Source organism: Chiloscyllium plagiosum, unplaced genomic scaffold (genome assembly GCF_037043375.1).
Source record: "Chiloscyllium plagiosum isolate Xiang-an unplaced genomic scaffold, Cpla_swu_hap1 HiC_scaffold_36, whole genome shotgun sequence".
NCBI classification, from domain to species: domain Eukaryota; kingdom Metazoa; phylum Chordata; class Chondrichthyes; order Orectolobiformes; family Hemiscylliidae; genus Chiloscyllium; species Chiloscyllium plagiosum.
In genome coordinates this window covers 13,285,126-13,357,214 of record NW_028270174.1, presented here as the reverse complement: position 1 = coordinate 13,357,214, position 72,089 = coordinate 13,285,126, and the positions used below count along the sequence as shown (strand labels likewise).

The window sequence follows — 72,089 nt, the reverse complement described above, 5'->3', positions numbered from 1 at the left end:
AAGCAGCTCTAACAAATCTCCCTGCCAGTATATTAGTCCCCGTCCAATTCAGGTGCAATCCGTCCTTCTGGTACAGGTCAAAGTGTCATACAACTGATGCAATGTAATAGATAAACCTAGATTGCTGTTAAGTCTTTAATCACTTAGAATGGGGATGCAGGTTTTGATTGATTAATATGTAAATCCCAGAATTTCTTTCAAGTCACAGCCTCAATAGAACTTAGGGTTTTATCAGTGGATAAAAAAAGTGAAGTCTCAGGTCAGACAATGCATTAAAGGTGTGAGGTTAGAGTCTGCCTGTATCCCAATCTGGAGTCAAACTGATTTTATTTCCAAAGTAGGAATTTATAAAATGTCACTTTGACTGACTGCTGACAGATTGTGTGCTTTTTAAACAAATGGAATGTATCTGCAACTGCAAATTCACCCCATAGACTTATATGTGTATGTGTGTACATGTGTGTGACATTTCATTCCCTGAATCAATCCAAAATGACTGTCCTGAGTATTTATTCCTGGTCCTTTGTTTTCTCAGCCCGGTGACGTGCAGCGCGGGAATTGTCTTTCTCAGTCTTTTTCTCAGACACCTTTCTTTTATCTCAAGCCTGGTATCTCTAAGAGCCCTACTTAAACTCTCCATGACTTTGGTATTTTTAGTCTGGACATAAGCTCCAAATCTATTCAACTATGGAATTGTTTTGGTCTGATCTCTTTCTCCATGTCCAAGTGAGTTATAATCACTGTCTGTGATTATCCGTGTAAACTAATCTTCACAATAACTTCCTCTGCATTGATCCCCAAGGTAATGTCAATCTTGTAGGCCATGTATCTAGGTAGAGATGCTAATTAGCTTTCCTGGAGAGCCCAACTCTTGATCTGGAGCAAAATGGACAATTTGAAGCACAACTATTTATAACCCAACATTCTTAATACTTTACTGGGATTTTAGAGACTTCAAAGTCTCCACTGTTGACACAAGGTTGCTGCCATTGCCTCTGAGTGTAAATATCTTATGCGATCTTTCTAGTAAAACAACCTCAGCCTTCTTTCTATCTCTAACAATAAAACTACTCAAGCTCACTGTCAGGGAGTCCTCAGAGCGGGTCACAAAATTTCCTTCCTTCCACCTTAAACTTGATGCTGCAATTCCAATACACAACAATCTTATAAGCCTCATAATTAGTTAGAAATTCTGGCATTTCTTGATCACTCACTAGCCTGACTTAACAATTTAGTTTCACTTAACATGGGAAATAGAATGCTTGTGTAGTAACTGCACTAAGAAATAAGGGCAAAGGCAGGAGGTTAATAATAGCTAAGCGTTCCATGTGTTAAGCTGTATTAGAGTTATAGAGTCATGGAAACAGACCCTTCGGTCCAACCAGTCCATGCTGAACATAATCCCAAACTAAAACCTAGTCCCACCTGTCTGCTCCTGGCCCAATTCACCTCCAAACCTTTCCTATTTATCCAAATGTCTTAAATGTTGTAATTGTGCCCATATCCATCACTACATCAGGGTGTTCATTTCACACGTAAACCACCCTCTAGGTAAAAAATGTGCCCCTCACGTCTTTTGAAAATTTCTCTTCTCTCACCTTAAATATGTGAAATCCGCCATCCTAGGGAAAAGACACCTACAATTAACTCTACTGGTACCCCTCGTTATTTAAAAAACTTCTCGAAGTTCACCTCTTGAAGATACTCCTACATTCCAGTGAAAAAAGTCTCAGCCTTTCTTTATAACTCAAACCTTCCATACCTGGCAATATCCTGGTAAATCTCTTCTGAACCCTCTCCAGCTTAATAATATCCTTCCTATGTTCCAGGGTTGTGAAACATACTATAGAAAAAACTCCTTCCTCTTTCTTTCATGTATTAAGTAATCATCTGTCACTTTAATTGTTTGCATTACCATTGACTAGCGGTGCTCAGGTTTAAGAGATAATTTTGTACTCAATCTATTGGATAGATTTTTATAAAGGATCATTAATCCACTGGATTCTGACCAGCAATGTAGACTCAGATCTACCCCAAGAATTACTTTAAGGGATTAAAGAGCTGGGACAATGGTTTTAGATTAGATTCCCTACAGTATGGAAAAGGCTAAAAGCAAATTACTGCGGATGCTGGAATCTGAAAACAAAAAGAGAAAATGCTGGAAAATCTCAGCAGGTCTGGCAGCATCTGTAGGGATAGAAAAGAGCTGACGTTTCGATTCTAACTGACCCTTTGTCAAAGCTTGGAAAAGGCTATTTGGCCCAACAAGTCCACACCAGCCTTCTGAAGAGTAAACCATCCACACCCATTCCCCTACCCTATATTTACTTCAGACCACTGCACCTAACAGTATGGGCAATTTAGCATGGCTAATTCAGCTGACCTGCACATCTTTGGATTTTGGGCAGAAACCGGAGCACCCAGAGGAAACCCACGCAGACACGGGGAGTATGTGCAAACTCTGCACAGGCAGTGACCCGAGGGAGGAATCAAACCCAGGTCGCTAGTACTGTGAGGTAGCAGTGCTGAGTCACCGTGTTGCCCCATATAGATATAATTGAGAAGTACCAAGAATTAAGCTTACAAGATAAGAAGACAAATGAAGGACGAATTGTAGTCAACAAATGAAAGATAAAATACCATTATTATAAATATAGGGATTTTTAAAACAAGTTTGATTCTTTAAAAGGTCAGTTCGCTCGGAATATAACTGGAAATCAGGAAATCACAGATGTGTTAAATAAATTCCTCACAGCAGTCTGTGCAAGTGAAGGCTGTGGACAAATTTTACATCCAACCAGACTGACTCAAACTGAATTCATAACATATGTCAAGGTCAATGGAGAGTGTGTTATGAAGCAACTAAAAGCATTTAAAATGCCCATCAGGCGTCCATAATCCTCAAGGAAATGGATGAGGCAGAAGGTAACGCTCTCGTTAATATTTCCAAGAGCAGGATAAGTTGCAGGCTGTGCCAGAGAAAAAAGGAGAACAGCTGATATCAGAGTGTAGGAATAGAAGTGGTCAATTTCGCATTTCAACTACTCAGTACATTCTAAAGAGAAAGAAAATGGCTACATGATGGATGAATCATTGATGGCAAATTAAAGAAGCTAAGGATGATATCAATTTGAAAGAAAATGTGTGCTTTATTGCAATAAGTAGGAATTGAAAAGAAGATGGAAAAGTTTTAGAAATCAGCAAAGGATGATATTATGAAAAGGAAACGATCAGAATATGAGAATAAATTGACAAAACATAGATAGCAAGAGCTTCTATAAGGATAAAAAGGAAGAGAGTAGCTAAAGTAAATGATGGACCCACAGAGAATGAGCTTAAAAAAATGATAATGGGAAATAAGGAAATGGCAAAGACTTTAAGCAAATATTTCTCATCTGTCTTCAAGGTAGAAGACACTAAAAGTATCCCAGCAATCAGACAGCTTTTAAAAGCTACAGCAAGGCCAGTATTTGTTGCCATGTCCCTTGAGAAAGCAAACTGGTGAGCTGCAGCTGCAAACCATGTGATTTTGGTCCAGCCACAGTTGTTACCCACAAGAGCCATGTAAAGGTCGGAAAGGTCATGCAAAGATCATAAAGGTCATACAAAGCTATCAGAAAAGGGGACACACTTAACTTTGAAAAAAGGAATGTAAATAACAATTTGGCTTGACACAAAATGAGTCTGGAGGTCAGATGACCTTCTGTTGTATTTTCTGAATTGACACAAGGATACGTCTCTCGGAAGTCATTTGAAATGCAAATAACTTTTCCAGGTGATGATGACTCTCCTCTCATTTGCAATTAAAGAGGTTCAGAGTAACAACAACTGATAGAAATGGACAGGCACATGAATAGAAAAGGTTTAGAGGGATTTAGGCCAAACACAGGCAAATAGGACTAGTTCAGTTTGGGATACTGGGTTGGCATGGACGAGTTGGACTGAAGGGTCGGTTTTTGTGCTATATGACTCTACAACTCTATGTCTGTAGAGCTACAAATGCAAGTAACTTTGTTGCTTGGCATCCATTCATAACTGGAATGTTGACGGCGATAACAAACAGTGTCTACTGTATGATAAATACATCATTCATCAAACCATTTGTGGGGACAGGATACTGTAGTCACGTGACAGAAAGCATCGATGTCAAGACATCCCTTATTAACTCCGATCTTGAGTGGCTCATGGTCAGTCTATATGGGAGCCAGAGATTGTAGAGCGAAGTGATCCTAGCCCAGAAGTAAACAACCTGTTTGGAAATTCACCACAAGCAGAGATTGGGGTTTCTCTTTTACTTGCAATGTGTCAAATGTCCACTGCAGGGATTTGACAACCTGGAACAAAGCTAGAAATCTGCATTGAATAAACTCCAAATGGATTATTGCAAAAGACTTGCATCCACCATTGCCTTTTGTGAACTAAGAAAGGATCTTCAGCACTACAAGTGGTATCACCGCGAGAATGGAGACTCTAAGAAATCTAAGTACATGCTACATCTTTTACAATCATTTATTTTGGTGAGGTTGTTTGATAAATGAGTGTGTACTGTTGCAATTAAATTTTGGGTGTTCAGAAAGCCAAACAATTTACTGTTGCTTCGAATTTGCTTCTGATGTGAAAGCTTTTTTGGGTATATTCTTTGAATGTCCTAACACTGAAGGGGGTTAAAACACTTCTTCTCAACACATTTTATTGCTGTTAATTGAGAGGTGGAAGAAAAGGAAATTATCCCATGAAACCTCTGCTGTCCCTAATGCAAAACTGTTAGGGATGGAGTTTCAGGATTTTGGCCAGCTATTGTAAAGGACCAGTGATATATTTCTGAGTCAGGATGGTGTGTAGCTTCAAGGGGAACTTGCGGGGGGGGGTGTCCCCATGTATCTGCTGCCCTTGGCCTTCTGGATGGTCGTGGTTGTGGATTAGGAAGGTGCTGTCTCAGGGACTTTGACAAATTTCTACAGTGCCTCATGTATAAGGATTAGAATAATTAGGTAGCTTGGCTTCCATGAGCTGTTCATGTCTCACTGCTGTAAAGGCAGGGTGAGGGATACTGAGAACACAGCTCCGGTACACCAAAGCTCTGGTATTGTTGATTAGTTTGATGTTGGTCCACTCCCAACTTCTCACTTTGGCTTGCCATCTGCATTCTTGGCAATCCTGGCACTGTGTTAGGCATCGGGGGGGGGGGGGGGGGGGGGGGGGGGGGGCAGGTTGGTAATTATTAATTCAAGTTACATGATACTCTTGACAAATATAAATGTGAGTCTTTTCCTTCATGACCCTCTCTTGCCTCGTTACCAATACCTATCCCTCACCAGAAACGATTAAAGCACATTCACTGGCCATTGCCTACATGTGCAACCCTACAAATTGGTTACTAAAATAAAACAAAGAACATGGATGAACCTTTCCATTACCTACAGAGCACTAGGAGATGCCTTGAGACCTGAAACAGACAAAAAAAGATGTTAACTCTGCTTTCTTCCCATGGATGCTGCCTGACATGCTAAGTTTCACCAATAATTTCTGTTCTTGTGTTTTTTTGTTTCTTTTTGACCCTTTTTGTATGATAAAAGAATTGTTCATGTGTAGAAGGAGTCCATTTGGCCCATCGTGTCTGTATCAGCTCTATGACCTACTGCCAATCTCCTGCCTTTTCCTTTATCCCTGCACTCCATTTCTAAAGCGTCCAGTGCCGTTTTGAATCCATCAATTGAACCTGCCTCCACCACATATCCTCCAATGTTGTAGTTCCTGTGCTTTACATACTGCTGTAGCCTTTTTGATACTGTACTTGTTCAGATGGATACATGAACTAAGAGTTGCGTTGTTTCTAAATACCTTATGTTTTCAACATTGTTGCAAAGATTTTCTGCCCTTAACAAGCAGCACAGTTTACTCTGAAATGATTTATCACCTCTCTTGAGGGATATGGTTCTAATGTTTAAAGATAAGATGGAATGTCTGGTTGGAAATGGGAAGCACAGCTAGGATTAGGAAATGTGGAGAATTGGAGGGGAGACAACTGTAAATGCTTGCTTCAGCTGGATCAACAAATCAAGAGAATTTTTGATATCTATGTTTGAGGATAGAGAATTTTTTTTTACAGTGTGGAAACAGGCCCTTTGGCCCAACAAGTCCACACTGACCCTCCAAAGAGCAACCCACCCAGACCCATTCCCCTACGTTCATCCCTGACTAATGCACCTAACACTACAGGCAATTTAGCAAGGCCAATTCACCTAACTTGCACATTATTAGCCTCAGTATTATAACCCTGGGTGAATGCCCCTATTGTGTTCCAATCGTGAGTTGAGAAATCATCTATACAGAGGAGAATTAACAAAATTCATGGTACTTTTGTGATTAGATGCTACTTTTCTCATAGTGTCCAAAAATAGGGCCTAGATTTATACAGCACTTTTCCCATCATCAAGGCATCTCCTAGTACTTTACAGGTAATGATAGGGCTCACCCAAGAGTTAAATAGTGGTATATGTAATCGAGTGATATACAGTAAAGTTCATATTCTACTAGTAGGCTCCTAGCAGCAGAAATTCCTAAAACAATGCGCAATTACTGGTGATTCCAAACTGTGATTGAATAAAAGTTAATGAGTGGTGTGACTTTACAGCATATGAGACAGGCATACAGAAAAATTCCCGGCAATATTTGGTTGCTTAGTTAGTTAGTCTGCTTAGCTGCACAGTTTCACGATCCTGGGGAGAATATGCAAGAATTGCTTGGGCTTCAATTATCCATAATTACCCGCACAGGTGAGCATCTTTTAATCCCCTTTACAACTTATCCACATTGGCATAAAGAAAATGGCATGCCCAAAGTCCTGGGGGAATTCTGTTGATGCAGTATCTCTCACGTTAGAATGTTTGCCTTCGATCTGGGGAGCTGTGGCTTTGAACTTCTATCTCGGCTGATATCTGACTTTGCCTCATCTGCTTGGATTCCAGTTAGGTTACAAGATGGTGTATTAGTGGTAGAAAAAGATGTACACACCATTAAAACACATGTTTATGTTTGATGTTACCTTAAATATTTAGTTCATCGCAGATGGTGGGTTTGCCCCTTGCACATGTTTTCATTTTCTTGGAATGTGAATACTATGGGGTTCACTAAATAAAGAGACCAATACTGTACACAGAGTCCAATTGTGGTCTTGTCAATGTTCTATATAACTGAAACATATCTCCCGTCTTTTGTATTCCATTCCCTTCGGGATAAATGATAACATTCTATTCCTTTCCCTAATTACTTGTTGTGATTGCATAACCTTTTACAATTCTTGTACTTAGACATTCAGATCCCTCCGCATCTAGGGGCACCGGAATCTCTAACTGTTTTGATAAGATGTATAATTTTAATTTCCCTGACAAAATGGATAGTTTCACACTTTTACATTATGCTCCATTTGGCAGATCATTGCCTCATGTTTATATCCTTTTGTAGCCTCCTGAAGTCCTCTGCATAAACTTACTTTCCTGCCTATCTTTGTGTCATCAGCAAATTTGACAACTATATCTTCAATCCTTTCATCTACATCATTTACATAAATTGTCAACAATTGAGGCCACAGCATTAATGCCTGCGCAACACCAATTATTACATCTTGCCAACCAGAAAAAGATCCTTTTATGTTTACTTGAGCTGGCCAATTTTCTATCCATGCCAATATGTTAAACCCTACACCGTGAGCTTTCATTCTCTGCAATAACGTTTGATGTGGCACCTTATCAAATCCATTCTGGAAATCTAAATGCAGGACATCCCTTTTATCTGTAGCACATGTTACCTTTTCAAAGAATTCCCAATAAGTAGGCTAAGTATGAATTTCCTTTTTCAAAACCGTGTTGAACCTCCCTGATTGTCTTCAATTTTGCTCAGTACCCTTTTATTTCTGCACCTGCTGAAGTTACCATAAACTTCTTTCTTATCCTTTCTGCTTGCCTGAGGTGTGGTGATCCTCAGTTTAAACCACCACCAGTTTTTTCTCTCTATCTCTCTCTCTCTATCTCTCTCTTTCTCTGGCTGTCTGTCTGTCTGTCTGGATCTCTCTCTCTCTCTCTCATAAGAGAGAAGCTCTATGGCCTGATAAGACAATGGTGACTTTACCGAACATAATACCTTTAATAATAATTGCTATAGTATAGTATCCTGTTAGCTACTTCTTTAAGACCCGAGAATGAAATCCATTAGGACCGTGGAACTTGTCAGTGCATAGCACTTAACAGTTTGCCATGTAACACTTCCCAAGTGATTGCAATTTTCCTGAGTTCCTCTCTCATTTCTATTTACTAATTTACATCTATTTCTGATATATTATTCATATCCTCTGCAACAAAGGCCAATGCAAAACATTTGTTCAAATCATCTGCCATCTACTTATTTTCCATTACTAATTCTCCAGACTCATTCCCATAAGACCAATACATACTTTGTTAAATATTTTTTAAACTATCTCTTGTAATTCTTCCTATCTGTTTTTATTTTCCCAGCAAGCTTTCTCTCATACTCTACTTTTTACCTCCAAATTAATCTTGTGGGTTTTTTTTATGTTCTAATCTTTTGATTAGCCACCGATCTTTGCACAACTATATGATTGAATTTTACTTTCAGTTTGAGAGAAGGAAGCAGAGAAAACTAGAGCAATTATGAACACATGAAAGTAGATCTGGATAAAGTAAACTAGTAAATTAGATTGTCAAGGATAGGTCAATAGAAATGCTGTGGCAGTTGGTTAAGGGGTATTTCAGAATCCACAAGACAGACCATTTGAATATTTTTTGGAGGTAAAGGTGGATACCTTTTTGGTACATGAAGGGGTGAACGTTTATGAGGCATGAGCCCGAATGTGGGGTTGAGATGACAATCTGACCAGCCATGACCTGAAGCAAGATTGACAGGCTGAAAGGCCCCCCAGCACTCCTGTAGTCTCGTATGTAATTGCAGCACTTCCTGATTTTGTTTAGCAATGTTATGGCAATCAATTCATTGCAAGCAATAAGGGTCAGCAAACATTGTGAGCAACTATTTGGTTTGGCTTCTTTGCTCACAATCGTGCCAACTCCTGCTGCAAAGACAATCTGGATCTCCTTAGAGAACACTTTGTTCGGAGCGGAAATGAAAATTATATCATAATATGAGGCAGGGTCTTTATGAGTGCAATAAATTGAATTTTGCATTCCTTTGAAGTAGCACAGATTTTGTGCATTCCACATCCCGACAATAAACCCGGCTGTTAAAGGAAACCCTTTGCCAATGAACTATTCAATCCCTTTGACTGACCAGTGGGGCAGTGGAAGAATATTTTTCACCCAACCAGTGCTATAATGCAGAAGGTGGGACAATATGTATTATCATTAATACGTTTTAAGATTTTTATGGCATAATGGAATTAGCAAATAATGCTCAGCACTGCCTCCCAGTGGTGACAGGTGGAATATGAGGGAAAGCGCCTAGAAAGTTCATGCCAAGATTGGCCCGTTTTAATTACACTTTGTTATGATTCCCACTGGGCAACTGTAAACCAGAAAAACTCAAGTTTACCAAATTATTCCTGAGGAAGAAAGCACCAACAAGGTATCACATTTTGCAACTTCTAACTTTATGCAAATCAAAGCAAACATGCAATATTCCTGACTTAACGAGCAAATGATGCTTCAAATGAAAAGGTAAATTTAATTTGATCTGATTTATTGATTATCACGTACATTTTGTTACCAAATTTGTGAAAAATGTCGCCATGCTCTAGCGCCATCTTAAAACGCTGTAAAATAGATCACAGCGTAGAAGATAAAAGGCAGAAAAATGAAAAAAAAGATAAACTGTTCAACTATACATTCCTTCCAGTTAAGTGCTTCGTCATTGGCCATGGGCCTAGTGGCCAGGCATGTGCCCCCTTTACCCTGCACTGTCACTAGAACGCAAGTAGTTGCTCTTTAGCACCATCTTGTCTTCATTGATGCCCTCGCCACCAGCAGCCCTTGATGGATCACACCAATGCAGATACCGCCAGGTACTTGGGCCCAAACCTGCCTCCAGGAATCTGCGCTCTGGAAGCCAGGGACACAAACCTGCCTCTGAACCCACCACTGTGAGTGCACGCTGCTGGGCCAACTCGATGCGGCCATCGCTACAGCCAGTTTCTTCCCAAGAAGAAAGTAAAATTTCAAAAAAGGAGTGAAGAAAAGAAAAAAGAATGAAAAGAAACAAATGGAAAAGTGGAAGGAGCAGATGGGCCCCAGGCTCAGAAGTCACTGCTCCACCACCATCTTACTGGGTTTGATTCAAATAATCGTCACTGCAACTCTTCTCATTACTCTGCTCAAGCATGGCATTATGTAACTGCACAGTTCCACAAAAACGCTGTTCTTCAGTCACGCAGCGAGGTGGGTGGGGTGGTCAGGAGTCATATCCAACAATAGCTTTCACCTCGGACTTTCACAAGTTGGATTATCAAAAGCAAAGTAAAAAATCACACAACACCAGGTTATAGTCCAACAGGTTTATTTGGAAGCACTAGCTTTCGGAGCGCTGCTCCTTCGTCAGGTAGCTAGTGAGCAGGATCAGAGGACACAGAATGTATAGTGAACTGATCCAAACTCACTCTGCCACCGCCAAGAGGTGGTGTATACTAAACTATATTTACTACTAAATTCTGAGTCCTATGATCATGCCCCACTAGCTGCCTGACGAAGGAGCAGCGCTCCGAAAGCTTGTACTTCCAAATAAAGCTGTTGGACTATAACCTGGTGTTGTGTGACGCCTCCATATCATATCATCAGTAAGGCACACTTTTACAAACCTTCTCCCTCTCTTGGGTCACGGCAGCACTGATGGTTACCAGTATGCACCTTCAACCAATTAATTACCATTCGTGGCCCAATTCACAATTCAGCCACTTTTGGGAAGACATCCAACACCAATGTGAAGCTATTTACACAGCTTTGCAGGTTTTTAAACCTTTGCATTCACAGAGATATTTAAAGCTCCTGGCTCCATTCTGCCAAACAGAAGACAAACTGGTCTTTGAGAGAGATGTGTTTCTTTTTCTCGAGTGGAAATAGGTATGGTTAGTAATTCTGCAGATGACACCAAAATTGGAGGTATGGTAGACAGCGAAAAAGGTTACCTCAGAGTGCAACAGGGTCTTGAGCAGGTTGGCCAATGGTCCGAGGAGTGGCAGATGGAGTTTAATTTGGATAAATGTGACGTACTGCACTTTGGAAAGGCAAATCAGGACAGGATTTATACCTTAATGGTAAGGTCTTGGGGGGTGTTGCTGAACAAAGAGACCTTGGAGTGCAGGTTCATACATCCTTGAAAGTGGAGTTGCAAGTATTTAGAATAGCGAAGAAGGTGTTTAACATGCAATCCTTTATTGTTCAGAGCATTGAATATAGGAGTTAGGAGGACATATTGTGGCTGTACAGAACTTTGCTTAGACCACTTTTGGAGTATTACATGCAATTCTGGTCTTCCAGCTATAGGAAGAATGTTGTGAAACTTGAAAGGGATCAGACAAAGTTTACAAGGATTTTGCCAGGGTTGGAGGGTTTGAGCTGTAGGGAGAGGTTGAATAGGCTGGGGCTGTTTTCCCTGGAGTGTCGGAGGCTGAGGGGGTGACCTTATAGAGGTTTATAAAATCACATGGGGCATGGATAGGGTAAAGAGGCAAGGTCTTTTCCCAAGGGTGGGAGAGTCCAAAACTAGAGGGCATAGGTTTAAGGTAAGAGGGGAAAGATATAATAGGGACCTAAGCGGCAATGTTTTCATGCAGAGGGTGGTGTGTATGTGGAATGAACTGCCAGAGGAAGTGGTGGAGGCTGGTACAAATACAATATTTAATAGCTATCTGGATGGGTATATGAATGTGAAGGGTTTAGAGGCATATGGGCCAAATGCTGGCAAATGGGACTAGATTAATGTAGGGTACCTGGTCAGCATGGACAAGTTGGACCAAAGAGTCTGTTTCAATGCTGTACATCTCTATAACTCTATGACTCTAAGTGTCTGTTTCTATGCACTATATCGCTATGACTCTAATTGTGTTTCCTTTTCTGTTTCTGCTTGATTTTACTTTGTGCCTCTAACTATGCACTGACTGCCCTTACAGTTTGTCTGCTTCCAGCAGCTTTCCTTTATGTCTGCAGTTTTCCTTTATGTCTGCCAACCAACAGCCTCTTTGTTAACTGCCTTTCTGTTGGTACTGCTTCCAGGTCAAGATTTATTAGGTCACAAGGGTCAACATTCCTCATATCCAACAATTGTGCAAACAAACCCTTTTCAATTGATGCAAATTATTTGAATTCTTTATCAAACATTCATAAAACAAATGCAATTTCCAGATTTAAAAAAAATACACTGATTGCTTACTGTGCTGCTTGTAAGTCAATGCTCTCACAAATGTAATAGTGCAACAACCATCTCCTACAGAGCAGGGGAAGAACAGCAGCAGGGCAGGTGGTTGGTGAATTGGATATTGTGGTGAGTTGTGACAAGCTGGAGCTATAGAAATGTCCCTGTCAGTGGGAAATGGGAAAGAAAGAAGTTGATTTTGGCAGGGAGATTGGGAGAGGGGTATGTGAGGTTGGGTGAGGACAAACTTGGTGTTGTAGAATTCCCAGAACTTTGTTGTTAGACCAGGAGCAACTCCTCCATCATCATATGAAACCTTAATGATATGCAGCCAAAACTTGTGCTCAGCAGCAGCACATCTAGTGGCAGCTTGGAGACTAGGCAGGAATTGCTTAGCTTTTCAGTAAAATTACTTCAAGCTCTGAATTATGGCCTTGGAGGGATAAGGCCTCACCTTGGTGTTCCCTCAGGGCTGCCTTCACCCTCACAAGAAGACTGTCAGCATCAACGCTGGAGACCCATGGGCTCAACTCACTTTCACTTCAACCCCACCCACTCTCACTTCAACCCCTCCCACTCTCATTTCAACCCCTCCCACTCTCACTTCAACCCACCCACTCTCACTTCCATCCTGCCCACTCTCAGTTCAACCCCACCCACTCTCACTTCAACCCCCCACTCTAATTTCCACTCCACCCACTCTCACTTCCACCTTGCCCACTCTCACTTTAACCCCTCCCATTCTCATTTCAACCCCTCCCACTCTCACTTCAACCCCCCCACTCTAATTTCAACTCCACCCACTCTCACTTCAACCCCCCACTCTCACTTCAACCCCACCCACTCTCACTTCAACCCCACCCACTCTCACTTCCACCCTGCCCACTCTCACTTCAACCCCACCCACTCTCACTTCAACGCCCCAATTCTCACTTCAACCCCCCCACTCTCATTTCCACCCTGCCCACTCTCACTTCAACCCCACCCACTCTCACTTCAACCCCCCCACTCTCATTTCCACCCTGCCCACTCTCACTTCAACCCCACCCACTCTCACTTCAACCCCCCCATTCTCACTTCAACCCCCCCACTCTCATTTCCACCCTGCCCACTCTCACTTCAACCCCACCCACTCTTCACTTCAACCCCACCCACTCTCACTCAACCCCCCCACTCTCACTTCCATCCTGCCCACTCTCACTTCAACCCCACCCACTCTCACTCAACCCCCCCACTCTCACTTCCATCCTGCCCACTCTCACTTCAACCCCAGCCACTCTCACTTCAACCCCACCACTCTTACTTCAACCCCCCCACTCTCACTTCCACCCTGCCCACTTTCACTTCAATCCTTCCCACTCTCACTTCAACCCCTCCCACTCTCACTTCAATCCTGCCCACTCTCACTTAAACCCCTCCCATTCTCACTTCAACTCTGCCCACTCTCACTTCAACCCCTCCCAGTGAGTGGCCCATCCCTGTCTCCTGTCTTACCTACACTCTGCCACACCCCTTCCCCACCACACCCCCAATCTGTTTTACCCACAACCATGTCACAGCTTGTCCCCCTGTCTTACCCACACACTGGACATCCTCTCCCACAGCTTCAGGCTTAACAATGAGCTTTTATTGTCTGAAGCTTGCAACTGGGCCATTGATTAATATCTGGGCATGTTATTGGTGGGGAGTGGGGTAATGGACTGGAGTGTGGGGTGATGTGGCCTGGTCCTGGGATCACTTTCACCAGGGAAGCTCATTCAATCTTCCTGCTTACACAGGAGTGTTTTGTTACAAAGAGCTGAATTAATTTTACAAGGAATTGGTGCACAAGTGCCTGAGAAAGCATGGTTAATGCCTGAAAATCCTGCTCATTGGTAGTCCACTTCACCAAAGGATTAGGTCCCTGAATAACATATGGAATCAGCCAGACACCTGAATCTATATTTACTCTTTGTTTACTACTGCTCAAACACAGCAATCCCTTTGAGTACAACAGAATCCAAGAAAGAACAATGAGGAGAAGAATAAATTAAGTGACATGCGCATGATACCATCACTATATTAAAGCATGTGACCTGATGGTATTAGGGTCTCAGACTCCATTTTGTTGGAGATCACCTGAAGCATGACATGCTATTGAAAACATGTTGCTCTGTTGTACCTGGATCGTACAATACCAGCCCAGACACTTCTGTGCCTGTGAATGTAATAATTGTACAGAATAGCCAGCTGTAGTTAATGTTGGATTGGGCAGTACCACATTACCCACTCCTACTTTCTTCTGTTTTGAGGGATGATATAAGGATTGCCACCTCAGGAAAATGACCCGTGTTGGAGACTGAACCTGAATCACAATTGGAATGTTGGCCAGGGTGCCTGAACCCTCAGTTCTTTTATGAATTCCAGCATAAGGTCCTTAAAATGGTAGGCAGGCTCCTAGTTTAATGTCTCAAATGTAAGACAGCCCCTCCAACAATGTAGCAGTACCTCAGGATTGCACTTGTGTGCGAGCTCAGTTTAAATACTGGCCTTATGAGGCTCATTATCTTATTGTTGTTTTGGGGAACGTGCTGTGTATAAAATTAGCTGTCATGATCCTATACTTTATCACAGTGCTTACACTTCAACCGTGCCCCATTGAATTTTACCACCTGTCCTCTCAGATTGGCGAATACAATGTTAGTTAGAATAATTCTTTCCAGCCACTATAGCAATGGTGCACATTAATGTTATTTAATACTAAGATTGTTATGCTGTTGGCTATACTGATTCTTTGAAGTCAGGCAGACACCACCCAACATTTTTTAAAAACACAAATACATAAGAATGAATAAAAATAGATTGCTCAATCTGTTGATCACTTCATTGCTGGTACATTCTTACTTAGAATTAGACACATTGCCATCCTTCTTTAAATAGTTAAAGATCACACAACACCAGGTTATAGTCCAACAGGTTTAATTGGAAGCACTAGCTTTCGGAGCGACACTCCTTCATCAGGTGGCAGTGGAGGACACAACTGTAAAGCAAAAGTTTACAGTGTGATGTAACTGAAATTATACACTGAATAATACCTTGATTGTCTGTTGAGTCTTTCATCTGTTCGAATACCATGATAGTTTCACTTCTGTCATGTGTAAATCATAAAACCTTTTTTTAAAAGTTGCATTCTCAGGTTAACTGTAACACCACTTCCTTAAATAAGGAGACCAATACTATACACAACACTCCAGATGTTGCCTCATCAATACGACTGTCGCAAACTCTTTTAGAAATCAAAAGACCCACGGATGCCAGTTCTGAGGAAGGGTCACTCAACCTGAAACATTAACTCTGATTTCTCTCTGCAGATGCTGCCAGACCTGCTGAGCTTTTCCAGCAATTTCTGTTTTTAATCCTTACTTTCATTTTCCATCCCCCTTGTATTGACTAGGAGAAAGTGAGGGCTGCAGATGCAATCCCTTGCATTGACTGACAACATTGCATTTACTTTCCTAAACTCTTGGTGTACCTATATATGAACTTTATGTGATTTATGTACCAGGACATCCAGGACCACCTGGTGCAAGGGCTCTTGCAATATATGTTCATTTCATTAACATATAGAAAAATCCCATGGTATAGTTTGAAGAAGTAAAGGAACGCTCACTCTTGTTTCCAGGACAATATTAATCAATCAACACATCACTAAAGACACAATTTTCCTCCTTATTCCTGTTTAAAATGTAGAGTTAGCATATTAGACAGTGATTAACATGCTTACACCCACTTCTCAGATATCTCATCCTATCACATGCCTATCAGTTCGTGAAGAACCAATGTGGAGAGGGTTGGTAAGTGTCTCGGTGTCTGTCACAGACCTCATGGCATTCACCAGAAGGCAATGGCCAAAGAAGTGCTAGCACCTTCTAACCTAAAGGTTGTCAGCAAAGGCTGATGGCATCTGGTGATGAGAATGTAGGTGATTCCTATCTTCTTGGTGTGAGGGGGATGGGGTGAGGTGGAAAGGGGATGGGATTGGAGTCAAGGGAAGGTGGGCTGACTATGTTTACTCCCCACTATCCGTGCCTCCGATTGTCCGCAGTTTACAGATATCTGAAGCATCTTACCATTCCGGTGCAGACAAATCACCCTGACTCCCCAGTCAATAAACAAGTTACCTGTCCTGTATGTTGGGAAGGCAGGTAATCAGGGCAGGTGCTGACTTGAGCTCCTGAAATAACTGATGGATCACTGATAGGCCTTAATTGGTCATGGGTCAAGAAGGTCCTCAATGGATCTTCTTGCCCAGAATGTAACTGATGAGGCATTGAGAAGGGGACAGATTTATGGCTGACTTCCCCAATTATATCTCCTTCACGACACCTCCAGAGAGGAGTAAATCCACCCGAACACAAATGACATGGTTGTTGTTAATGGGAGCTTGCTGTATACAAATTGACGGTCACCTTGCCTACCTCACCCTAAAGAGACAGCTCAGAAGAGCCAGGAGGAGACATGAGAAGTTGTTGGCGGATAGGATCAGGATAAACCCTAAGGCTTTCTATAGGTTTTTAAGGAATAAAAGAATGATGAGAGTAAGATTAGGGCCAGTCAAGGATAGTAATGGGAAGTTGTGTGTGGAGTCAGAGGAGATAGGGGAAGCACGAAATGAATATTTTTCGACAGTATTCACTCTAGAAAACGACAATGTTGTCGAGGACAACACTGAGATACAGGCTACTAGACTAGATGGGATTGAGGTTCATAAGGAAGAGGTATTAGAAATCTTGCAGAGTGTGAAAATAGATAAGGTAAAAACAATGACTGCAGATGCTGGAAACCAGATTCTGGATTAGTGGTGCTGGAAGAGCACAGCAGTTCAGGCAGCATCCAAGGAGCAGCGAAATCGACGTTTCGGGCAAAAGTCCTTCATCAGGAATAAAGGCAGAGAGCCTGAAGCATGGAGAGATAAGCTAGAGGAGGGTGGGGGTGGGGAGAAAGTAGCAATGGGTGAGTGGGGGAGGGGATGAAGGTGATAGGTCAGGGAGGAGAGGGTGGAGTGTATAGGTGGAAAAGGAGATAGGCAGGTAGGACAAGTCATGGGGACAGTGCTGAGCTGGAAGTTTGGAACTAGGGTGAGGTGGGGGAAGGGGAAATGAGGAAACTGTTGAAGCCCACATTGATGCCCTGGGGTTGAAGTGTTCCGAGGCGGAAGATAAGGCGTTCTTCCTCCAGGTGTCTGGTGGTGAGGGAGCGGCAGTGAAGGAGGCCCAGGACCTCCATGCACTCGGCAGAGTGGGAGGGGGAATTGAAATGTTGGGCCACGGGGCGGTGTGGTTGATTGATGTGGGTGTCCCGGAGATGTTCCCTAAAGCGCTCTGCTAGGAGGCGTCCAGTCTCCCCAATGTAGAGGAGACTGCATCGGGAGCAACGGATACAATAAATGATATTGGTGGATGTGCAGGTAAAATTTTGATGGATGTGGAAGGCTCCTTTAGGGCCTTGGATAGAGGTGAGGGAGGAGGTGTGGGCACAGGTTTTGCAATTCCTGCGGTGGCAGGGCAAGGTGCCAGGATGGGAGGGTGGGTTGTAGGGGGGCATGGACCTGACCAGGTAGTCACGGAGGGAACGGTCTTTGCAGAAGGCGGAAAGGGGTGGGGAGGGAAATATATCCCTGGTGGTGGGGTCTGTTTGGAGGTGGTGGATGATTTGGTTTATGCGCAGGTTGGTAGGATGTAAGGTGAACACTAGGGGGGTTCTGTCCTTGTTACGGTTGGAGGGGTGGGGTCTGAGGGCGGAGGTGCAGGATGTGGACGAGATGTGTTGGAGGGCATCTTTAACCACGTGGGAAGGGAAATTGCGGTCTCTAAAGAAGGAGGCCATCTGGTGTGTTCTGTGGTGGAATTGGTCCTCCTGGGAGCAGATATGGTGGAGGCGGAGGAATTGGGAATACGGGATGGCATTTTTGCAGGAGGTAGGTTGGGAAGAGGTGTAATCCAGGTAGCTGTGGGAGTTGGTGTGTTTGTAAAAAATGTCAGTGTCAAGTCGGTCGTCATTAATGGAGATGGAGAGGTCCAGGAAGGGGAGGGAGGTGTCAGAGATGGTCCAGGTAAATTTAAGGTCAGGGTGGAATGTGTTGGTGAAGTTGATGAATTGCTCAACCTCCTCGCAGGAGCATGAGGTGGCGCCAATGCAGTCATCAATGTAGCGGAGGAAGAGGTGGGGAGTGGTGCCAGTGTAATTACGGAAGATGGACTGTTCTACGTAGCCAACAAAGAGACAGGCATAGCTGGGGCCCATACGGGTGCCCATGGCTACCCCTTTGGGCTGGAGGAAGTGGGAGGATTCGAAGGAGAAATTGTTAAGGGTGAGAACCAGTTCGGCCAAATAAATGAGTGTGTCAGTGGAGGGGTACTGTTGGGGACGTCGGGAGAGGAAGAAATGGAGGGCTTGAAGGCCCTGGTCATGGCGCAGGGAGGTGTAGAGGGATTGGATATCCATGGTGAAGATGAGCCGTTGGGTGCCAGGGAAACGGAGGTCTTGGAGGAGGTGGAGGGCGTGAGTGGTGTCTCGAATGTATGTGGGGAGTTCCTGGACTAGGGGGGGAGAGGACAGTGTCGAGGTAGGTAGAAATGAATTCAGTGGGGCAGGAGCATGCTGAGACAATGGGTCAGCCAGGGTGGTCAGGCTTGTGGATCTTGGGAAGGAGGTAGAACCGGGCAGTGCGGGGTTCCTGGAATATGAGGTTGGAAGCTGTGTGTGGGAGATCTCCTGAGGTGATGAGGTTCTGTATGGTCTGGAAGATGATGGTTTGGTGATGGGGGGTGGGGTCATGGTCGGGGGGACGGTAGGAAGAGGTGTCCTCGAGTTGGCGTTTGACTTCAGCGGTGTAGAGGTCAGTGTGTCAGCTGGCTTGATGGTGAGGTTGGGATTGGAGCAGAGGGATTGGAGGGCTGCGCGTTGTGAGGGTGAGAGGTTGGAGTGAGGGAGGGGGGTCGACAGGTTGAGGTGGTTAATGTCCCGGTGGCAGTTTGAAATGAAGAGGTCGAGGGCAGGTAATAGGCCAGCGCGGGGTGTCCAGGTGGATGCAGTGTGTTGGAGGTGGGCGAAGGGGTCCTCGGAAGGTGGACGGGAGTCCTGATTGTGAAAGTAAGCTCGGAGGCGGAGGCGGCGGAAGAAGTGTTCGATGTCACAGCGTGTATTAAACTCATTGATGCGTGGGCAGAGGGGGATGAAGGTGAGTCCTTTGCTGAGGACTAATTGTTCGTCCTCAGTGAGGGTGAGGTCCAGAGGGCTGGTGAAAACTCAGCAGGGCTCGGAGCTGGGATCTGGTGTGGGTTTGGAGCTGGGAGTCGGAACGGAGCCAGTAACTGGAGTGGGTGTGGTGGTGGGGGGAATGGGGGTGGAGTCATGAGCAGGGGTGGTGTTCCCCTCAGGGGTCTGGGGGCAGAGAATGGTGACAGTGGGACCTGTGGGGGGCATGATGGGCCGGATGGGATTTATCCTAGGATCCTCTGTGAAGCCAGGGAGGAGATTGCAGAGCCTTTAGCATTGATCTTTAAATTATCATTGTCTACAGGAATAGTGCCAGAAGACTGGAGGATAGCAAATGTGGTTCCCCTGTTCAAGAAGGGGAGTAGAGACAACCCTCATAATTATAGATCAGTTGTGGGTAAAGTGTTGGAAAAGATTATAAGAGATAGGATTAATAATCATCTAGAAAAGAATAATTTGATTAGGGATAGTCAGCACGGTTTTGTGAAGGGTAGGTCATGCCTCACAAACCTTATTGAGTTCTTTGAGAAAGTGACCAAACAGGTAGATGAGAGTAAACTGGTTGATGTGGTGTATATGGATTTCAGTAAGGCATTCGATAACGTTTCCCACAGTTGGCTATTATACAAAATGCAGAGGAATGGGATTGTGGGAGATGTAGCAGTTTGGATCAGTAATTGGCTTGCTTAAAGAAGACAGAGGGTGGTAGTTGATGGGGAATGTTCATCCTAGAGTCCAGTTACTAGTGGTGTACCGCAAGGGTCGGTGTTGGGTCCACTGCTGTTCATCATTTTTATAAATGACCTGGATGAGGGCGTAGAAGGGTGGGTTAGTAATTTGCAGACGGCACTAAGGGCGGTGGAGTTGTGGATAGTGATGAAGGATGTTGTAGGTTACAGAGAGACATAGATAAGTTGCAGAGCTGGGCTGAGAGGTGGCAAATGGAGTTTAATGCGGACAAGTGTGAGGTGATTCACTTTGGTCGGAGTAACTGGAATGCAAAGTACTGGGCTAATGGTAAGATTCTTGGTAGTGTAGATGAGCAGAGAGATCTTGGTGTCCAGGTACACAGATCCTTGCAAGTTGCCACCCAGGTTGACAGGGTTGTTAAGAAGGCATACAGTGTTTTAAGCTTTTATTAATAGAGGGATCGAGTTCTGGAACCATGAGGTTATGCTGCAGCTGTACAAAACTCTAGTGCGGCTGCACTTGGAGTATTGTGTACAGTTCTGGTCACCGCATTATAAGGAGGATGTGGAAGCTTTGGAAAGAGTGCAGAGGAGATTTACTAGGATGTTGCCTGGTATGGAGGGAAGGTCTTATGAGGAAAGGCTGATGGACTTGAGGCTGTTTCGTTAGAGAGAAGAAGGTTGAGAGGTGACTTAATAGAGACATATAAGATAATCAGAGGGTTAGATAGGGTGGACAGTGAGAGCCTTTTTCCAAGAATGGTGACGGCGAGCACAACGGGGCATAGCTTTAAATTGAGGGGTGATAGATACAGGACAGATGTGAGAGGTGGTTTCTTTACTCAGAGAGTAGTAAGGGTATGGAATGCTTTGCCTGCAATGGTAATAGATTCGCCAAGTTTAAGTGCATTTAAGTCGTCATTGGACAGGCATATGGCCGTACATGGAATAGTGTAGGTTAGGTGGGCTTCAGATTGGTATGACAGGTCGGTGCAATATTGAGGGCCGAAGGGCCTGTACTGCGCTGTAATGTTCTATGTTCTGTATTCTATCACAACAGTATCGCCAGTTCAAATATTCTTCATTGGATGTAAAGTACTTTGGGATGTTCTGACATTGTGCAAGATGCTAAATAAATGCAAATGTTTCCTCTGTAAAAACCTGATGAGAATGATGTTTTAATATATTAATGATTGTGTTCTATTGCAGTGTAATTAAATTTACTTTGATGTGGTGCAGGATTAAAATGGATGGCAAACACAGTAAACGGAAGCACAGAGGGCTCTGTGGATGATCGTTTTGTTTCTGCAACTCAGACGCAGTGCAACAAGCAGGGTCACTGGCACTGACCAGAAGTCAAATGCAGCCTGTAGTCTGAAACAGGGTTTACAAATGCTGGCTAGGGAGAGGCACAAGGGTATGGAGAGGGCTTTTAGCCCATGAGCTAGTGGCAATGAGGTTTTGCTCAAGATGAAGTGATCTTTCCAACAGACAAGGGTGATTGGAACTCAGACTAGATGAGGAGCACCACTGGATGCAGTGCATGCTTCACAGTGACAAAGCTGACATGATTGTGAAAGAAACAAAAACACAGCAATTCCTGGAGGAACTCAGCAGGTCAATCAACATCTGTGGAAAGAAAGCACAGAGTGAACATTTTGAGTTCAGTGACCCTTCTTCAGACACTTCCAGTTCATTGGACTCAAAACATTAACTCTGTTTCTCTCTTGATAGACACTGCCAGACCTGTTGAGCGCTTTCAGGAATTTGTTTTTATTTCAGATCTTTAGCACCTGCAGTTCTTTGTTTTATTTATACCAATTGTTAAAGAACTGGTTGAATAAAGAAGGTGAGCTACAACTCAGGTTCAAGCTCCATGTCATTTTGGATGGGAAGGGATAAGAAGATGTTGTTGAAACTTTATTGCTGGAACAGCACAGCAGGTCAGGCAGCATCCAGGGAACAGGAGATTCGACGTTTCGGGCACAGGCCCTTCTTCAGGAATGTTGCTTGTGTAATAAGAAGATGTTGCTTGTGTAATAAGGAGCCTGTAAGATTAATGGGGAAAGTTTGGCGACATTTTTGGAATTACATTAACAATGCTGTTGAATGTTATAAAATCAGTGACTGATTTCTATTAATGAAAGCTCATTCATGCTTTTTCCACCTCCAGTCTTGACTATTCGAACAGGCTGGAGTCCATTTAATCACTCAGTACAAGTTTTAGCTGATCCAAGTTCCTACTATCTGTCTCCAATCCATGCTCAAGTTTGACTTATTCATCACCCCTGTCATCACTGACCTACCATGGCTTACAGTCACTGAACATCTCAAATTTGAAACTCTAATCCACATATTGCCATCCCTCTTTCACTGTGTCATCTCTTCCATGCCTCTTCTCCAGCTGTGACCGTGTGTGTATCCCTCTAACCTATACACATTGCCCACCTGTTCTGGAGTAACCATGTCAGCAAACTGAACCTTGAATCTCTTCCCTAAATCCCTGTACTTCTGCATCACCTGTCTTTCTTAAAGCTTCCACTTTTACCAAACTTCAGCTCACCCCCCCCCCACCCCCCGACCCCCCCCCCCACCAATCCTGTGTGTCTTTGGCGCCAGGTCCAACTTTGTTCCAGCTCAGATGAAATCCCACTAAGCCCCATCACTCTTACCTCCTGCTCACCCAAAATCCTGAGCCTCATTTTTACGTTGTATCATGGCTCTTATCTTCCCTGTATCTGCAACCTCCTCTGATATTACAGTCCACCCAGGTCCCCGGCAGCAGTCCCCCAACCTTCCAATTCCCCTGACTCCATTTTCAGCTCCATTCACCCCACTCTTCCTCGATTTGCTCCCTAAATCTATCCTGGTCTTGAAGACATTGCTAAAACCCATTACCTAAGATGAAACTATTGGTCACCTCATCTGCTGTCTCTGTGCCCATTTCATTCCGGTTATGCCTCTTGTGAGATGCCTTGGGCTGCTTTTCTATGTTAAATCTAAAACAGCTTGGCTAAGTTGTGAGGTGCCAATGAGAGGAAATCAAATCACTTAGTTTTCCTTCAAAGCTGCCAAACCCAAACTTACAAAAGAACAAAAACTGTCCAATCAAATAATTCAATTATCAATTTGAGTCTCTATGTTACAAAACAGATGTAGATGCACAAAACCAGGTGCAAAAACAGGCTTTGCAAGAATTGTATTAGTGTTGAGTGATTATATCTTTCGGGGCGGATTGAGCAGACTGGGGTTCTATTTGAGAGAAAAGAAACAAAACAGAGGGAATGGTCTGTTTAAGGTCTTTCAAATTATGAAGGATTTTACTAAGGTTTTAACACAGATAAATATTTTCCTGATGTGGGAATCCAAAATCTGAATATAAAAGTCACGAATCAATTCAATAAAGAATTCAGAACTCATCTAGCAGAGACAATGTAGAATCTTTTACCACATGGAATGGTTAAATGAGAAATATCTTTAAAGGGATAAGTACATGAGGGGGAAAAGTATAGAACAATATGCTAACATGTAAAATGAATGGCCTGTTTCTGTCCTAGAAATGTATAATTCTCTCTCTTCACATAAAAATCTATTTGCTATTTTCTTCTGAATCCACGTTAGCATATAGAACTAGAGATAGCAAATTATAAACTTAGCGAATTATAAACTTAGTGAATTATAAACTCAGCGAATTCTAATGGAGGTATGCTATCGAAAATACATGGCATGAGTGGAATTTATTGATTCATTATTTTATAATATTATTGTCAGCGCATGTATGTGTTTTCTAAAGAGGACATTTTCAAAGCAGGAGATAATGGCTACAGCAGTAGGAATATTATACTGAAAATGAACGTGAGAACAGATAGAGAGACCAGGTCTGCAACTCTCTCAGAGAGAGGCTACATGACCTAGTTAGTGGATGTAAACTATATTGGTTTTACATACAACCAGCAGAAACCCACTGCAGGCCAACAGCCATTCTATTTCTCTGATTTTCTGAAATCCATATCATCATAGTTGGTGAGTTGAAAACCCATTGAAAGGCCTCAACACCACAAGTGGAACAGTTTTGAATCTATAATTGGTCTCGGAAAAAGAAAATGTGTGTGTCTGTGTGTGTGTGTGTGTTGCATCACAAGAGAAATGAATCTTCCAGTTGATGTTATGAAGGGTTTGCACCCTACCTCATAAGCCCCACTCCCTATGATCTGCAGGCAGCTGTGTTCATGAAATGATTCAGTATAGAAGGAGACCATTCAGCATATTATGCCTCAGATTGTACTTTTCAAGGGTGATATAATTAGTTCCATTAGCCTGCTCTTCCTCCATATCCTAGTCAGTTTTCGCATTCATGTCATATTGCAGTCATGGAAAGGTGAGTACATCAGACAGAGCACTGAATTAACAGCCTGGATTGAGTGCTTAAGTCTCCTGAACCCATGTGTTCTGACCAGAAGCAAGAATGTTACCAGTTAAAACGCAGCTGACACCTCTTCAGAAGAATTAATGTTTACATTGCAAGTTTCTCTCTGAAATGTCATTCATGGGGTGAGGGTAATGCTGGCACATCCAACATCTACCACAAATACTTAATTACCCTTCAGAAGATGGTGACGAGCTATCATCTTGATTATAACGGAATGGCTTATGAGGGCATCTCAGAGGGCAGTTAACGTGGATAACTCTTGCTTGGGCCTGGAGTCATATAATGTCCAGACTGGGAATGGGCGGTGGATTCGCTTCCAGAAACTACAATTATGAACTGGACAGGGTTTTATGATAATCTGATAGTTTTATTTCCTCAACTGAATTCAACTTCCAGCCATGTCCCTTGAATAATAATACCAGATCTCTTGTTCAGTAGCGTAAGTACTGAACTACTCATTTTTAAGGCATCGTTTAAGTTTCACGCCTGGTTTAAATGCATAAAAATGATTGATTACTAAATACAAAGATAACTTTTTAAAAGGTCAAGTGACCCATGTTCTTAGCTTTGTGTGACAGTTGTTGATCTACCTTGGGTGAAAGGTAAAATCGCCATGGTCTTACTGGACTGTAGCATTGCTCTCTCATTAGAAGGAGAGAGACACAACCGGTATGAGTTTAACCTGAGGGTCACCACACCTCAGGTGAAGGGACAAGCCTTTCACGGTAACCTCAGTCAGTTTGGGAATTGAACCCATTCAGTTGGCATTATTCTATGCTGAAATTGAGCTAACCAGCATTGGGTACACGAGATCACATTCTGTAATGTGTAGAAAATAAACAAGAATAGATGTAAGACTTCAGTTTTAGGTCAGAAACCCCCGCCTCAGAGGTTTGGCTAATAGCAACTTTAAAGTTCACAGTTACAGGTTACAAATTATTGCTAATCTCATTTCAGTCACATCAACTCCCTCTCCCAGATGGTCTAAAGGCAAAGTAAAACATTTTCCTTGAACAAATTGAAATGATGATTATTTTTCTAATAAACTGAATTTGCAATTTTAGAATGCAAAATTGCCAACAAATAGCTTTATTCAAAATGTCAGAACATGATTTAAGTTGATCAAGCGCCATGTTTCCATTTTCGCTACTTGATTGCCAAAAGGTACCCTGCTTAAAATGGTCCCAGGTGGATAGATTATTTGATGTTTGCAACTGCCTTCTGCAACCCACATCCTGGATAATGTAACTCACATGGGGTCAGTTTTGGCTGTGAAACTGTCAGCTAATAATTCATTCCAGCAGCACACTCGGTGCACTGGTTGTAAAAGAACAGTGCCAGGGCTCAGTATCTTCACAGCACAGCTTTCAACAACTCGCAGCAACAGCACACTTGCCTTCATTGCTTCGAACTTTGAGTATAGGTATTGGGACGTTATGCTGAGATTGTACAAGACGTTGGTGAGGCCTCTTCTGGGGTAATTTGTGCAGTTCTGGTCGCCCTGTTATAAGAAGGATATTATTACACTGCAGACGGTTCAGAAAAGGTTTACCAGGATGTTGCTGGGAATGGAGGGTTTGAAATATAAAAGTAGACTGGAAAGACTGGGATGTTTTTCACTGGAATGTAGGAGGTTGAAGGGTAACCTTATTGAGGTTTTGAAAATCATGAGGGGCATAGATAAGGAATGACAAGGGTCTTTTCCCTAGGGTGGAGGAGTTTAAAAGCAGTGGGAATATTTTTAACAAAAACTGAAATAGTTGGAAAAGGTCAGAGTGTCTGGCAGCATCTGTGGAGAGAAATCAGAGTTATTGTTTTGGGTCCAGTGACCCTTCCTCAGAGCTGATGGTTGTTAGGAATATGTTCGTTTTTATGCAGAAGATAGAGTGAGGGGACTACTTGCCAGTAACAGTCCCCACTAACTGTTCATTCTCCCACCTAATGGTTGTCCACTCCTTTGTCAGTCCAACTGTGCATCTCTCTCTGAACTCTATCTCCCCCTATCGTTTACTCCTTACTCACTCCCCGTTCTATCTTCTGCATAAAAACCATCAGTTCTGAGGAAGGGTCACTAGACCGGAAACATTGACTCTGATTTCTCTCCACAGATGCTGCCAGACCTGCTGAGCTTTTCCAGCATCCACAGTTCTTTTGCTTTTTATTGGACAAATTTTTAAGGTGAGAGGAGAAAGATTTAAAAAGGACATGAGGAACAACTATTTGTCACAGTGGTGCATGTCTGGAATGACCTGCCAGTGGATGCAGGTACAGTCACAACGTTTAAAAGACATTTGGACAAGTACATGAATTAGAAAGGTTTGGAGGGATAAGGGCCAAATGTAGGCCGGGGGGATTAGTCTCGTTTGGGAACATGGTTGATGTAGACTGGCTGGACAAAGGGTCTGTTTCCATGCTCTATGACTCTACAGGGACCATCTGCAACAGGTTCCTGCTGTATTCTTTCCTGTCTTTAGAGGGATGTCAGGGTAATTGGGACAAACAATAGTTTCCTCCATAGCTATGAGAGATTGGAAAGAAACGCGTGTCTGAAATCTTTACCCTTTCTGATATTTTTAATCAACCTGATGTGACACCCCTCTAGAGCAAGTGGGGCTTAAACCCAAGACCCTGGCTCAGAGATAGAGATAATACCCCACTGTCCCACAAGACCCCTTCTTTACCCTTTTTATGTTTGTGCTTATCGGAAGGAGGAAGGGAGGAGGGTGGAATAAACGTGCAAATCTAAATGTTTTAAACTTGCTTCAGGGCAATTAATATTTCTAAAAAGACTAAAGGTGTGCTCATGGTTTCAGTTCCCTTGGAGTAGAACCTAAGATTGGAAGACAAACAAGCATTTTGCCAAGATGGGAGAAACAAATCCAGGGAGGGAAAGCAGAACGGAGATGATTTGTAAATACTCCATTCAGAGAAAGGTAGATAATGAACAATTATCAAATGGCCTAACAGTAAACTGTCCAATAATGTAATAGATCACCATTGAAGTGATGGAAGGACACAAAAATAAGTCCAAAACAAAATTAAAAGCCCCAAAGATTTTCTCCTACAATATTCTAGGAGAACATGTGTTTAAATATGTCCCTCCTATAAAATAGCACCTCAGTACTATTGAACGTACTCAGTACTAAAGAGTGAACATTGAACGGAAGGTAGTATATTGGGAGAGAGGATGCAGTGTGGCCCCTTTCGGTCTTAGCTGCCCATGGGTTGCACCCTCGTTGTTCTGGCTTTCTGATTCCCTGAAGCAACGTCCCTTGTGACCAATGCTGGAGTGACAGACGCGGTCACAGAGGTCACAGAGGTCACATCTGTATGTGGTCATTGATCTGCTGGAGCTGCTGCACTCCTTCCTTGGTGCCTGCTTGTCTGCTGCAGCGCTCATCAGCTTCTTTTCCCCTGTGTTGAGGTGTTGGTTCAAGGGTGCTTCTCCATCTAGTGCGGTCAGCTGCAAGCCGCTCCCAGGGGTCCGTAATGATATCAAGCGCCTTCATGTCCCTCATGCAGATGTCCTTGTAGCGCAGCTGGGGATGCCCAGTGGGTCTCTACCTGGATGTGAATTCTTCGTAGAGGATATCCTTTGGGATGCGGCCATCCTCCATGTGGTGGACGTGGCCCAGCCAGCGCAGTCTCCGCTGCCTGAGCAGAGTGTACGCGCTGGGAAGGCCAGCTCGAGGTAGGACCGCTGTGTTGGACACTCTGTCTTGCCAGAATATGCCCAGGATTCGGCAGATACTCCTAAAGTGGAAGGTGTTCAGTCTTCTCTCCTATCCGGCATATATAGTCCCCGTTTCACTGCCGTACAGCAGTGTGCTTACGGCGCAGGTGTTGTAGACTGACATTTTGTCTTCACTCTCAACTTGGGATTTGTCCGTACTCGAGTTGTGAGGTGAGTCACAGTTGACGCAGCTTTCCCGATCCTCTTGTTGAGCTCTGTGTGCAAGGAGAAGTTGTCAGTGATGGTACAGCCAAGGTACGTAAACTGATGGACGATATTGAGTTCATAGTCATCGATGGTGATGCCGGCGGTGCCTCTGAGTCCTGTGCCAGGACGCTCGTCCTCTTCAGACTGATAGTCAGCCTGAAATCCTTGCAAGCATGAGAGAGGTGATCTATCAAAACTGGAGAGGATACTGACAGAGTCAACACAAAAATAGAATTGAGGGTTCTGATAAAGTATTACTGGACCCAAAAGGTTAACACTGATTTGCTTGCCACAGTTGCTGCCAGACCTGAGTTTCTCCAGCATGTTGTTTTTGTTTCAGATCTTCAGCATCTGCAGCTCTTTCCGTTATCGAACTGAGAGTTGAAGGCTAGACTTGTGGATAAGCTAATGAAACATACCATGGAACTTTGAACTGAGAACAATGGTCTATATTTGGAAGACCCATTAAAATAGACTATAGTATGTCCACCTTTGGATTGTTTACTAATGTCATATTCTTCTTCAAAAATAAAACATTTGCATTAGTATAGCACCTTTTAAAAGCCCGGACTACCCTGAAGTGCTTTACAGCCAACGAATTACTTTTTAAAGAGTAGCACTGTCAAAATGGAGGAAATGCAACAGTCGGTTTGTACACAGTAAGATCCCACAGACAGAAATGTGGATAATGAGTAGATAATCAACTATTGTGATATTGATTAAACAATAAATACATGCCAGGACGCCAGGGAGGATCTTTCCCTGATCTTTAAAATGGTGCCCAGGATCTTTTACATCCAGTCAGTATTTCGATTAACATCTCATCTGAAAGGCAGTGCCTCTTCCACTGAGGACTGGAGTGCATCTTGATTTGTATGCTCAGTGCTTTGGAATGGAACACACAACCTTCAGATTCAGAGGTGTGAGTGGTACTCACTGAGGCACAGCAGATACTTTAGCAGAGATAACACATAATGGAAGCAACAGAAACGTTTGACCATATAGTCATGAGGTGATGCTGCGCCTGGGCATATTGTTGTTACACTCCTGGAGGATCTGCACTTGGTTTATGGTGCAGCATTAGGTGCTTTGGATAGAGTCAGAGAGTCTCAGAGGGTATACAGCATGGAAACAGGCCCTTCAGCCCAACTCATCCAGGTTTCCTACTTGCCTGCATTTGGCCCATTTCCCTCTCAACTTTTCCTATCCTTGTAACTGTCTAAATGTCTTTTAAATGTTGTAATTGCTCTCGTGTGATTGAAGGTATTCTCTTGAAGGGAGAGCATGACTCTTGTATTATAGAGATGGTTTGCCACAGCCATCAGCTTACACCAAATTCATTGCATTCAAAAAAAGAGTAAATAAAAACTGAGAGAACTGCGGATGCTGTAAATCGGAAACGAAAACAGAAGTTGCTGGAAAAGCTGAGAAAGTCTGGCAGCATCTGTGAAGAGAAATCAAAGTAAATGTTTCAGAGGCAAATGTCAGTTTAAATGCAGAAGATAGCTACCATCAGTTCTGAGAAGGGGTCACCAGACCTGAAGCATTAACTCTGATTTCTCTTTACCGATGATACCAGACCCATTAAGGAAAGATTCCCTGGGTCATTATCGCCTTATATTTCCTTCATTACCACAGTGACTGCATTTTAGAAATACTTCATTTGAGTGGATGCCATTTGGACAGCTATGAAACACATTACATCAATGCAAATACTTTCTGACTTTAAGTGTAGATCCTGCAGATAAACAATTGTGAGATGAGGTAAAAACAATGACTGCAGATGCTGGAAACCAGATTCTGGATCAGTGGTGCTGGAAGAGCACAGCAGTTCAGGCAGCATCCGACGAGCAGCAAAATCATGCTTTTCAAATTCTGACTTGATCAACATTTCTTGCTAATCGTGGTATTTGAAGGAGAACATCTGCCTGGTGGAAGATACAATTCCAAATACAATCTCTCACTCCAAGCCAAATGGCTCTGCCAGAGCTTGTTTTGCTGATGTTAACATTTTTAAGCCTGTGCTGTCTATTCCTGATGGTTTGTCATACTTATTTTGTGAATATCAGGTTCTGCTCATTGGCTCGTGTTTGTGTTTTTGGCTCATCTAACATTTTCCTGAGTTTGGGCCAGATTCTTTTGGTGATGAAAGAAGTATTGATTCAGTTGTTCTCCAAGGCCTCTCTTTGATGTGGGAATCAAACAGGCATATAATGTATCAAAAAACAGAACCAATATAGACTTGACAACTTCTAATCTTGTGTAAATAAACATAGAGTGATTGGTGTCAGGCTTCAACACATTGTAGTCCACTCATTTCACCCGATCTGAAAATTCTTCAGGCTTATGCCCGAAACGTCGATTCTCCTGTTCCCTGGATGCTGCCTGACCTGCTGCGCTTTTCCAGCAACACATTTTCAGCTCTGATCTCCAGCATCTGCAGACCTCACTTTCTCCTCATTTCACCCGATCCCCACCAGCTCCGTTCATACCTCACTGGGGTAGTGCACTGGAAATTAAGCCCACCTTTTCCCAGATTTGTCATGAAAATGAAAGATTTTAAAGTAAGTACGCAAAATTCCCCAACCGGCCTGGTTTGGCAGGAAACACTGACCAGGTAGATATACTGAACAAGAATTCCTGTTTATTACAACCACAGAACAATCTTGATTATCCGAACAAGGGAGGCGGGAGGAGGTAGGGTGGGGGGAGGGGGCAATTTGTTCGAATAACTGATTGTTCGGATAAGTGATTGTTCGGATAACTGACCTGATCGTAAACAAAGGAAGCCATACTAGATTAATTACGTAAAAAAGCATATTTAGAGTTTTTATTCATTCAATCGATAAAATGTGTACAAATTTTACAAATAAAATCACTTTTGGGCTCGAGTTTGGCTGAAGTCTGTGAAACTTTCCACTGACATTTTCCTCGGTTTTATCCTAGCCGATATCTTTCTGCTCAGTGTTGTCCCACCATCCAGACTAATCAAGTGTTGTCCCTCCCTCCATCAGCAACTGCTAAGCCCTTAGAGAGAGAGAGGCACAAGATACAGGGGGAACGCCAGAGACAGGGAAGATTTTTTTCTCTGACTTCAATTCCTGTCTTCTCATCAATTTCTTTTAGGGGGGTAATGCTTTCCTCGTGTTTACCCCCATCCAGTTTTCCTCCTGTTTATTTTCATGTATGCTAACTCACAATGATTTGCTTTGTAAATGCGTAGGCCTACTTTGCAGTGATTGCAACACCAGGGAGTGAGGTGGAAATTGAACCACGGAGGGGCAGTCATTGAAACTGCATTACCAGAAATAACAAGCTTTTGTTTTCCTCGACTTTGGCACAGGGGAGGGGGAATGTTGGAAGATTCAAGAGATAGTTCTAACGGACGTAAAAATGATGATGGCAAAACTTCACTTTTCACAATTCACCACCTGGTTTAACCAGCGACCCAGAGCTCTGAAAAACAAGAAGCCAAATATCTTCAGAACTAATTGAAAATAATAACATGGGGTGAGGGGAGAGGGATTGAAATGATTTCAAAATAAACTTAATCAGAAACCTGTGGGGGTGGCCGAATATTTTACAATCAGTCCAACATTGAAATGCTTGATTCGTTGTGAGTTAGTGAAGTTCTTCAGATGGGATCTCTTTTACAGGGACCTTGAGATCTTGTTTGGATATTCCAAAATACGGATAATTGATGTTCGGATATCCGAGGTTGTTCTGTAATGAGATTCTAGCTACAGATCAACAAAATAAATAGTTAGACTACAACATTGCTAGTTATAACTCTATTCTCCATGTAAACTGTCCCCTTACACAGACAGACAGACAGACAGACAGACAGACAGACAGATGTAAGGCAGGATAAAACCAAAAACATGGATGGAGGGGAAAAACTGGAAAGACAATTCAGTAGTCTTTGGTCCGCAAGTTTTGTTCTATTGTTCTTGTTGATCAAATCAACTCTCTCTGTCTTGCTCCCAGTCCCAAGAATCAGTCTCATGGCTTTAGACAAGGAAAACGCCTTTGTCATCAACAACTGGTCACGAATCCAGAGACCAACTGACACTTTGTTGCCTACCAGAGCTTCATCTGCATAGAGAATCTCACACTTCCTGATGACACGAGGCAAGCCCTCCTGCTTAATTTAAACCAGCAACACAGAAAAGATTTATCCCGTGCCCTAATCTGTGAAAATTTAAGAGGCCAAAAACTAAAGTAAAAGTAACAACTTTATTTCTTGAAGTAAAACAGAGAATAATCAACTAACCTATTCACAACTCCGTCTCTAACCATCCCCTTATATAATACCAGTCTAATAAAACCCTCCAATAAAGATTTACTAAAAATTCAAGTTTTCAAAATCAGCCAGCTGTCGAATCTTCTATTTGGATCTTCGTGTGTCTTCTTTTCTTCTTCTCAGGGATTCTGCTTCACAGGTTACTGATCGACAAAGGTACCTTTACGAGAGCTATTCTATTCTCAGGGCAGTCTGCAGATGTCGCTGGCTTGGCGGTTCGCCCCCCCTGAACTGTTCGATTTTCCACAGTCTTATACATCCCCAAAGCATCGGATTGTATCATTGGCTTTTAAGATTGTCAGTAGATTCAATTCAAACTTGATTGGGGTTTGGTATTTTTCATGGTATAATTTAAACTGATTGGCCTAATTCGAATCTGTTTTGTCGTTTCCAGGCAACCCAGCTAATCTAGCTTTCGACCAAGTGTTACATTATTACCTTATTGGGAACACTTGGGGCTGTCAGGTAGTTCTGCTAGCTTTTAACTCGCTTAAAGGTACAGTACACCCACATCTTCATAACAGACTACAACCACTTCAATTACTGTCTATGCAAATAAGTATTCACAATGTTTTCCATAGTGCCTCAATTTCTTCAACACTGATTTCTCTCCATAGATGCTGCCAGACCTGCTGAGCTTATCCAGCAATTTCTGTTTTTGTTTCTGATTTACAGCATTTGCGGTTCTTTCAGTTTTTAATAAATTATTAGAGTTGGGCAATATTGATCAAAAGGGAATGCCTTTGTGACTGTTTCTTATAACAGTATGTTTTGGAAACAAATGCAGATAAAGGTATTTTAAATATCATCTGGTGCAATGAGGCAGGTTTAATTAGTAATCTCATATGAATAATCCACTGGGAAATAATGGTCACAAATGCAATTGAATTCATATTATGTTTGAAAATGACATATTCCAATCAATAAACAAGAAGACTAAACTTAAACAAAACTCAAATATACAGAGGTGAGTGGAGGCCTGGCTGAGGTTGGTTGGTTAACAGACTAAATGTACGGTAATCGTGGGAATCAGTTTGGCACCCATGGGGCCCTGGGACAGGGAAACTGAGAAAAAAAATACAGCTGCTCCCACAGGTTGAAGCTTCAGTGGAGGTGTGGTTACTAAAATAGAATAAAGTAATGTGATATAACTTAATTTAAGGTAATTTGAATTCAGCTTAATTTAATTTTTATTTAATTCGATTGTAGTTTAGTTTAAGTTAAGTAGGTACATTTGTTCTGGTAGAATAGTAGGTAGTTTATTATTAATAGTATTGTGATATGACATTGTTGTACTACCTGTATCTTCTTCTATTTTGGTTTTGTTTTTTAGATATAGTTGCTTTGTAAAAGCTTTGTAAAAGTTTTTAATAAAAATATTTATTAAAAAAATGTACGACAGTAAGTAAAGGGGGAAACATTTAAAGCAATAATGTATAAATGTCCAACAAAATCACTGGAAACAAAAACTCAGTGAGAAAGCTCCACCTGTAGCTTACTTAAGGGGGTTAAGGATTGTAATTAGAGGCATGTAGTTTTGCAAAGACTTTGTAAGTCTGAAGATTGGGAGCTTCTCGGAAACCAGCGAAAAACTACTAAAAAGTTGATGCTAATGGCAAAAATAGAATATGATTGTAAACTATCCAGGAATAGAAAAGAGATTGTAAGAGTTAATGGTTGGGCCCTGGGGACTGTTGACAAACAGAGAGACCTAGGGTTTCAGGTACACAGTTCCTTGAAAATTGCGTCACAGGAATAGTGTGAAGAAGATGTTTGGCACGCTTGCTTTCATTACTCAGACCATTGAGTATAGGAATTGGGATGTCATGTTGCAGTTGTACAGGACATTGGCAAGGTTACTGTTGGAGTACTGTATATGGCCTTTTATAGGAAGGATACTATTTAACTGGAAAGGGTGCAGAAAAGACTAATCAGGATGTTACTGGGACTGGAGGGGGAGAGTTATATGGATAGGCTGGGGCCTCTTTCACTGGAGCATATGAGGTTGAGGGGGTGACCTTACAGAATTTGATGAGGGGCACAGATAAGGTGAATAGCAAAGTTCTTTTTACTAGGTTAGGCGAGTTCAAAACTAGAACGCATAATTTTAAGGTAAGAGGAGAAAGATTTAAAAAGGACCCGAGGGAGAACTTTTTCACAAACAGGGTGGTTTACGTGTGGAATGAACTGCCAGAGGAAATGGTCGATGTAGGTACCATTATAATATTTGAAAGATATTTGGACAAGTACATAAGTAGGAAAGATTTAGAAGGATGTGGGCCAAGCACAGGCAAATTGAGCAGTTTAGTTTAGGAAATCTGGTCAGCATAGATGAGTTGGACAGAAGGGCCTGTTTCCATGCCGTATTACTCTATGATTCTAAGATCTTTTGTAATTATATTTGAAAAGAAGGAGAGTAGCTAAAGTAAGTGTTAGTCCCTTAGAAGTGAAGACTGGTGAAATTATTCTGAGGGATGAGAAAATGGCAGACATATTTTGTATCTGTCTCCCCAGTTGAAAACTCATGTTAGTTGCCAGAACAGAGGGTAACCTGGAGGCAAAGAGGAATATAAAAATTAAGGTAATTAAGGTAATACCAGCAGAGAAAATGTACCAGAGAACCTTCAGGAGTTAAAATCTTATGAACCCCAGGACTTGATGGCCTGCATGCAATATTTTTAACTTACAAACGCTCATACTTACATTCGCGATCCCATACAAGGGTGTAATTTTAAAAATCCAACATGCAAACATTTCCTCTACTTATGAACAGCTACTTTATATTGTTCTGCATTGTGTTCCAACTTGCCGACAAGTCAACTTTTGAACAGATTCAAGGATGGAGTCCATTTGCAACCTGGGGACAGCCTGCACTAAGGGGCTGAGTAAATTGTGTTGATATACTCAGGAATTTGGAAGAATGAATAATAATCTCATTAAACATTCATGGCTATGAAGGGCCTTGACAAAGCAGATACTGAGACTCGTTTCCCAGCTGGAGTATAATGGGCTCAGTATAAGGAGCTAATTATTTAGGATGGATGAGAAGAAATTTTTTCCCTTGAAAAGTTGTGGATCTTTGGAATTCACAATCCCAGAAGGTTGTCAGTGAGCCATAATTCAATAGATTTGAGGCTGAGATAGACACATTTTTGGTCTCTCTTTTGGGAATCAAGAGGTTTATGGAATGGACGGGAATGTGCAGTTAGAAGTCAAGACCAGCCATTATTGAGAATGGAGAAACCCTCCCTCCCCCCGCCATGGACTGAATGGTCCATTCTGACTCCTACCTCTTGTGGATGCAACAAGATACTCATCCATTTGGAAAGGGTTGGCTAAGCTGTCCTTGGTGAGAAATCTGAAAGAAGGGATTAATGAACAGGAAGACAGTTGTCACACACAATAATAGGTTTAATGTTAGAAATAACAGAAACCAGAGGTTTTGGCCACTTGATTAAATTAGCAGAAAAAAGGTTTAACAGTTGCTTTCATAAGTGAATCAGACATACATTTAGAAAGAAGACATTTGTAGAATTGTGGAGAAAGAGTGGAGGAGTTTGATACATCTTTCAAGCAGCAGGCAATGAGTTGCGTGGGCTCTTTCTGTGCTGTATAATGCAATGATTCCAAGAAGTGAATTTGCCAGCTGGCCTATTGGAGCTCATGTTTTTGTAGTTGTTATTGTGCAGGTTCACAACGTTTTGGGCTCATCCTGTTTGCCCACAGCAAATATCTATGAACTTCCTTCCAACCGTAAGCAGTTGCCAGATCATATGAGTCATTTTCTGTGGCCACTCAGAAACTCTTTAGATGTTAATCTAGAGAAACTGTCCAAAACCATACTGATATGCTTCGAATATGAATGAAATAAGTTCCAGATGATTCAAATGTTCTAAAATCATCCTAGATCAGTGAGAAAGGAGATGGCAGATTGGATTAGAGCTCTGATCTTTTGCCCAGGATGCCTGGCATCTGTATTTTGCTCCCTCTGATGAGTTAAGTAGTCAAAAGAACAAAAGACTTGTATTTGGGTCACATCTTTCATGATCATCAAACATCTTCAAGTATTCTACAGACAATGAAGTACTTCTTAAAAAAAATATTGTTGTCATGTAAAAAGGTTTGAGCAACTTGAATTTTGGCTTAACCAACCAAATTTACCAGAGGCAAAATGACCCTAACTTCACCACAGGAAGGGAGGACGTCAGTAAATATCCATTAAAAAGTCATCTTGCAACATACAGTTTATTGTGTAACAATGATCATGCCTGTCCATTGGATGGAGAATGGATTTGGTGGCAATGGCACAGAGTTTGTGGTAGACTCCAAAGACAATGGATTCAGTCTTCCCAATGTTTACTGGATGAGACATCAGCGACTCCAATAATGGGTATCAGAGAGGGTGGTCGGATATCACAGATGTTGTGCAAATATTCATGGTGAAATTATCTGGCAGAACACATTGTACTGCAAAACATTTTCATGCACATTCCCCAGGGGTTTAAAATAGTTTCCTACCAAAGGGTACAGTTGGTTCAAGAAAAAAAACAATAACTCTATTTCTCCAACAGTGTACTATTTTCATTTTGCCACACACTTTGGGTTCGGAGGAAGAACTTCAACAATGAAGTTGAGATACCCCCTGCTTGATCAAATGTAAGACACATCTAAAATCAGAATGCATTGGTGTAGCTCCTTTACAGAAGGAAAAATAGCCCAAGGCATTTCAGTGAAGTATGATTAGAAACATATTGGTTGCTGAGTGAAAGAAAGAGGGGTGAACTAAAGTTTGTTCATGGAGGTGGATTTTAAGGTTGGTGTTAAAGGTTGAGTGGGAGGTTTTGAAGAAGGGATATTTAGGTTAGAGGCTCACAGACTTCTTAGACCTTATGGGGTCTGAAGGCACAGTGGCCATGGCAGAATGAAGGGGCTGAAAGATGTTCTTGGGGTTGGGGATTTGGAAGAATGCAGAATTTTTGAAACATTGTTTTGTTGGAAGAGGTTACAGAGACAAGCAAGGGCAAAGCAAGCATTACACAGCTGAGAGCCATTGTAGGCAGAAGTGGGTACTGTAGATGCTGGAGATTAGAGTCAAGGTTAGAATGGAGCTGGAAAAGCACAACATGTCAGGCAGCATCCGAGGAGCGGGAAAATTGACATTTTGGGCAAAAGCCCTTCATCAGGAAGGGCCAATGTAGACCAGCGAGAACATGAGGGAGAGTGCAGCTGGTTTCAGAATGCAATAGAACACAGGCAGAGGGTTTTGGATGGACTGAAGCGAATGGAGATAGAAATGAAGTTGGAAATGTAAGGAGAGCGTCGGGATAGTCAAGCCTAGATGAGGACATCGATTGCAGTGAGGCAGGGCTAGAGATAGTCATCAAGATGGAGCTAAATAATCTTTATGATGGAATGGACATGGGATCAGAAGTCCAGCACAGATTCAAATAGGATTCAAGTATCTGATAATGAGACAAATGGCCAAGGATAGGAAATGCATTTGATGGATATATGGTACAGAGTTAAGGTCCAAAGATAATGACTTTAGTCTTCCCAGGGATTAATTGGACAGCATGTCAGTTTTCTCACAGCAATAATGCAGCCAGGAGCAGGGATACTTCCTTTGATATGGCTCTGAAAACCACCTAGACCCATTCCAGATTAATATGTTTCCAACGTTGCCATGTTTTCCTTAGGAATATAAAAGGGAAAATGTTAACTTGGAGAAATATGAGACCATTACAGGTGGGGATGGGAGAATGAAATGTGGAGAACAGGGAATGGTATAGAAACTAAACAGGGTGGAGTCTGAACAATGTGGGTTATGGCAAGAATTGACACAGAATCAGACTGGAAATCAGTGACATGGAGCTGGAGGGTATCTCGCTCCATCTTTTATGCTTTTGCCATGACTGAGAACAGTCTCTATTATTACAGGAGCTTGGAGACAGTGAGTCAGCTGTTCGGCATGGTCAGAGTCAGAATACTGTCCTCATTGGAGGTGAGAAATCTGGCTTTACTCATTCTTCCCTAGTGACGGCTGATATCCCCCTGAAGTGGGAGAGAGGTAGGTATTGAGGGAGCTCAATGTGGGCAGGCACATCTGTTACTAATGGTGCGGGTGTGGAGGCATCCTGAGTGAGTGAGTAGGCAGCACAGAGGGCATGGAGGATGACTGGTGTTGGGGGGTTGGGGTGAGTGAGAGCGAATGGGGAAAATGTTGTGGGCAACAATGAGAGTGGGGAGCATGAGCCTCGGTGGGAGATGGATGCAGTAGTAGCACAGAGAGAGAGTGTGTTTGAGGTGTCAGAGGGATGATGGGGCATTGACAGTGTGGAGAAGGTCACTGACAACCTTGGACCAAGTTGGCATGGTCTGCTATTGGGACCTTCACTGGTTATCCTGGGGAGGGAGGTGAAGTCCTGCACTGCACTACCATGTCTGACAGGACCTCCATGTTCTTGCCTATACAGCAATTACACTCCAAGATCTGACATGTCTGAAGCAAAGGTCAGGAACCTTGCAGATCAGTTCTTGCTTGGCTGGGTGCATAACAGGCTTTTAAAAACGTTGTGGGTACGGGAGGTGCTGATGTTTAAGAGGATATGGTGAGTTGTTCAGGGATTGGTACATGATAAGATGGGAATAGAATCAGACGAGAGGGACACCATAGGGGAAATTCGTAACTACTGGGCAGGTAAATTTGGTAAGATACAATGAGAAATCTTATTGGGCCTCATGAGATGCTGCCCAAAAAGCTCCAACACAACTCACCCTTCGTCAAAGAACAGTGAGATTCATCCTACAGTTACCTTGTATCTGCATTCACTGAAGGGATACAGATAATCTCTTAGAGATATAAGGTGACCAAAGGATTTGTGAAACTGAGGAACTAAAAGAAATTAATATTCACATTAGAAATTAGTAACTATTGAAAAGTTGACTGGATTGAAGGTTGATAATTCCCTGGACCAGAAGAGCTTTATCTTCGAGTGTTGAAGGAAGTGGCTAGAGATATAGTGAATGCATTGGTGGTTATTAATTAAACTCTGTGTTCTGGAAAAGCTCTTGCAGAATGTAAAGTAACAAATGTGACCCTATTATTTGAGAAGGGAGAAAGAGGGAGAATGGAGAACGACAGATCTGATAGCTTAACCACGATTGCAGGAAAATGTTAGTTTCTATTTGAAAAGGAGTAATAACTGGACATTTAAAAAGAATCACAAAATTGGGAGAGTCAACATGGATTTATGAAAGGGAAATGATGTTTAAAAAATCTTTTTTTTGAGGATATTATTTGTAGTATTGATAGAGGAGAACTAGTAGATGGGGTGTATTTGGATTTTCAAGAAGGCTTTTGATAAGGCCCTGCACAAAAGATAAGAAAATAAAATTAAAACACCCAAGGTTGAGGGAATATACTTACATGGATTCTGAATTGGTTAACAGAGAGATAGCAGAGAGTAGGTTTAAATGGGTCAGCCTGAGGATGGCAAGCTGTTACTACAGGGTTACTGCAAGGATCAGAGCAACAGTGACAACTGTTCACAATTCACATAAATAACCTAGATGTGGGGACCACTTGTAATATTCCCAATAGTTGTTGGTGGTACAAAACTGAGAGGGAACTGAGTTGTGAGGGTGATATAAGAAGCATCCAGGAAAATTGGAAAGTGTAAGTGAGTGAGTTAGAAATGACCAACACAATGTGAATAAATGTAAAATAGAAACATAGAAATTAAGACCAGGAGTAGGCCATTCAACCCTCCAAGCCTGCACTGCCATTCAATATGATCATGGCTGACTTATGGAATACTGCGATCAATTCTGGTCTCCCTGCTGCAGGAAAGAAACTTGAAAAGGTTCAGAAATTATTTACAAGAATGATGCCACGGTTGGAGGGTTTGAACTACAGGGAGAGGCTGCATATGCTGGGACTATTTTCACTGGAGCGTCAGAGGAAGAGGCTTGGCCTTATAGAAATTTATTAAGTCATGAGGGGCATGGATAAAGTGAATAGTCAAGGTCTTTTCCCCAGGGTAGGGGAGTCAAAACTAGAGGGCATCAGTCTAAGGTGAGAGGGGAAAGATTTAAAAGGGACCTAAAGGACAATATTTTCACGCAGAGGGTGGTACATGGAATGAGCTGCCAGAGGAAGTGGTGGAGGCTGGTACAATTACATTTAAAAGGCATCTGGATGGGTACATGAATAGGAAGGGTTTGGAGGGATTTGGGCCGGATACTGGCAGGTGGGATTAGATTATTGTAGAATAGTTGGTGGGTGTGGACGAGTTGGACTGAAGGGTCTGTTTCCATGCTGTACATCTCTATGACTCAATGATCATCCAACTCAGTACGCTGAAATCATTCACTATGTGGAAGAAGCAAAACATCAGAATAATTCTTAAATGGTGAGATGTTGGGAAATATGGGTGTTCAAAGCAACATGGTTTGACAGAACTGTCATTTGAACTCAGCCCTTCCAATCTTCCAACCAAGATGGTCAAGTGACTTAAAACTAGCATGCTGTCACCTCAGCAATTAGGAAAGCAAATGTCATGCTGCCATTGATCACAAGGGAACTGCAGTACAGCACTAAAGATGTCTTGCTGCAATTGTATCAAGCCTTTGTGAACGTTTACCTGAAGCATTGTGTACAATTTTGCGTGTTTCTGAAAGAAGGATATACTTGTCTTAGAGGGAGCCTAATGGAGGCTCACCAGATTAATCCTTGGGATAGCAAGACTGCTTTAGGAAGAGAGATTGAAGAGACTGGGTCTGTATTCCTTTGAATTTCAAAGACTGAAGGGTTATGTCAATTGAAACAAAACATCAGTTGAGACAAAATAGCTGCATATTCAGACAAAATATAGGTGAGCACAAACATGGACAAATCAGGCTTTTAAAGTAATCTGGAATGTGGACATATTGGCCATTAAACATTAAACAATGCAATGAGATCATAACTGATCGGTATGTTCACTCCATTGTCTCACTTTTATTCAACATTCATTGATACTTTGACATGAGATCCACAGATCTTAGTCTTGATCATTGCAATTGCCCCAATATCCACAACCTTTTAGGGTCATGAATTCCTGATTTCTACATTAATTGTTGTGAAAAAAAAGCTTCCCGATTTCTTTCTTAGTTGGCCAAGGATTCTTTCCCCTTGTCCTTAACCTACCCACCAGAAGAAAAGGTTTTGCTACACCTTCCCTCTGAATCCTCTTAACATGTTGAACATCTTCATCAGATCCCCCCCCCAGCTCAGCCTTCAAAATAGGCCCAGACCTTCTGACTGAGGGTCATTGCAGCAGCACAGAGAGGACCATCCAGACTTTCCTGATGGAGCTGATTCCACGGGAATTGCCTGGGAAGTTGAAAGTTTCACTGGACAATTACCTGGCATCTGGAACCCTCCAAGAATGTTTCAGAGTTACAGTTAGAGATTTTGCATGATTCTGAATAGCTTACCTGAATAGTTAGCCAGGAAAAGTTAGAGGAATAAAAATCTGGTCTCAATCCTATATAACCTTTAAGCTGAGCACCCTGCATCACCACTGACACCATGATCTCCTCAGAGATACATGACAAATCCAAAACCTTCTCAGGACCTGATACCCATACTGATATATCAGTGATGCATCTGTCCAGCCTCGTAAGTGTGGTGCTCAAAACAGAACGTAGCACTCTAAACAAGGCTGTTTATAACTGAAGTATAACATTCACATCTTTGTAAACCTGGCATCTTCATTTAAAGAGCTTCTTATAAAAAATTTGGAATATAGTCTACAAGCCGTGATGTTTGGCATTGATTGTGCCTTATTATTCAGGGTCCCAGAAATTTATTCTGCTTAATAATTTAAAGCAGTTTGTTCTTCCATCTGTTGAAGATAAATCCAAACGTCTATTTTAAAGCAAAATCTCAAGTGAGTGGGATGTGTGAGAGATGATTTCCTTTCTCTATTTTAATATCGAAGGAATGAAAAGATCTGCCGGTGCCCTGCAGAGAGGTGAAGGGGAATTGCATTTACCCTACAGGAGGGAACCATGGAATGTGCTGGCATTTGCTTGTCATACACTCAGGAAACATACAGTCAGGAAAATGAAGATCAGTATTGCTTGGAGCGGCTCCCTGTTCTATGCACAGCTACTCATCCCTCTCACCATGTCAGTGGAGCCAGTCTGGCCGATTGACCTGCCTGAAATTGATGGTTATTCATTTCCTACAATCCACAGCAGTGCACCAACACAAAAGCATGGCAAACCCCTGCTCAAAAACTGACCAAACATAGTCATTGGACAACTGTGTTTGGCACCTGTCTAAATACTTTTTAAAATTGTGTTTTGATTAATCTGTATTCTTAATTGATGAAATGAGCAATCTTTTAAAAATCATGGATTGCTGCATGTTTAGAAAGCAAATAACCTGGCTCTCATTGCAGACATTGTTAACACAGCTGCAATGCTTAAAGTGGGCTGGCAGATGCACTGGAATTGATGAAGGGGTTCTTTATAAATAGAACTTCACTTGGTACAAGTAACTGATTAGTCTGTGGACCCATGACCAGTTATCAATGACGGAGACTTTCTGCTTGTCAACAACTATGTGATTGGTTCCCAGGGAGCTGAACATCTTAGGGCTGTGTCCACTGCACAGAGATCTCCAGCAGGTCGGGTGTTCCCTCTAGGTTCTGTGCAATAAAAGCCACTTTAAGCTTGAATAAAAACATTTATCTTTCCTTCAGGAGTTGCTGTAACCGGTAATTTATTTTTTATTATGAAGTTAGATTCCTTTTATAAGTGATCCAGCCACCCTGTACCTCTTGCAAAGCAGCATCTGGAAAAGGACAACTGAGAATCAGCCTTTGACCAGCATAAGAATCATCTTAGGAACCATTGCATTGCCTTCCCCATCTTTCCTGCTCTCCATAACACCTATGGATTTTCTCTGTCTGTGTGCACATGTCTAAGAGGGAGTTTATAAGGAGATTAGAGTTTTAATTACTAGTGTTCTAAGCAAACAGTTCATAATTGATTGCCTGTAGCTAGAATCTAGTTACTTGGAATAAATAGTCATTTATGTTAAGTATAAAAATCTGGTCTATTATTTCTGTTAAACTGAGTCTAGAAGACAAATAAATTGGTGAATTCTGTATACTTCTTAAAATCTTTAACTTGTGTGATCAGAGTGCTGTTCCAGTGAAGCATAACAACCATAGAATAAGTAATGCCAGAATCGAAGGTTGAAATGTATTTAAATGCTCAAGAACACTTCATAAGATCATCCGATCTCCTAAAGTGCTACATACAGAATATGTGTACGTAATGTTAGTTAATTGAATCAATGTAGGAAGCCCATCTCAAGGGTGAATGAACTTCTGGATTTATTTCAGCAAACTTAGCCTGCTACATAAAACTGAATGAAGAGGCTTCCACGTTAAACAACTGTGCACTCTCCATATCTGTTGTGTTGAGATGTCAAAATATCAAAATCATTTGACAGTCCAGTTCCTAAGGCATCAGCAGTGTGTGCGTGACTGCCATTATAAGAGCTGTTGACCGCATAAACATTTGCTCCTCTTAATAAAACTGGAAAGCTTCCTTCGAATTATTTACTTTCTAGTGAATCCTGGGCACACCACACTAATCAATATTAGAAGACAGCTAATAATTATAGCTAAACAATTTTAGGCAATCTTTATTTAATGCTGGCATTGCAAATGACCAAAAGGCTGATGTACCATTTTTGGAGGGAAATATTGAGCACAGTGGGGTCAAGTCTGATTTTTATCAAGTCAGAAGTCAAATGACACCAGGTCATAGTCCAACAGATTTATTTGAAATCACAAGCTTTCGGAGCACTGCTCTTTCTTCAGGTGAAGTGCCATCAAGCTCCTTTCTGCATGTTGGCTTTTAAACTAAGAAACAAGATGGACATCTAGTTAAGAATAATATTAAAAATTCAAAAGATAAGTACAAATGATTTCTAGAAAATGAGGGAGGCAATGTCCGTGAGGTATTCTTGCTAAGTTATTACTTCAGAGACCTAGGTAGTATTCTGGAGACTTTTGTTCAAATCCTACTGTCTTAGAATTTGAATTCAATTTGTTAAAAAGATCTGGAATTAAGAATCTAATAACGACCTTCAAACTATTTACAATTTTCTGCCATCTTTATCTAGTCTGGTCTACATGTGATTCTAGACCTACGACAATGTCGCTGACCTTTAAATGCCCCCTAATGGATTAGAGATGGACAATAAATGGACCAGCCAGAGACCGGCATCCTGTGAATGAATAAAAAACAATGCTGATCAGGCAACATCTGTGGAGAGAGAAACGTGCAAGATCTGCAGCCCATTGTCTGAGCAGCAAACCTGAGGTGTTAACTATGTTTTTCTCTCCACAGATTCCTCATGACCAATTGGGTATTTTCAGGATCTTCTGTTTCTGTTTGGGATTTCCAGTAGCCATGGCATTTTCTTCTTGTCACAAAGATGATCTAGTTTTTCCTCAGCACTCGATAGTTTCTCTCTGAGTCATAGAGTCACAGAGATGTACAGCACGGAAACAGACCCTTTGGTCCAACTCGTCCATGCCAACCAGATATCCTAAACTAATCTAGTCCCATTTTCCAGCACTTCGCCCATCCCTCTACACTGTAATTGTACCAGTCTCCACCACTTCCTCTGGCAGCTCATTCCATACATGCACCACCTTCTGTGTGAAAAAGTTGCCCCTTATGTCTCTTTTATATCTTTCCTCTCTCACCCTAAACCTATACCCTCTAGTTCTGGACTCCCTGACCCCAGGGAAAAGACCTTGTCTCCTTATCCTGTCCATTCCACTCATGATTTTATAATTCTCCATAAGGTCACCCCTCAGCCTCCGACGCTTCAGGGAAAATAGCCCCAGCCTGTTCAGCCTCTCCCTTTAGGTCAAATCCTCCAACCCTGGCAACATCCTTGTAAATTTGTTCTGAACCCTTTCAAGTTTCACAACATCCTTCCGGTAGGAAAGAGACCAGAATTGCATGCAATATTCCAACAGTGGCCTAACCAATGTCCTGTACAGCCATGGAACCATGGCTTTGAAACAATTACTTTACACATTGATAATTGTGAGCCTGTATGTATAAAGAAATATTTCTTGTGACTTTTGCAACTAAAGGAGATAATGGTGCTGATTTGAGGGACACTATCCTTCATTGTATTGAGGTTGTATAGGGTGTTGGTGATGTGTGTTCTGGAGTATCGTGTACAGTTCTGGTCATCCTGCGATAAAAAGGATATTATTAAATTGGAGAGGGTTCAGAAAAGATTTACCAGGATGTTACTGGGACTGGAAGATTGAATTATAAAAATAGGCTGGATACTCTGGGACATTTTTCACTGGAACGTAGAATGTTGAGGTTTATAAAATCGTTAGGGGAGTGTCGATCGGGTGAATAGCAGGAGTCTTTTCCCTCGGCTGGAATAGTTGAAAACTAGGGGCAATATTTTTAAGGTGAGAGGAGAAATATTTAAAAGGGACATGAGTGGCAGCTTTTTTACACAGACAGTGGTTCATATGTGGAATTCCTGAAGAAGGGCTTATGCCCGAAACGTCGAATCTCCTGTTCCCTGGATGCTGCCTGACATGCTGCGCTTTTCCAGCAACACATTTTCAGCATATGTGGAATGAACAGCCAGGAGAAGAAATGAAAGCAGGTACAGTTATAAAAGACATTTGGAAAGGTACAGGGATATGAAAAGTTTGGAGGGATATGGGCCAAATGCAAGCAGGTGGGACAAGTTTGGTTTGATAAAATGGTCAACATGGACTAGATGGACCGAAAGGTCTGTTTCCATGCTGTATGACTCTTTGGCTCGATAATTAGACATGGAGTCAGTGGATGTTTCAGTCTGAAAGCCACAACCATTTAGGAATGAGTAGTTGATGTCAACAAATCTCCAGGAGTCATTCCCAGTGAATGTCCTCCAGTGGTTGGGAGCTCCGTGTTTTGAGTGGGCACTACTTGGCCCTCCTTTAGGCAATGGGACCCTTTCCAGTAACATGCAGCAGGTACTGGGAGCTACAGCAGAAGAGTAGCCTTCACAACTGACAGAGGGTCCAAATGCAATGGGGAATGTGAGAGTTAAGGGAGTGAACCCCATGGCATCAATCCCACATGACCAAACTCCAGGGATAATAAATGAACAGTATGTGCATTGCTCAAGATACATAGCCTCCAAATAAGGAAACCTGCATCAATTCAGGTCAGGACTTAAGCCTAGTTTTATTGGACGTTATGGATGTTCAAACAACTGGTCAAGGATTCCTAAGGAAGCAATCAATACCAGGATCCGACCTCAGCAACATTGATATTGTTATGAAGGTGTAGGTATGTACTGTACCTTTAAGAGAGAGAGAGGAAGCTGGCAAGGACTGACTGAAAGCACAGAGTGTGCTGAACAATTTTAAATTGTAACACTTGGTCAAAACAAATAGCTGGAGTTATGTTGCCATGGAACAAAAACAAATTCAAATTCGGCCAATCAGTTTAAATTATGCTGCAGATACCAAAACCCAATCAATTTGAATTTTACTGTTTGGGATGACATCAAACCAATGAAATGGTCCATTGTTTTAGGGTATAAAACCAGCCATTTTGAACAATTGGGGGGCTTATGCCTGAAACGTCGATTCTCCTGCTCCTTGGATGCTGCCTGACCTGCTGCGCTTTTCCAGCAACACATTTTCAGCTCTGATCTCCAGCATCTGCAGTCCTCACTTTCTCCTTGGAGAACTGCTAAGTACTAACAAGTACAGACTGTTAGCCGAATAGCTCTCTTAAAGGTACCTATCCATAAGAAAAGTTGTGCAGCAGAAGACCAAAGAAGAGATGACCCAGGAAAATACAGTAAAAAATCTACAAAGGAGAATTGACAAAGTTGACTGGTTTTGAAATGTGATTATATTGTCTTTTTGTAAATCATAATTTTTTTTTATCAGACCAGTATTGAAGAGAGAGAGGTAAAAGATAGGTTTAAGAGAAAGGAGTGTTACATAGCTGGTGTTTTAATGTTCTCTGTTGCACTTAAAGAGAAAAATTGTTAATTTTTACTTTAAGTAGTGAAATCTTGGATAGTTCTTTGCCTCTTGAAATTTAACAGATTATGGTGTGAAGTGTGCTTCTCTGTGTGTCGGTTTAAATTAGCTGCGGGGTTTACCCCGTGTTATAACAATATTGCCTAGAAAGAAGCAAGTACTAGACTATTGCTTGAGGCAGCATGGGGCATGGATGACAACAATCACAGAGTGAAAGTCAAGCAATCATTTCAGCAGCCGGCCAGTGTAACAATACAAGGGCTGTCAGACTGATCTGGGTAGATGAACTGAGGTAGGATGATGGGCCTTACTTGTCTTTTATAATTTCTTTTCACTCCTTTTTCAGAAAGATTTTTATCTTTGCTGTTGAGGGATAACAATAACGAAAGCAAGGATGTTAATTCTCCCAAAGTTGCACCATGCTTTCCGCATATCTAATTTTCTGTACAATTTCACGAACAGATGAACACCGACCCCTTCCTGCTTTGAATTCACCTCGCTGACCTCTACATGTGTTGTACATTCTGAAGCAGTAGGACCGGGTCTGGAATCGGTTCACATTGTTGTAGAGAGTGCATTTAACACATCTGCCATTTCCTTATTCTTGCCATGGTGTTTCAATGCAATTTATCTTTAAAGGTGTTCAGCATTCTATACACTCTCAGTTGGCTAAATATAGTCTATACCCCTAATAAATTGCACCCTTAATTCCATCGATGCCTTGCCTTTCTATTATACTGTTCACTCATGTCAACTCTTGTATACATTGTACGTCCATTTAGATTTCTTATTCATTGCAATATTTTCTTTTATAATGGTCCTGTGTGCTTTATTGCCTTAAAGCCATTTTATAACTAAGTTATATATGATTCTGTGTATTCATTCGTTTTCAGATCCTTATGGCATTTTAAATAATTCTTCTTAGATAAGTATTTATTATGGGTCTCTTAATTTAGTCTTTGCTGTTTCTCATTTGGGAGAATCAATCCAACTATCTGCTCTTCTTTCTTTTATTTTAGCTTCTAGAAGCTTAACATTTTGGGCAGATGCCCATTCTTGATCAAGGAGGCATACTCAGCTGGGATTAGATAAAGTAACACAGGAGGCGACCTACACTGGGGACAAGTACTGGCATAGAACAGGTGGGGCGAATGGCCTGTTTCTGTGCTGTGTTGTAAGTTCCACATAATCCCTCAAGATGAGAATCTCATCCTCTGAGGAATTCTTCTAATGATCCTCAAACCTTCTGTTCCACAGATTTTTAACACACCTTCTGCCTACGTCTTTATCACAGTCTCAAACTAAGCTTCAGAGAGGAAATAAAACAGAGGATGGTACAACATAAGATGTAAATGTTACAAATCTTTTCTCTGTGTAGTTGCTCTTACTTACGGTCACCACTGGTTATATCAATTGCATTCATGCTAATGGTATTTCCCTGACTTTAAATTGAAGCTTTTCATAACAATTGCATTATAAAGGATAAAGTTAATGGGGATCTACCTGTATCCTGGTCTGAGGTTCTTCCTACTTGGGTAGCCCATCCCTAACAGAGATCAGCCAATGATAAAGGCTGTCAATTTGAATGACCCCTTGCTCTCACCCTGAACAGGAAGATGTACAGTAATCTACTTTGCTTTTGATTTCCACCTCTCCTTCAGGTCAACATGTTCCATCTCTACTTTGACTTCTCTTCACCCATTTCTAGGGATCGCTTTTGATTGTTGTTCACAATAAGCTCACTGATTCTTTAGTTGACTTAGTTGCTTTTCCTAACACTCAGCTTCCTGTAAAGAGTCCATTCCATTCTCCCAGATATGTTGCCACCATTCCATCTGAAGACCTAACCTTATATACAAGCACTTCTGAAATATCTGCCTTTTTCCTCAGTTGAGGATTCCTCCTCATCATAGTTGACTTTTGACAGTTTATTTCTGTATTTCTGGTCTCATTTTTTACCAGACCCACAGTTGCCTTCCCCTCGTCATCACCTCCCACTGCACCAACTTCAACTTTCAATGGATCACCTTTCACCAGGGTGGCATGGTGGCTCGGTGGTGAGCACTGTTGCCTCTCAGCACCAGAAATTTGCAACCACCTCCATTAATGGGTGACTGTCTATCCAGGTGGCGTTTGTATATTCTCCCCGTGTCTGCGTGGGCTTCCTTCAGGTACTCCGGTTTCCTCCCACAGTCCACAGGTTAGATGGATTTGCCATGGGAAATTAACCCTTAGTGTTCAGGGATGTGTAGTGTAGGTGGATGGCTAACCATGGGAAATGCAGAGTTATAAGGATTGTGTGGGATGCTCTTCAGAGGGGTGACATGGAATCAATGGCCTGAATGACCTACTTCCCCGCTGGAGGGATTCGATGATGACCATCTCCACCAAATCCAACGTGATGCCACCACCAAACACGTTGCTCCCTCCCTTCACCTGTCAGTATTCTGAAGAGAATGTTTTCTCTATGACACCTCAGTCAAACTCAATTTTCCTTCCCCACCTCAGCCTTGACAATGAAGCTTACCCAGTTACACGGGCTTGCGAGAGATTTTCAGATCACATCCTCTGTCTGAAATTGGCAGTTGAAATGGGTGACAAGTCTTTAATTTCCCTGCTGGACAAGATGGAACTTGGAAGAATATCTCCAGAAACACAAAGATGGCGATCTTGTTTCACATGGCTCACTTTTGAAATAGTCCACGTGCAGGGAAACTTTGGATAATGGCAGATGCAATCTCCACAGCAATGGTTAATGGCATTAATAGTGATGACATTGTTTTCAACCCAGAAACTGGGTCTGGAACGGCATACTGGCCAGCAAGTCACAATTCAGGTCTTAACTGAATTCGACAAGGACAAAAAAGAGACAAGGGATATCCGGCCAGTCACCAGCATTGGACTGAGGGTTAGCCACTGCAAAGACCCAGTGATGTGGCCATCAAGACCGATTTCAAACACAGGAAGGGTCCATAGAGAGGAGCCTCAGAATCCCATCCTGTTAGGGTTGGACTGCCTTCAGATTATTGGTCGGGATGCACTGAATGGCAAACCTGAAGGCAGAGAAGAACCTCATACCATTTGAAAGGCAGTGGAAGACAATCGTTTTCCACTCAACAAATTAACGTTCACCAAGTCCAAAGAGAATCCATTTGGGGAGAACGATGGAGCCTTCAGATTGTCCGAATTTGTCCTAAATGCAAAAGACTTGCGGGGTGGGAGATTTGGTAGTGATTAATCTGATTGTATCAAAATATGTAGAACAATTATAGTTATCAGGAAAAAAGCCAGAAAGATGTTGTGTATGGATTTGGATGGATTTGAAATGTAGGAGAAAGTGAGGTCTGCAGATGCTGGAGATCAGAACTGAAAACGCGTTGCTGGAAAAGCGCAGCAGGTCAGGCAGCATCCAAGGAGCAGGGGAATCGACGTTTCGGGCATGAGCCCTTCTTCAGGAATGAAGAAGGGCTCGTGCCCGAAACGTCGATTCTCTTGCTCCTTGGATTTGAAATGTAGTAGAGTTAAAAAGCACCACCCACTGTGAAGATGTCATGGGGTGTTGGTGGGTCAGTAAAGTAGGAGCTCATCGGAGGTCAACCCAAGACTGGGTCTTCCCAACTGTTTCTGTAGTAGCGCAGAGTCTATTCTTAAAACCTGTAAATAGTTACAAAGATGTAATGAACTAAATTTTGTTTACTGTACAGGATTCTTCTCATTAGTTCAGAGGATGGCAAACCTCACACACTAGACCATTTAAACCCCCCTCAGACAAGCCATACATCTAGAAGATATAGATAACAACAACCACTATAAGTGTCAGGCCCATATTTTTCAATCAAATCCACATCCGCTGTGAAAGGTGCTGATCTAATCCACAATTTAACAACTCCAAGTCTGAAGCCACTTATGGTTAGTGTGAGGTTCTCTCTGCTTGTGACCATGCCTATCATTTTAATGCCGCGATTTGATGAATGTGTTCTTGTGGTGTAGACATTAAGGAAGGAAAAATGAATCCCAGGCTGAGGTCATCAGGCCACACACGCGGATTGAGATATTCTCCTCTTTGAGAGGGAGGAGACAATGGGTTTCCGAGTTGTAACATAAGGAGAGGGCAACGCAAGTTTACAGATTATTAGCATCCATTATCCACAGCTGGTTGGTATTTCTTTCTTGCCTGAAAGACTGGTAGTTAACAATTAAAAATGTGCTGGGGCAAGTTGCCCCCATGGAGACATTAGGCCTGTCCAAGATAATTTTATGGTGAGCCTGTAGACGAGGAAGTCTGTCCAGTTGATTCTGGCTGGAAAATGCTCCGCTATTCAGAGTCCTACCTTAATTGTTGGATGCCAATTGCAATTCGAAAGGCCAAATGAACTGACATTCCACAGGATTCTTTCTCTCTCACCCTTGACCAAGCTGTCCCGTGGGAAACAGCTGATTTCCCATGCTAATGCATTTAGACCCCCAGTGTTTTTTTTTAAATTAACAAGGATTGGCCGTTTGAACACAGCCTGTGATGTTGGCGCACTGCTTCCTAACTCAGTAAAGGTGTGTAAAATGGAGTTTTAATCCCAGAGCAAGGACCCTCACTCCCAATCTGCCCTACCTACACCAAGCTCTGTTTTTTTTTCTCAAGTTTCAGTCTTGTTTGGTTCCAATGCCAGTGGTTTCCAATGTTCTGTTTGAAAACCTCAAAAGACACTCGCCACCAGGTTATAATCCTCCAGGTTTATTGAAACTACAAGCTTTTGGAGCCCCTGTGTCTTCCTCGGCTAGTGAGGGAGAACACATCAAACATCAGAATCTATAAGTAAAAGGTTCTGTATCTGATGTATTCTCTCTCACTAGCACTGCTGCCTCACAGTGCCAGGGACCTGAGTTTGATTCCAGCCTCCAGTGACTGACTGTGTGGAGTTTGCACGTTCTCCCCGTGTCTGCATGGGTTTCCTCCGGGTGCTCCGGTTTCCTCCCACAGTCCAAAGATGTTAAGGTCAGGTGAATAGGTCATGCTAAATTGCCTGTAGTGTTAGGTGCATTAGTCAGGGATAAATATAGAGTGGGGGACTGGCTCTGGGTTGGTTGCTCTTCGGATGGCCGGTGCGGACGTGTAGAGCCATTGGAGGGAATCTAATCTAATCTAATCTAAACTGAACAGAGCCTGAGGGCTCTGAAAGCTTGTGATTTCAAATAATCCTGTTGGACTCTCACCTGGTGTTGTGTGATTTTGACTTTTTCCACCCTAGTCCAACACCAGCCTGTTTGAAAATGCAATACTGAAGTGGGAATGAGAGAATGGTAAATTTTCAGGATGAGGGTAGGACTGACAGACTTCTCAATCCCTACAGGACATGCCAATCCTCGGAACGCTAGATTCCTTGTCTGTCTCTGTTGGAGATGAGAGAAATGGCTGAGAGAAATTACTGAAAGTGCATGTAGACCTTGTTTCTGATTGTTGGATTTTGAATTTTTTTTTGTTTTGTTGGTGATTTGTTTTGAATGAGAGATTCACAAAGGAAACACAGTCAATATAATAAGGAGAAACTTGCATTTATATAGCACCTTTCATGGCTACAGAATGTCCCAAAGTCAATTAATAAAATACTTTTGAAGCACTGGCATTGTTGTAATGCAGGAGACCTGGCAGCCAATTTGCACAAAGTAAACTTTCAACACAATGACAGCCAGGATATCTGCTTTTAGTGATTTTGTAGCTGGTTAATATTGGGTGGGATATCAGAGATGGCTACTCTTCTCTTCAAAAAGATCTATTACTAAGATTTGAATCTCTGGAGAACATAATTTTATTGCATTGACTAAATGATCTAGAAGCAGGGACAGAGTGACATAGCAAAGTGACACTAAAATAGGTGTGACAGCAAGCAGTGATGTGGAGATAAAGGGTTTACAGATGGATATTGATAGGCTCACGCAGTGGGTCAGATTCGGGTAGATAGAGTTTAATGTGGATCAGTGTGAAGTTGTCCATTTTGGCTGGGAGAGTATATAGGGCAAATTATTTTTTAAACAGAGAGCAGATTCAAAGCTGGGAGCTGTCTCTCAGGGACACAGGTACACAATGTGTACACAGTCCAGGTGCTGGGCCTACCCGGCACACTCACTGCCAAGGGATCCGTGTGACTACACTCTGGGGTGTGACCAATGGTCAGTCCTGTTGGGCCACCAGCAGCAATCAGGGGAAATGTGAATCATCCGTCAGGAAGCTCAGCACTCCGCTCAGTCGGATCAAGGGCCTGCTCACTGAGGTCAGTCAGAGGTCAGGGCGAGTTCAGTCAGTAAGGTACAAAGGGAGCCGAGGCGAGCAGTGAGGAATTTTGGGGGAAATCACAGCCCAAAGGGGTGGGGGAGCCAAGGCTGGGAGTAACAGAGGCATTTACAGAGGTAGGGGGCAAGGATAATAACGGGGTAAGGGGCAGGGCAATAACAGCGTGGGGGACAGGATGGATTATGGGGTGGAAGCAGGGCAACAATGGGGTGGGGGAAGGGAGGATAATGGGGTGAGGGGTCAGGGGTGATAATGGGGGGTCAGGAGTGATAATGGGGTAGGGGGTCGGGGGGATAAGGGGGTGTGGGGTCAGGGGTGATAATGGGGTAGGGGGTCAGGGGGGATAAGGGGGTGTGGGGTCAGGGGTGATAATGGGGTAGGGGGTCAGGGGGGATAAGGGGGTGTGGGGTCAGGGGTGATAATGGGGTAGGGGGTCAGGGGGGATAAGGGGGTGTGGGGTCAGGGGTGATAATGGGCGGGGGGGGGGGGGGGGTCAGGGGCGATGCCTGCAGTTGTATGGGAGTATGTTGAACAGCTCAGAGGACATGATAGTTTACAGGGGTGTGTGGCCTCCTCAGTGGGACAGTGGGGGTAGGGTGGGGTACACATTTTTAAAGTAAATGTCAGGTTTCAGAGGACAGCGAGGACAATTGGAGGTGATGTTCAACGTGAGGGGGCTTCACACTGGGGGGGGGGGGGGGGGGGGAGGGGAAGTGGGTGAACATTGACTGTGAGGGTAGTGCAAGGTCAAAGTGGTCATGGGGACTCTGGGATGGGGCACAGTGGTGAGGGTATCTGCTGGCCAGGTCAGGCCTGGTGCTTCCCCAGTGGTGAGCTTTATTCTCTGCCATGACTTGCCATTCTCTTGTGATTAAGAACCATGAGAAAATTGGTGTGTTCACGCACTGGGTGTTTGGAGGGTGTGCTGGCTGTTGCATGGAAGAATGGATTTGCATTGAAGGAACAAATACATGAAGCTGCCATTTGCCAATCTGGTTGCTAGGCATGCAGGGTGAGGGCTCCTAAGGGGTCAAAGACAGATCAGTCTTAATTTGCACAATGCCACTGATGTTTCTGAATTGAACATTGGCATCTCAATGGGTTGGCACGGTGGCTGAGTGATTAGCATTGTTGCCTCATAGTGTCAGAGATCTGGGTTTGATTCCAGCCTTGTCTGTGTGGAGTCTGTACATTCGCCCTGTGTCTGTGTGGGTTTCCTCCGGGTGCTTAGTTTCCTCTCTCATTCCAAAGAAGTGCAGGTCAGGGTGGATTGGCCATGCTAAGTTACCCATAGTGTGCAGGGGTGTGCAGGCTAGGTGGGTTAGCCATGAGAAATGCAGGGTTACGGGAATGTGGTGAGAGTGTGGGATGCTCTTTGGGCCAAATGGCATCTACCTGCACTGCGGGGATTCTCTGATTCAATGATACTGCATATAGCAGTAATGACTGAAAAAATAAACCAATGCTGACCAAAGGCAAACTTAGGAGGGAGCTGTGGGAGGGTAAATTCATGAGCATCTTCTGTCATGTGAGGCTGATAAAAGTGCTGAAAACAGTGTAAAGTTGGGTGACTGGTGTGGATCGAGGATGGGAAGGGTTCCGGAATGTTGCGATGATGTTTGTTTCGATGTAGCCTGTCAGTCACTCAGCTGGAACGATGGGCTGCCTGTGTGGGATCTTTCAGGCGTCCAGCTACAAACACACCCAGACGACATGGAGAGGCCTGTATCATGACCCGGCTGCATTTATCAACGCAAAAGAGGTTCCATTCGATTCGTGTTCAGGTGATCGTTGACGGAGATGAATGCTTGCTGCCTTGGCAGCTGCTACAACACCGACATTCTGGAACATTCTCATGTCCCTGGTGTGTTTTGAGGATCCTGGTTCCTTACAAGGCTGGTTATTGGGGGACAAGAGCTATCCACTGTGACCATGGCTCATGGTACTATCGTGCACACCCCTGACTGAAGCAGAATTCAGATACAATGCCTCTTGTAGAAACATATGGAAATACAGTAGGCCATTCAACCCCTCAAGCCAGCTCTGCCATTCATTAAGATCATGGCTGATCATCAAACGCAATAGTCCAATAACCCCGCCCCCCGCGCCCCCACCCCAATATCGCTTGATCCCTTTAGCTACAAGAGCTATATTCACTTCTTTCCTGAAAGCACACAATGTTTTGCTCTCTACCACTTTCTGCTGTAGTGAATTCCACAGGCTCACCACTCTGAGTGAAGACACTTCTCTTCATCCTGGTCCTAAGAAGGTTAACACCTTATCCTTAAACAATGACCCCTGGTTCTCAATTCCCATAACATTGCAAACATTCTTCCTGCATCTAACCTGTCTAGCCCTGTTAGAATTTTATATGTTTCTATGGGATTCATCTCCAAGCAACCCCCCCCCCCCCCCACAACTCATTCTTCTAAATTTTGGTTAATGCAATCCAAAGTGACTCAATCTCTCCTCATACATCAGTCCTGTTATCCCAGGAATCAATTTGGTAAACTTTGCTGTCCTCCCTCTATGGCAGGAACATCCTCAGATAAGGAGACCCAGACTGTGCACAATACTCTCGGTGTGGCCTCACCAATGCCCTGTATAATTTTGTTCCTGTACTTGAATCCCCTCGCTATGAACACCAACATACTGTTTGCTTACTTTGCTACCTGTTGCACCTGTACACTTACTATCAGCGACTGGTACATAAGGCCACCCAGGTCTCGTTAAACATTCCCCTCTCTCAATTTGCAGCCACCCAAACAATAATTAGCCTTTGTAATTTTGCTACTAAAGTGGGTAACCTCACCTTTATCCACATTATACTCCATCTACCATGTATTTGCCCTCTTAGTCTGTCCAAATTGTACTGCAACATCTCTGCGTCCTCTTCACCGCTCACCATTCCACCCAGCTTTGTGTCACCTTCAAATGTCGAGCTGTTCCATTTCATTCCCTCATCTGAATCATTAACATAGGTTGTAGACTTACTGGGGTCCTAACGCCGATTCCTGAGATATCCCACTCGTCACTGCCTGTCATGTCTCGATCAGGGCCATGGTGGAGCACACAATGGGGCTTCTGAAGATGTCGCTCTACTTTTTGGACTATTTTGGGGTGATCTCTTGTATAGTTTGGACACACTATGGTGCATCACTCTGGTGTGCCCTGCTCTGTACAATTGGACTGCGCGATGAAGTACTGTAATTGGATGCTGAGGGACTGGGAGAATGTCTTCTGAGGAAACTGGGAAGGAGGAAGCTGATATTGTCTATGACAGAGCTCTACTAAAGGCTTGGCAGGAGCTCGTTGACAGCAACCAGTCAATGAATGCTTGGAGCAATAGACCATTGTTAACTGTAAAATAGTCATTAGTCATGATGTGGGGAGGGCTGCGTTGGTGAACTGTGGCCTCTAATGATTGGTTTGTTTTCTTGTTTGGTTGCCGTCAATAGAAGCTCATCTTTGGCATTGTCTGATTGGGATATTCCCTCACTGGACAATGACAAACTGCATGGGCATTGGGGAACTGTAAAAAGTCATACTCTTAGCAGACAAGACAACTGCTCTCTCACTACAGAAAGATGACTGGAGGTGAGTTTAACCTGAGGGTCCCCACACCTCAGGCAAGGAGGAAGAGACTACGTAGGAGAACCGTCTATAGTGACTTCAACCCGGGAGGAATTCAACCCAGAGCCAGTCATGGAAGAAAATGTGGGCGGCACGGTGGCACAGTGGTTAGCACTGCTGCCTCACAGCGCCAGAGACCCGGGTTCAATTCCCGCCTCAGGCGACTGACTGTGTGGAGTTTGCACGTTCTCCCCGTGTGTGCGTGGGTTTCCTCCGGGGGCTCCGGTTTCCTCCCACAGTCCAAAGATGTGCAGGTCAGGTGAATTGGCCATGCTAAATTGTCCACAGTGTTAGGTAAGGGGTAAATGTAGGGGTATGGGTGGGTTACACTTCGTCGGGGCGGTGTGGACTTGTTGGGCCGAAGGGCCTGTTTCCATACTGTAAGTAATCTAATCTAATCTAATCTAATCTAATCAAAATGGAGCCTCAAACATCACTATCCATCACTACAGGATGTGTGTACTCATGTGTGTTTCAACAACAATCCAGATTCCCTGGAGGGAGGGAAGGGTGGAGAGGGGGGGGTTGGTCAAGAATGAGGCGGGGGTGGGGGGAACGTGGATGTGATCTGCCTTAGACGGCTGGACAGTCAATGTGGATTCATTTGATGCCAACAGCAAGGGAGTTGTTCCCTGCTCTGGTAGGAGCAGATTTGGGACCTGACCTTTGCCCCCTATGATGGCAGAGAAGGCCATAACACTGGAGGCCATACCTGTCATCAGCCAGAGAGAGGCTTGAGAAGACCATGCTAACTACCCACCCAAAATCATCACCATGTTACCTCGACGACCAGAGCTGATCTAAGTGAAGAGATTGTGAAGGCTTAAAAACTGAGAGAAATGACAATGGGAAACCACTGCAGCTACTCTTCCCTACTCTGGTCTGTGGCTCCAGGTCCTTATTATGAGACTTGAGTTGGGACCTGCCCAGGACAGATGTAAATGGGCAGATGCATATGTGTGGTGAGAATGTTTGCTGTTACATGTTGATAGATGGTTAAATTGAATTGAGTAATAAGTTCCTAGAAGTCAGGCACCACCTACTGTATTACATGACTCATTGCTTCAGCAGTATAAGGTCATGTATCATAATGATGTTGTTACACTGCGCTTACTAATTAAACACTCATAACTTCCAGAGCCATCTCCCTTTAGCAGACTTGCTAACTAATCTAACCAGCAAAACAAGGAAAGTGATAAATAATTAATAAACAAAGAAAAGTCAGAAAGGATGAGAAACTGCAATGTAAAAGCTTATAATTCTAAAGTTAAAAATCACACAACAGGTTTAATTGGAAGCACACTAGCTTTCAGAGCGACGCTCCTTCATCAGGTGATTGTGGAGGGCTCGATCGTAACACAGAATTTATAGCAATAATTTGCAGTGTGATGTGACTGAAATTATACATTGAAGAATTGATTGTCTGTTAAGCCTTTCATCTGTTAGAATGTTTTATGTTTGGTATTGATGTGATTTTATTTATTGTCATATGTATTTTGTTACAAAATACAGTGAAAAGTGTTGTATTGTGTTGCCATTCTCACGGGCCATCTTAAAACACAGAAAAGCAAAATCATAACATAGAATATAAAGGCAGAAAAATAAAGAAGTAAAGTTCATCTTTACAGTCACACAATTCGTACACTGAGGAAACAGGCCATTTGGCCCAACCAGTCCACACTGACTCCTCAAAGACCACCCCACCAGGAGTCACCCCTACCCTTTAACACAACCAATCCAATTAACCTGCACATCTGAGGGAGGAAACCAGAGCACCTGGAGGAAACCCATGCAGACTACAGGAAAAATATGCAAACTCCACACAGACAATTACCTGAGGCTAGAATTGAACCCAGGTTCCTGATGCCGTGTGGCAGCAGTGCAAACCACTGAGCCACCGTGGTGCCCCTATTAACAAGTCCACCTTGCTAAGTGCTCAGCCATTGATCTGGAGCAACTAACCAACTCAGCACGCCACCTGAACAGGAGTCACCGCTCTCCTGCACCAATTCGCCTCCATTAATGTCCTTGCTATACCTTGCCAATGCAGCTGACATCGATGCTGCTGAGACCTGCACTGAGCCAAAGTCAACACTGCCACCACGTCCAAGTGTCCATTCTGGGCCTACCTTGCCAATGCATCCTCCATCGTTGACACTGATTGGTCTTGTACTGGGCCCAAACTCGCCTCCACCCCCATGAGTCAGCACTGGGCGCCGACGCCACAGGGAGGCCAAATCCACCTCTGCCACAGTAACCATGAGTCAGCACTGGGCAGCGACGCCACAGGGAGGCCAAATCCACATCTGCTGCAGTAACCATGAGTCAGCACTGGGCAGCGATGCCACAGGGAGGCCAAATCCACCTCTGCCACAGTAACCATGAGTCAGCACTGGGCGCCGACGCCACAGGGAGGCCAAATCCACCTCTGCCACAGTAACCATGAGTCAGCACTGGGCGCCAATGCCATGGGGAGGCCAAATCCACTTCTGCTGCAGTAACCATGAGTCAGCACTGGGCAGCGATGCCACAGGGAGGCCAAATCCACCTCTGCCACAGTAACCATGAGTCAGCACTGGGCGCCGACGCCATGGGGAGGCCAAATCCACTTCTGCTGCAGTAACCATGAGTCAGCACTGGGCAGCGATGCCACAGGGAGGCCAAATCCTCCTCTGCCACAGTAACCATGAGTCAGCAGTGGGTGCCACCTCCACGATGTAGAAGCTGCCGGGAACCCAAACCCGTGTCAAAAGCTTCTGCCATGAATCCGGGCTGGGCTCATTCACTGCTGCTACTGCCATCGCTGCAACCGAGCTCTTCCCAAGAGATATGTAGAAAGAAGAAAGAGAAAACAGAAAAAAAAATGAAGAAAGGAAACAGCAGATGGGGACCAGGCTCAAGAGCCCCACTCCAACACCATCTTGCTGCTCTGGAAGGATTTGAAGGCAACAGCAGACAAGGAGTCACAAGAACATTTCTAAAATCGAAGAGCATCAGTTCCCTAAATAGATTGGAGACAAATGTGACTTAGAACATAGAACATAGAAGAATACAGCGCAGTACAGGCCCTTTGGCCCTCGATGTTGCGCCGATCCAAGCCCACCTAACCTATACTAACCCACTATCCTCCATATACCTATCCAATGCCCGCTTAAATGCCCATAAAGAGGGAGAGTCCACCACTGGGGAGAGTCCACCACTGTTCTCCTTGGAGAAGAAAGGTTCAAGAAGAGGTTTGACTGAGATGTTCAAGACCAGAAGTAGAAAGAGAAAGAAAAACTGTTACCATTGGCAGAAGGATGGAGAACAGAGGTCACCAATTGAAAATGATTGTCTAAAAGAACATAGAGCATTGAACACTATAACACAGTACAGGCCCTTCGGCCCTCGATGTTATGCCGACTTGTGGAACCAATCTGAAGCCCATCTAACCTACACTATTCCATTTTCATCCATTTGTTTATCTAATGACCATTAAAACGGTGGCGTGAAAGAAGAAAAACAATTTTAAGCAGGCAGTAGTTAGGATCTGGCCTGCACTGCCTGAACGTTTGATGAAAATGTGAATTTCAAAAGGGGATTAGGGCAATTATCTGAAGGGAGAAAGGGCTCCAGTGAAAAGTTGCGGGAAGTGGAATTAGATGAATTATTCTTGCAGAGAACTGGTACAGAGCTAACAGGCTCAATGACCACCTTCTGTGCTGTAACCGTGCTACGATATAATAATTCTTCAGAAAGCAAATCTTAGCAGGACTTATACACTTAATGGTAAGGTCCGAGGAAGTGTTGCTGAACAAAGAGACCTTGGAATGCAGGTTCATAGCTGCTTGAAAGTGGAGCCGCAGGTAGATAGGATAGTGAAGAAAGTGTTTGGGATGCTTTCCTTTATTGGTCAGAGTATTGAGTACAGGAGTTGGGAGGTCATGGTGTGGTTGAACAGGACATTGGTTAGGCCACTGTTGGAATATTGCGTGCAATTCTGGTCTCCTTCCTATCGGAAAGATGTTGTGAAACTTGAAAGGGTTCAGAAAAGATTTACAAGGATGTTGCCAGGGTTGGAGGATCTGAGCTACAGGGAGAGGCTGAACAGGCTGGGTCTGTTTTCCCTGGAGCGTCGGAGGCTGAGGGGTGACCTTATAGAGGTTTACAAAATTATGAGGGGCATGGATAGGATTAATAGACAAAATCTTTTCCCTGGGGTCGGGGAGTCCAGAACTAGAGGGCATAGGTTTAGGGTGAGAGGGGAAAGATATAACAGAGACCGAAGGGGCAACCTTTTCACGCAGAGGGTGGTACATGTATGGAATGAGCTGCCAGAGGAAGTGGTGGAGGCTGGTACAATTGCAACATTTAAAAGGCATCTGGATGGGTATATGAATACGAAGGGTTTGGAGGGATATGGGCTGGGTGCTGGCAGGTGGGACTAAATTGGGTTGGTATGGACGAGTTGGACCGAAGGGTCTGTTTCTGTGCTGTACATCTCCATGACTCTATGACTCAATAGCAGATAGGTTGCAGATTGTAGACCAGCAGACAGCTAACACGATAGAAGAGAATAAGTGGGTTCCATGTATGTTCATGAAAATGAGTTCCCTTGTGACAGATCAGACCTCTTCAAGTTGTCACCATCTGTGCTGAAATACAGCCTTCCCTGTCCAAGATGTTGTTGTTATGTAGAATTAGAATTAGAATCTCTACAGTGTGGAAACAGGCCCTTCAGCCCAACAAGTCCACACCAATCCTCCAAAGAGTAACCCACCCAGCTCCATTTCCCTACCCTGTTATCCTATATTTGCCCCTGAATAATGCACCTAGCCTACATATCCCTGAACACTACGGGCAAATTAGCATGACCTATTCACCTAACCTGCACATCATTAGATTGTGGGAGGAAACCAGAGCACCTGGAGGAAACCCACACAGACACAGGAAGAATGTGCAAACTCCACACAGAGAGTTGCCCAAGACTGGAATCAAACCCAGGTCCCTGACGCTGTGAGGCAGCAGTGCTAACCATTGAGCCACCATGCCACCCAAGCTGCACGATTCTATTGTTAAACTTAAAGATAAACAAGTGGGAGGGTATTTACTGATTGAACAACTTTAGTGCATATAAAAAAGCACTGCTGGGTCATTGGGTGTTAGTCGATCAGAGAGAAATGCAAAATGAATTCTGTGAATACACTTACAATCAACACAAAAGATTTGTCCAGTGTCATACATCATAATCCGGTTTGAATCCAAATCACGTAATGAATGTTGAATCTGTGACCTAATGGTATGTGAATTGACCCTTACATTCTGAGCAATGAAGGAAAAAAAATCATAAAGACTAATGAACTCCATAATCCCACCAGATCCTGACACTATTCCTACTAAAGAAGTCAGGAGACAAACTGTTCCTATTGCGTAAGGTGCTGCCCTCTTTATTAACAATCAAGAGGCATTAGTTTATGCTATGGAACTTTGTACATCCTGCTTTGATATGTATCAGTCGAAGCTCACAACGCATTCAATCAGACTCTGTATGTAATTAGGCACCCATTCTAAAACTCTAGTTGGCACCATCAGTTGTTGGGGAATGCCAACATCCCTGTCAGATAAATAAACTATCAATGGCAGCCAGAATAATGGAAGCCCCTTACCTAAACAGGGTCCAGCTAGGCTATTTGCCCCAAGCTGAGGAATAGCTAACAGTAATGACCAGCTCCCCCCATTTGTCGTTGGCATGCACCCATATGATTTTCTTATGGCGGCTTAGTGGTCAGCACTGCTGCCTCACAACGCTGAGGACTTGCGTTCGATTGGGCAACTAGCTGTGTGGAGTTTGCACGTACTCCCCGTGTTTATGTGGATTTCCTTTGGGCGCTCCGGTTTCCTGTCACAGTCAAAATCTGTGCAGGTTAGGTGGAGTGGCCATGGGAAATGCAGGGGTAGGGTAGGGGGAGTGGGTCAGGGTAATATGCTCTTTTAGAGGGTCAGTGTGGATTTGATGGTCAAATGGCCACACTCTAGGGATTCTGGTTATCACTGTGTGAGGTAAAAGTAACCTCCAACATGTGACTTGACATGTGGCAGGGTAAACCTTTATCCTGTCACGCCTCATATCAACCCGAAAAATACACCTGTTGGATGAACTCATCATTGCTCCTCTGTCTCTACTCGGACACACAGTGGTTGGATATCTTAAAGTTTTTTTTTAATTCTCACATAACTTCAGGGTAAACCACTGGGAAATATAGGAAAATCATCTCAGATATTTGTCTGCAAATTCCACAGACTTTCCACTAAAGTTAACCTGAATGATCAGGAGGATTCGATTAGATTACAGTGTGGAAACCCTTCAGCCCAACCAGTCCACACCAACTCTCCACAGAGTAACCCACCCAGACCCATTTCCCTCTGACTAATGCACCTAACACTATGGACAATTTAGCATGGCCAATTCACCTGACCTGCACATCTTTGGGCTGCAGGATGAAACCAGAGCACCTGGAGGAAACCCACGCAGACACAGGGAGAATGTGCAAACTCCACACAGGCAGTTGCCCAAGGCTGGCATCAAAGCTGGGATCCTGGTGCTGTGAGGCAACAGTGCTAACCACTGAGCCACTGTGCTACCTCTAATGTTGAGGAGATATTTTAGGAATAGGTATACATAGCGCTTTCGCTTGGAAAGAACGATTGCCGCTTTTAATGAACAAGCCCTTCAGCACTCAGACCATGTTGCTCTTCCTTCCATTACCAAAGTAAAGATCTTCACCCATTTCAAGGGGGGAAGAGTTTGCGCTTATATGCATCGTTCACACCCTCAGGATGTCCAAATGTCTCAAAGTGCTTTACAATTCATCGATCGCTTTGGAAGAGGGAAAGCTGTGGGAAAGGTGACCACCACATTGCAGACAGTAACAAAAGGAAAGAGCTCACTGCCCCTTCTCAAGGCAGCAACGAAGAGGTAATAACATTGTGTCTGCGAGATTCACAATCTAAGGATGAATGAATGTTGATTGTATGAACACATCTCTGAGATCAGAAACAAGACATTCCCTGAGAAAGAAAATGCGTGTAGGAGGAAATGTTCCTGGATTTCAAAAGGGAGCCACAGACTTAGCACACACAAATGTCCATGCTATCACAGAGGGAAGAACTGCAGAAGCAAACACGAACATGTAGAAACAGCAGCCACTTAATCTACAGTTAGTAAATGTATTGTTATATGCTATGCTGATTTATTTAGATATCCCTTTGGACTTGCCTATACCACTATAACTTTGGACTTGCCTATACCACTATAACTTTGGACTTGCCTATACCACTATAACTTTGTCACTACCAATCTGAAATCCTTGTGAGCTGTAACTATGCACAATTGTTCTTCCCCACTTAGCCTCACTGTGTCGGTGTCAAGACTTAAAGTCCGATTTGCAATGCTCCCTCATTCTTTCTGAGTGTCTCAAATCCGTGGCACTCCTTATCTCTCCCTGTCTCTCCTTCCAACAACCTGTGGCCTTTTAAAGTCCATGTGTGTGGTCTTTCACTGACATTTCAATATTGAAATAATACAAGACAGCATTGATAGCAATATGAATTGCAGTAGCATTTAGGTGGTATTCCTTTGATCCACTTAATATAGTTTCCTTTGAAACTATTTTATAGGAAACTAATGGAAGGCAGTGTTAGCAGTTTTGTGTTATGTATTAATTGCATTGAATTAGTCTGAACATCCATTTTTTTTTCTCTCTCCCTCTCTTGTACTTTTCATAGATATTGCCCTTGATTGGCGGTACTAGTTTGAGCAGTAATTCTTTGGAAGTGTCCTTCCTAGTTCCAAAGTGCAGACATCTGGGACTACATCAACTCAAGGATTTCATGAAGAGTCCGAGTTGGCCCTCAGAGAACTCTGCAAAAGTGAGGACTGCAGATGCTGGAGATTACAGTCAAGAGTGTGGTGCTGGAAAAGCACAGCAGGTCAGGCAGCACCTGGTGAGCCCTGTGGAGACCTACCCATTTAAAGCCAGAGTGATGAGCACCTCATCTATCATTTAACTCTGGCATCATTTCGGGTTGGCCCAATGGTCCAATAATCAGCACTGCTGCCAGACAACTGTTTGGATGGAGTTTGAATGTTCTCCCTGTGCCTGTGTGGGTTTGCTCTGGTTTCCACCCACAGCACCAAAGAGGTGCAGGTTGGGTGGATTAGCCATGAAAATGCAGGGATAAGACAAGTGAGTGGATGCTCTTTGGAGGGTTGGTGTGGACCCAGTGAGCAGAATGGCCTGCTCCCACACTGTAGGGATTCTATGTTATTACTTCACTGGAGGCAAGTAATCTTCAAGATGCAGCAAGGCCAGGCTTTGTCATGTCAACAAACACTTGTTGAGTGAACCCAGAATTGCTCACATGCCTTTCCACTTAGAAATCCTGACTCTGTTGCCATGCTTTAAGGATCGCCACTCTCTAAAATAATAGCGAGTTCCTGCTTGCATCCAGAGTTGCAAGGTATAGAGTGCAGCCCCAGACGTTGGACTTGCATGGGATTGGAATTGAGCAATACTGAGGAACATCGCAGGGGAAAACTACAACATTCTTTATTATGATGCCAGGAAACTAGGATAAAACCAGGCAGGAATTTACAGTGTCCAGTTAACATACACATAATGACAGCCATTGTGAGATCTGGCTTCCCATTATTTACTCACAGCTGCAAATGACAGACACACACAAGCTCTGCATTCTCCAGTGAGTCCAGGCAGTGCTTGCCAAACGTTTTCCAATGCGACCCCACTTCCATACGGGAAAGTTGCTCAGTTTGGGGTTTGGAGGCTGGAAGTGCCTGTGAAATGAGGGAGAATTTTTTTTTTAAAGGGTGGAGTGAAGTAGTGGGGAAATGAGCCTGTGACGGCAGCAGGAGCAGGAGGTCAAAACTCCTGATCCCACACCTTTTGAAGTAAAAGGCACTTAAGTTCCCATTGGGTTTATTTTCGGACGGGACGCTTGCCGACATGATTGGGCAGTTAGGCCCACCCAGTATTTAAAATAAAAATTGCAAGCTGTAAAAAGGGCCTCACTGATGTTAACATTCAGCTGGAGCAGCCATTGCTGCACTGGAACGCAAAATCCCAATGTTTTGCAGACTGATGCTGCTGGAGGTCATGACCTACAGTTTGGGGAAGCCTGATATAAGTCAAGGTAGGCATTGCCATCACACATCATTCAATGGAGGTGAGCTGTGATACATTAACACTTTGTGAAACTTTTATGGATGGTTGATTGTTACTGTTTGAACTGTCTGGTGTGTTCCTGTTCAAATTTTGAAGTTGTTTGCATTTTATTTTTGAGAATCTGATATTTACAATATTTAGTAACTTTTTAACCGATACCAGACTGTATATTAGCTCATCCTCCGTGGTTTTGGAAAAAGCCACTTAAGTTCCGAAGAACAATTGTTTCCAGTTCTACCCCTTGCAACAAGTAATAAATCTTCACTAAAATAGTAAAGTCGCTTTATTTTGCCATGTACGTTACATTCTAGTCTGCGATATTTTGTCCTACTAGATATATTGTGTATTCATTGCCATACACTTATCAATTACAAGTGCTTCATGATGAATGCATAAGTGTATAAAGCAGCAACTGATATCTGGTCGAATAACTTAAATTACTACATTGAAGTAATACCATAAGGCATAGGAGCAGAAATTAGGCCATTCAGCCCATCAAGTCAGCTGCACCATTCAATCATGGTTGATAGGTTTCTCAACCCCATTCTCCCACTTTCTCCCCGTAATCCTTGATCCCCCTGACAATCAAGAATCTATCTATCTCGGTCTTAAATATATTCAATTACCTGATCTCCACAGCCTTCTGTGACAGTGAATTCCATAGATTCCCCACTCTCTGGCTGAAGAGTTTCTCCATATCTCCATTCCAAAAGGTCTTCCCTTTACTCTAAGGCTGTGCCCTTCGGTCCTAGTCTCTCCTACCAATGGAAATATCTTCCCAACATCCACTCTGTCCAGACCAGTCAGTATCCTGTATGCTTCAATTAGATGCCCCTCTTACCCTTATAAACCCCATTGAGTACAGACCCAGAGTCCTTAAACACTCTTCATTTGTTAAACTGTTCATTCCTGGGACCATTCTCATGAACGTCTCTGAACACGCTCCAGGACCAGTACAATTTTCCTAAGATATGGGGCCCAAAACTGCACACAATACTCAAAATATGGTCTGACCAGATCCTTATAGAGCCTCAGAAGTGTATCCCTACTTTTATATTCAAGTCCTCTCAAAACAAATGTCATCATTGCATTTGCCTTCCTAACTACTGACTCAACCTGCAGGTTTTCCCTGAGAGATTCCTGGACTAGAGCTGCCAAGTCTCTTTGCACTTCAGACTTCTGAATTTTCTCCCCATTTAGAAAATAAAAGGAAATCCAAGCAAGCCACGAGTAGAACACAGTTGATGAGGCATAAGCTCCAATTAATGCCTGCAGTTGGTTTAATAACATCTAACAGTGAATGGGGCCCATTAAATAAAACAGGATACCTTCTGCAGGCTATTAACTGACTTAAAACCTTGAACATGGTGGTAAATTATCCTTTAGTCTCATGTTTTTAAATAACCCATAAAAGAGGGCTGTGTTGTTTTTTTTAATTGAGCTTCAACTCAGATTTATTTACGGATACCAAAATTAGGAGTTTCATTTGACCATTGCCCTGCGTATGGTTAAAGTAATTGTCATGCCAGGTTGTTCGCACCTTCTGCCAACACACTCTCTTAGGTTGGACCTCAGTAGGTGATTAATGGCACAGTCTTCAGGACATAATGATGCAAAGCCATTTCTTAGAACCCTGGAGTGCACTACAAAAAAAAGAGGGAGGGCTGTGTGTGTCTGAGAGCGTGCGTGAGAGTGAGAGAGTGTGTGTGTCTGTGAGAGTGTGTGAGAGTGAGAGAGTGTGTGTGTCTGTGAGAGTGTGTGAGAGTGAGAGAGTGTGTGTATGAGAGTGAGAGTGTGTGTGTGCGAGAGTGAGAGTGTGTGTGTGCGAGAGAGAGTGTGTGCGAGAGAAAGAGTGTGCGAGAGAAAGAGTGTGCGAGAGAGAGTGTGTGTGCGAGAGAGAGTGTGCGTGTGAGAGAGTGAGAGTGTGTGTGAGAGAGAGAGTGAGTGTGTGTGTGAGAGCGTGTGTGTGAGTGAGTGAGAATGTGTGTGTGTATGTGAGAACGTGTGTGAGAATGTGTGTGTGAGAGTGTGGGTGTGTGTGTGTGTGAGAGTGTGAGTGTGTGTGTGTGAGAATGTGTGTGTGTGTGAGAGTGTGTGTGTGTGAGAATGTGTGTGTGTGTGAGAATGTGTGTGTGTGAGAATGTTTGTGTGTGAGTGAGAATGTGTGTGTGAGAGAATGTGTGTGTGTGTGAGAATGTGTGTGTGTGAGAGAGAATGTGTGTGTGAGTGTGTGCGTGTGTGAGAGAATGTGTGTGTGTGAGTGTGTGTGTGAGAGAATGTGTGTGTGTGAGAATGTGTGTGTATGAGAATGTGTGAGTGCGTGTGTGAGAATGTGTGTGTGTGAGAATGTGTGTGTGTGAGAATGTGTGTGTGTGAGTGAGAATGTGTGTGTGTGAGAATGTGTGTGTGTGAGAATGTGTGTGTGTGTGAGAGAGAATGTGTGTGTGTGAGAATGTGTGTGTGATTGTGTGTGTGTGTGAGTGTGTGTGTGTGTGTGAGAATGTGTGTGTGTGAGTGTGTGTGTGTGAGAATGTGTGTGTGAGAATGTGTGTGCGTGTGTATGTGTGACAATGTGAGTGTGTGTGTGTGTGAGAATGCGTATGTGAGTGTGTATGTGAGTGTGTGTGTGAGAACGTGTGTGTGTGAGAAAGTGTGTGTGTGTGAATGTGTGTGTGTGTGAGAATGTGTGTGTGTGAATGTGTGTGTGTGTGTGAATGTGTGTGTGTGTGTGAATGTGTGTGTGTGTGTGAATGTGTGTGTGTGTGAGAATGTGTTTGTGTGTGTGAGAATGTGTGTGTGAGAATGTGTGTGTGCGAGAATGTGTGTGTGTGAGAATGTGTGTGTGTGTGTGTGAGAGAGAATGTGTTTGTGTGTGTGAGAATGTGTGCGTGTGTGAGAGAATGTGTCTGTGTGTGAATGTGTGTATGTGTGAGAATGTGTGTGTGTTAAAATGTGTGTGTGTGTGAAAATGTGTGTATGTGTGAGAATGTGAGTGTGTGAGAATGTGTGTGTGTGAGTGTGTGTGAGAGAATGTGTGTGTGTGTGAGAGTGTGTGTGTGTGAGAGTGTGTGTGTGTGTGAGTGTGTGTGTGTGAAAATGTGTTTGTGTGTGTGTGAGTGTGTGTGTGTGAGAATGTGTGTGTGTGAGAATGTGTATGTATGTGTGAGAATTTGTGAGATTGTGTGAGTGTGTGTGTGTGAGTGTGTGTGTGTGAGAGAATGTGTGTATGTGTGTGAGAATGTGTGAGTGTGTGTGTGTGAGAATGTGAGTGTGTGTGTGTGAGAATGTGTGTGTGTAAGAGTGTGTGTGAGTGTGTGTGTGAGAGAGAATGTGTGTGTGTGTGAGTGTGTGTGTGTGAGAATGTGTGTGTGTGTATGAGAAGGTGTGTGTAGGTGAGAATGTGTGTGCGTGTGTGTGAGAATGTGTGTGTGTGAGAGTGTGTGTGAGAATGTGTGTGTGTGAGAGAATGTGTGAGAGAATGTGTGTGCGTGAGAGAATGTGTGTGTGTGTGAGAATGTGAGTGTGTGTGTGTGTGTATGTGAGAATGTGTGAGTGTGTGAGAATGTGTGTGTGTGAGAATATGTGTGAGTGTGTGAGAGTGTGTGTGTGAGAGTGTGTGTGTGTGAGAATATGTGTGTGTGAGAGTGTGTGTGTGTGTGAGAATGTGTGTGTGCGTGTGAGAGTGTGTATGAGTGTGTGTGTGTGTGTGAGAGAATGTGTGTGTGAGAGAGAATATGAGTGTGTGCCTGTGTGAGAGTGTGTGTGTGTGAGAATGTGTGTGTGTGTGTGTGTGAGAATGTGTGAGTGTGTGTGTGCATGTGTGAGAATGTGTGTGTGTGAGAGAATGTGTGTGTGTGTGTGTGTGTGAGAAAGTGTGTGTGTGAGAATGTATCTGTGTGTGTGTGAGAATGTGTGTTTGTGTGAGTGTGTGTGAGAAGATGTGAGTGTGTGCGTTAATGTGTGTGTGTGTGTGAGAATGTGTGTGTGTGTGAGAATGTGTGTGTGTGTGAGAATGTGTGTGTGTGTGAGTATGTGTGAGAATGTGTGTGTGTGTGAGAATGTTTGTGTGTGAGTGAGAATGTGTGTGTGTGAGAATGTGTATGTATGTGTGTGTGTGTTAGAATGTGTGTGTGTGTGAGAGAGAATGTGTGTGTGTGTGAGAATGTGTGTGTGAGTGTGTGTGTGTGACTGTGTGTGTGTGAGAATGTGTATGTGTGTGTGTGACTGTGTGTGTGAGAGAATGTGTGTGTGAGAGAATGTGTCTGTGTGTGAATGTGTGTGAGTGTGAGAATGTGTGTGTGTGAAAATGTGTGTGTGTGAAAATGTGTGTGTGTGTGAGAATGTGTGTGTGTGAAAATGTGTGTGTGTGTGAGTGTGTGTGTGAAAATGTGTGTGTGTGTGAGTGTGTGTGAGAGAATGTGTGTGTGTGAGTATGTGTGTGTGAGAATGTGTGCGTGTGTGAGAGAATGTGTCTGTGTGTGAATGTGTGTGTGTGTGTGAGAATGTGTGTGTGTGAAAATGTGTGTGTGTATGAGAATGTGTGTGTGTGTGTGCGAGAATGTGTGTGTGAGTGTGTGTGTGTGAGAGTGTGTGTGTGTGTGAGTGTGTGTGTGTGAAAATGTGTTTTTGTGTGTGTGAGTGTGTGTGTGAGAATGTGTGTGTGTGAGAATGTGTATGTATGTGTGAGAATTTGTGAGATTGTGTGAGTGTGTGTGTGTGAGAGAATGTGTGTATGTGTGAGAATGTGTGAGTGTGTGTGTGTGAGAATGTGAGTGTGTGTGTGTGAGAATGTGAGTGTGTGTGTGTGAGAATGTGTGTGTGTGAGAGTGCGTGTGAGTGTGTGTGTGTGAGAGTGCGTGTGAGTGTG

General features: G+C 43.2%; 1 long non-coding RNA gene across 1 annotated transcript; it reads right to left on the bottom strand.

Annotated features, from left to right (window-relative positions):
* Nucleotides 1-31,549: 31,549 nt before the first annotated feature.
* LOC148139900 (uncharacterized) lies at nucleotides 31,550-66,815 on the bottom strand. The gene is made up of 3 exons (XR_015753308.1): nucleotides 66,701-66,815; nucleotides 32,247-32,427; nucleotides 31,550-32,143 (listed from the first exon to the last, which is right to left on the bottom strand). It is a non-coding gene; the product is annotated as an uncharacterized LOC148139900 (long non-coding RNA).
* Nucleotides 66,816-72,089: the final 5,274 nt, after the last annotated feature.